The 64,046-nt window shown below is 38.2% G+C and overlaps 1 protein-coding gene across 1 annotated transcript; it reads left to right on the top strand.

Annotated features, from left to right (window-relative positions):
• Positions 1-11,852: 11,852 nt before the first annotated feature.
• efna3b (ephrin-A3b) lies at positions 11,853-54,337 on the top strand. Its single transcript, XM_079470317.1, has 5 exons — positions 11,853-12,495; positions 46,087-46,373; positions 46,577-46,642; positions 47,669-47,746; positions 51,171-54,337. The coding sequence occupies exons 1-5, from the start codon at positions 12,389-12,391 to the stop codon at positions 51,290-51,292; spliced, it is 660 nt and encodes a 219-aa protein (XP_079326443.1). The 5' UTR covers positions 11,853-12,388; the 3' UTR covers positions 51,293-54,337.
• Positions 54,338-64,046: the final 9,709 nt, after the last annotated feature.

Genomic DNA, 64,046 nt, shown 5'->3' with positions numbered 1-64,046 from the left:
TGTTTTATATGGGATGTTTTTAAAAGCAGAGAGCCCTTCTGGCTAGTGTTTATAATGGAAATGTGAGTGCATTTGTAGTAGTAGCACCAATTTAAAGGTCCATTTATGAAATTTAGCATGAACTAATCTAGTGGTGAGGTTGTGAATTGCAACCAACGGCTCACTCCACCCTTCCTTTCGAAGCACTACAGTGGCCGACACAGGATTAAGATCTTGTCACGTTTTCGCTTCATGGCCGAAAGAGATAACGTATTTATGAAACGCGCAGAGCAGATTGTCCATTTAGGGCTACTATAGAAACAACATGGTGAATTCCATGTAAGGGGACCTGTAGTGTATGTAGCCAGAATTTGACCTTTCAAACAGATAAATTACAAAACAAACGTTACCTCACTAATCTTTTCAGGACTACATTTCCCATTTTATAAATCTCAGATATGAGAAATGTATAAATGCCTCTTTCATTTCAGGCTCATTAGATTTTGATAAACTAACATAACTTGATGATATCAATATAAACTGATCAAAATATATACATATAAAAAATGTGTCCAAATATAATTCAAATGATAATGAATGTATTACATTAATAAATATTTTAAACGTCTACAAATATAATTTGATACATCATTAGAACTTGCAATTCTGCCTGACTTTTTCCATAATCACGAACATGAAGATAAAGCACAAGCGTCTCATGAACCACAGAAGGTAGCAGCCGATGGCCTTATTTCATGCAGCATCAAGATGTGTGTTGTGCTACATAACATTCGCTTTATAAATGTTAAGCAGTGTATAAAATGTTTTCTTTATTTTAAAAATCCATATCCAAAACTGCTATTGTCAATTTTGTATTTTTAATTTCCTGAAAATGTAAAAGCTTTTATTGCTGCATCATTTATGAAATAACAACAGAATATCCCCCAGGGCCCACCTTTAGCTGGAGCTCAAGCTTTTTATTCTGATCTGATCTTCAACATGTTTTTTCTTCAAAACATGTTTTTATTCTGTTTTTGTTAATGGTTTCTTTGCTGTCTTATGAAAGAGATGACATTAGAGATGATATTACCTTAAAAAAACAACTAAAATGACACTGGGAGACAAAAATAAATTGACAGACTTGTGAGGGAAAGGAGGTGCATGAGGAAACAGTGACAAAAAGGCCACAGAAGAGGAAATGAAGGGCCTAGAGGCACTACAAGGCCTTGTTTAAAGTTGCCTTGCCTCGGTACGAAGAGCAGTGAGCTTGAGAAAGCAACATAAGAAAAAGGAGCAAACCAGGACCGCTTTTTTAAGTTCGTCAGTTGTATCTTTAGCAAGGAGAAAACAGTGACCTTTAAACCTTAAAATAGCTATAACAGATCTTGAGGAACACCCATGGAAAACATATTCCAACAATCAGAGGCATGAGTAAATTTCCATTCCAGAGGACATGCCACCAATTCAGCAACCGAAACACCAGAGTGCAGAAAAACAGGCAAGAGCAGCTTCAGCTCCTGGACCCAACTGTATACCATACAGGCTATACAAGAAAGCCCCTGGGGTGTTGAGGTACCTTTGGGGATTAATGGCTGTGGCAGGGACATTTGATACCAAAGGTCTAGAGAAGGGCAGGAGGTATACTGATCCCCAAAGATCCCATGCAGTTTCACCAAATTAGCCTATTGAATGTGGAAGGTAAGATTTCCTTGAGTTGTGGCCAATAGGCTCTGAGGATTTCTGAAGAGTAACAACTTCATCGACACTTCAGTGCAGAAGGCAGACATGGGGTTCTGGATGTTTGGAACATACTAACATCATCTGGCACCAGTTGCAAATGGCAAAAATGGAGAAGAAAGACCTGCATGTGTATTTCTAGATCTTACCAATGCCTTTGGATCAGAGCAGATAACAAAGCTGATTAAGGCATATTTTCATGATCTCCAATTCTGTATTACCACACAGTATAGTACCATCACAGGTTGCACAATTTCACCACTGGCTTTCACAACTGCAATGGAAATAATAATCTGTGCATCGCGTTTGGTGGTTGGAGGAGAGCGTTTGAGAAATGGGTTAAGCCTACCTCCAATCAGGGCATACATGGATGACATGACAACCATCACAGCAACCAAAACATTGGGCACAAATGGAGGTCAGCCCCAGCAAATTCTGCAGCATTTCTATTGTCAAGGGCCGGCTTACCAATGACAGGTCTAAAGGGTGAGCCCATACCAACTGTCACAGAAAAACCCATCCAAAGCCTTGGACGGTGGTACACCGGAGACCTTTAAGACGCCGAACAGGTGAAACAACTCAGGTAATAGATAGACAATGGACTCAAAAAAATCAATAAGACTGCTCTTCCTGGGAAGTTGAAACTCTGGTGCTTCCCATTTGGCTTGTTGCCACCCCTGATGTGGCCAATTTCAATGTATGAGCTCACGGTGTCTCATGCCAAGAATCTGGCGAGATTGGTGAGTAAACAAGTGAGGAAATGGCTTGGGCTACTAAGATGCCTTAGCAACATAGGGCTGTACGGCAATGGAGCTCTCTCTCTTCCCATTTCAAGTCTTTTGGAGGAATATAAATGCACCAAAACAAGGTTAGAGAAGACGCTCAAAGAATCGTGTGATCCCTGTGTAAGAGATGCTGCTCCAACAGAAGCAACAGGGAGGAAATGGAACCAATCTTCCAACTACTTTGTTTCCAATTCCACTACAAGGCTGCTTTAGGAAATCGGTTTGGTAATGTGTTGTAATGTTATGCCACACGGGACCGGGGTCACTGAGCATGCATTAACGGTGCCAGTGGGGCTATAACAGCCTTAGCCAATGGGTTGGCGCGTATGGTTGCGTTGATATTGGTACTGTGTTGTAATGTTGTATGCATTTCAGTGCAGGCGGTTGTGGCTTAATGGCTAGAGAGTCGGACTCGTGACCAGAAGGCTGTCGGTTTGATTGGTTGAGGCGGATGGACACAGCATGGGATGCCAGATGACCTTGCAACAATGCAACACACACCCAGGTCTGAGGGTCTCTTGTGATAAAGGGCTGTAACACCCATTGAGGCTGAGGTGCACAACTGACGATGTGTCGCATTGATTGGGAACCAAACAAAGGGCATTATCAGCAGCCCCTCACCAAAAGGCATCTTTCACCCCGGATAATGGATGTGATGAAAGTGGGATCACAATTCATGTGATGTCTCTCTGATAATGGCAAGGAAAGGTTAGTATGTATTTCTTGAATCATTAACCCCCAAACACAGAGGATGCCTTCCCAACGTACCCAGTGAAACTTTTCTTAAATTCATATTCTTGACTGCTCCCTCTGTCATGCATAAGGCAATGAAAAATGTCCTATTGGGCAATAAAAAACTGTTCTGAAATAGTGGGATTATAACACCTAGTCCTATGTGAATCTGAGCTTTTGCATTGCAGCTGTTTTACACAAGACAAGTGAACTTCAGGAGTGAAGACTGGTTTATAAACTTTAAGTTTTGCATCACTGAAATATTGCCATGCTTTTATAAGTAGTCATTTTGGCGTTAATTTCCATAGATTGTTAAGAACTCCACATTAAGAACTTTTCATGTGGACCAGTACGATGTGTATAATGTTTACGATGCTATGCTTTGATGTACATTATTTCCCATTCCAGCTTAATGTGCAGAAACAGCTATAAGTAGCCATTAGCAGAACGTATGGTGGAACGAACTTTCAATGAGCTTCCAGCAGCCTCCACTCAAACTGCTGAGACTATCATAACCTTTAAAAAAACAGCTGAAGACAGACCTATTTTGAAAGCACTTCATCAAACCAAGTTGAAACCAGCCTATTCACAACCACACAGCTATTCTATGTATTATTATTATTATTAAAATGAAACTCTTATCTTGTTTCTCTATTTGTCTTTTTCTTCTGCTCTTGCCTCTTCACTATCTCACTGAAAAATTGCGGTTAAGGCACTGCATGTTTGCTGGCTCTTCAGGGACAGTTCACCCCTTCATTTATTCACCCTCCAGTTGTTCCAAATCTGTATAAAGTTATTTGTTCCGATGAACACGGAGAAAGATATTTGGAAGAATGCTTGTAACCCAAACAGAAGATAATTTGAAGAATGAAGAGAAGCAAACAGTTCTGAGACATTTTTGACAACCATTGTAATTTTCATATACTATGGTTGTGAACAGGACATTTAGCAAAATCTCAAAGCTTCTATTTCCATAGAATGAAAATGAATGGTGACCAGGGACAGCTGTGGTTATTATTCACTTTCACAGTGTAGAAAAGAGCATCTCGAACATTCTATTTTGTGTAACAAAGTAAAAAATAATAGGGGTTTAAAGATGAGTGAATTACGGCACGGGTAAAAAAGCACATCAAATTTTCATAAACTCAAGTGTGGCAAAAAAAGGAAAGAAAAATAACAGATAAAGAGTGTTCTGGAGAAAGAGCAGTTCCAAATACAACCCTTTTTACAACGTACTGTAAAGGTTAAGACAAAACTTGTTGATGTTTAGAAATTTTGAAATGTCAGTGGAAATCATATGTTTTTCTGTTTGACTAATGCATGACTAATTTCAGTTGAGAACCTACATGTCATTTTATTTAGTAAAGTTTTATTTCGAGTCCTGACTAAAAACGTATGAGGAGTCACAATGATTCACTTAGTTTTTTTGCCTTTACAGCTGTGTGTTACAGATGATGTGGATCTCACCTCTATACACCTGTCCCATGATGCAACAGCCCAGTGAGACCAGAACACTCAACTCGACAACAGCTGGGAGATGATACTATAAACTGCATTATAAATCTCAAGCTGCACAGCAGGGTGCAATTATCATAAGGGCCATTGTCACACATCCAGAGCATTTTTTAATTGAAAAACTATAAACATCTCAAGCTGAGAAATACTGGAAAGAAGCACTCAGGGGCCATTGAAAGGGATAAAAAGACCGAGAGAAAATGGAAGAGAGTCTATGTGGTCCAGTAAATGTGAGCACAGTCAAAGTTTCATATTGGCCAATCAATCAACCTGCCTGACAGTTATTACATTAACCAGCCAATCAGATTGCAAAGCCTCTTTGGCTTTAGGCTGAATAAACAGGAAATTGTGCGATCACGTGTAGAAGTAGAACATGGCGCACTGACACAGCTGATGAAAGGTGCATACCTGGAACATGTTTTTGTTCGCTGTGAAAGAAAATTAAACAATGCTTAAACATGGGCTAAGCATTTTGTATTCTCCACCTCATATGCTATAATATATATCATTTAATCTATTTATCGGTTTATTTAAATAGGGACCATATTAAAATACAACTCTAGCCGAAAGAGCTTAAAAATATGCACTGTACATACGGTAGACAGCATTTGATCATTTCAGTTTCTTCTCTATGAGAAAATGCATTTCACTAAGGAAAAAGTATCAAATTTTTCTGATAGTCAGTCAATGTTCACGGGTCTACTGGACCCACAACATTAAAATGATTTTAAATCAATACAGGCATAAAAATATGTAGTGCTTTACAAGTTTACTCTATACCATTATAGACCACCTCGGAATATTAAACAACACTGGTATAGAAGAATTTGCTCTTTCAGTTTTTAACAGTAAACAAAGTTTGAACAAAATACGACCGACAGAACAACAGAACAAGTTACCAAAGCAAAATTATGAACTAATATCTTTAAGATGTAATCATATATGCGAGATAAAAAGAAAAAAGGAACCGGAACTACTTTTGGGCCCTTGCTTACATGCAAAGGGGTCTATTATTTACATCGGGTAATTCACATTTACAAAAAAAGTGTTATTTGTGTTGTTATCTGATGAAGGTGAAAAAGTTCATGAAGCATCAAACATGATTATTTAGTAAGCACTGCTTAACACAAGGGTTAACAATATGAACTGCTCTTTGAATTATCATTATTCTGTGAAAACAATTTACTGTTGTTATTTTACTTTACTATCGACTCGCTTAATATCTTTGGTGTTCTTTCAAATTTTTCAAACACTTTGGTTCACCTACTGTTTCTTATCAGTGTGCTTTTAAAACAGTGCTGGTTTAAAACAAACCAGTACTGCACACATAAAAATGTATACATAAATATTACTGTTTTAATTATTTATCTATATATCAGGGTTGGGAGTATTTTTGAATCAGGTATTTAGCATTTGCCTATTGCATATAGGCTTTATCTTAATTAGTATACTTGTTAACCCCAAACAACAACAGTATTAGTGCACAGCACACTTTAAATGTTGCTATAAGCTGTGATGCGATGCAAAATAAAGAAAAAACTAACTATTGCTTAAATCAATACATATCAACTTGCATTGTTTGTAATTTCCAATGGAGCTGTAATTTTGTGAGCAATATTATTTTATTGCAATGTGCATTGTTGGTAGGCAAATTAGGATGCAAAAGTGCCCTAAAGAAACAACCATATACAGTACACACACACATTCCCACTCACACAAGCTTGCGTGACAGCCGTTGCTTAACACGATCCATCCACTTAAGGGCACATGAGCGTAAAATTCTGTGCGACTCCACCCTCCCCACCCCCGCCCCTTACACTCACACACAAACACACATGATCGATTCGCATGTGTCAGTATGGCGTGAACTGCTGACCCACACTTTAAATGTGAAAGTAATGTTGCGTAAGGAGTATACAACCTGAATTAACTCACAAACCCACCAAAGAGAAAAGAGCTTTCTGTGATTGGGATTTACTTGTGTAGTTAAAACCTGGCATGTCAAATATTTCTTAAAAGTTTAAATACCTTTATTCTTTCATATTTCTTTCTTTCTTTTTTTAAATTATGTTTATCTCTCATCGCCATTTTTGATGATATAACAAAATCAAAATGGAAAACATAATTAACAAATAGTGTAAATAAAAACTTGCAAAAACACTAATTGGAATCTTCCACATTAATTTGAGTTTTGTTAGCAATAGAAATAAATGTTTCCAAGTTTGATCAAGAACATAACAAAATGCTCAAATTTTCCCATGAGCCCTTAATAAAACCTTTTCAGAGTTCCCACAAAGATCAGCTCCGCAAAATTCCTCAACGTGCAAACTCCTAATTCGTATCAGCGGAGCCATATAACTTTTTATAGAGGAACAACTCTTATATCTAGGAGCACTGTGAAGACCATAAATGTGGAGACAACATTGCAAAGTTCAGGATGCTCATACAGAATTGATGACCAGCCGAAAGCTTGAGAAGGCCAACGACAACTTTAAAAAAGCTGTAAAAATTTATGGCAGTGACTTGCTACTCCCTGCATATTATAAGTTTGAGTTGTAGGCCAGAAATGCACGACTGAAGCTTTTACTTCCAGCAGATAATGTCCAGGCTCGTATAAATTTTGCAAAGAGAGATAGAAAATCCTTAAGATATATGTGCAAAAGCGGCACAACTCAGAGCCAAACAGCTATTGTGCACACATCTCACCCATGCTGGTGTTTTTTGTATCATTTAAATTTTTTAAATCAGTGGTTTGTGTTTTAGTACAGTTGCATTTCTTACAACTGTTTTTATTGCTAACCTAATGTTTTTGAAATGAAATTAATTGCTTAGTATGTAGCGTATGTACACTAAGCCCTTATCTTTCCAAGCAAATACAAAGACAAGCATCCAGTCAGTGTTTATGGGAAAGAGGATGCTCCTGTGGGGCAGTACAGCATCGTATGCGAGATTTATGTCAGTCCTGGGCAGGGAAATGCACTGTAAGAAACCCCGGCGGCCAGCCTTCCTCCACCCTTCAGCACCAGGCCAGATCAGCTCCCTCCCATTAACGTCCACACAGTCCCAGCTTTACCTTCACCGGTTGCAGTCAAAGATTCCCCCTCTCAAGGTGAAGAGTTGGTTATTCAGACAGAAGTTTCTTCAGCTCCTCGAAACAGCCTGGCAAACGTCAATACGGCATTTGGCTTTCAAGTCAAGGGAATTAAAACATGATTTGGAGGTATCAGGTCGGGCAGCAAGTCGAAAGTCATTCCGATGATGACGGGAGGGCAGACCTGACACTCTTTCATGGGGTTTCTGAGAGGAAGCCGAGGATTATAAATGAATAATGTTTTAAATGACGTGCCTCTGAAACGTTAGCCTCTGGCTCGCTGTTGGTAACCACGCCGAATCTGAGCAGAAAAACATGAGCACTGTAATCTGAACAAAACCTGCCAAATATTTCAAATTTGATGGTAGAGAAGGAATGAGATCAGTGAGAAGAGAGAGATCAAAGCGGAAAGAGTGTGGAAGAGAGCGAGAGGAAGATTGGAGGGGGTGGACTGTTGGGAGAGAGGAGAGATGATGAAATACTTTTTGCAGAGTAATATTTTCAACAAAAACACACCATTCATCCACATATATCAGTCAACAGAATCCAAACAAATGTTTCTCTCCCTTTCGTTCGGAGAAACTCCGCTCTCTCCTCAAGGCCTTCATTCTACAGGCAGAAATCTCTGCTTCATCCATCTTTTGCAAAGTGCTCCCCTCTCCCTTTCTTCTTCTCCAGCATACACTTTCCCTCGGTGTGTACTAAACAAATAACGATTGTATTTATCTCTATCAGTCTCTCCATCTTCCTTTTCCTTGTTTTCTTGCTCTCTCGTTCAATATTTCATGTGATGAGAGCGTATCTATTCTAAGCTTTGCCTCGCCTTCCTCCCTGTCGTTAAAAAAATCCCCTTTCTCTCAACATCATTCTTTTTGTCTACCTCCTTTCCCTCCACTTTTATAACTCTCTCTCCCATTTCATCCCTTATCTTCTGTGTCCCGTTTTTGCCATCCCCGCTCTCCCTTTCAGTGATGGACAATGTCCACTTCATTGTGTTTTTAGTCAATGTACCTTTCTAGTTTTGGCATTGTTTGGCATAAAACTCACAATATTGAGGCTTTTATAAATTAAGGTCACTTTGGTGTCCCAATATTTTTGTTAAAGCATTATAGGAAGAAATTCCATAGATTTTATAAAAATATATAAATATAACAAAAAAAGGTGATCAAATGTCTATTCCTTTTTGTTTTTTGAGTATCATTTTTAATACTATTTAAAACTATAATTTTCTGTTATAAAAACAAAAATAATTCTATTTTCCATTTCCAATTTTTACAAAAGTTGTAATGTTGATGGCATCCGCAAGTTCATCCTGTTAACAAAGTAAGAGAAAATTTACAAACAAATATATATTTTTCAATGCACTGTATATTTTCAAGCACCTTATGCATGTTTTGATTGTATAATTTTAAAAAACGGAAGCCTAATATAAAATTAAAGTAAATGTAAATGCCGCATATGATATTTAGCAGGCCATGATCTTTGTATGGTCTTCCTTTTACTGTCATTTGATGAAGACTTTTTTTAAATATTCTATAAAATATAAAAAACTAAATTTTTACCCTATTTAGTGGAAATGCCACAAACACGCCTTACTCTTTTTACACATTAATTTTAGTACTCCTTTTATTAGTCTCGCTGGTCTTTCTAAAATTTCACCTTCTGCTTCTTGGTCTGCTGCTCATCTCACTCTCTCTGCCTCTCTCTTTCTCTCATGTGTGCTCTACTGTATGTCAGTGTTGTTTTAGGCACAGCAGTGGAAGGTAAACAGTGAGATTGAAAATTCATGTCAGACAGATGAGTGAAAGGAGAGTGTAAGAGGGAGGGAGAGAATGAGAGTGACAGAGACAGAGAGAAGGGGGAGCATGCATGTGCTGTGTGTTTTTTTTCTTTTAATTTGTCTCCAATTAAATCTGTGGCAAAACCACAAATTCTGAAATGAAAATTTTCTAAATTAAAATTATTTTTAAAAAACGTTAGTGATGAATGAAAAATTGAATCCATGCAAACGAAAACAGGTTTACAACAAAATTAAGCTGATCATAACTGATAACCTATCAAACTGATAGATAGAGCCTTTGATCACAATAAAAAAATGATCACTTACTTAAATAGTAACACTAGACATTTAGCCTGGAATATTCCTTTAATAATAATTTTGATGTGCATGGCTTTTTCAAAAAATGAGATCATGGGGAATGTTGCCAGGTGCATGCCTACAGAGCCTGTTTGAGTAAGCCTTAAATGTGATGCCCCGTCAATTCCCAGTCACGGGATGAGATCTTCCTGTGTCACAAGGTCATCAATGCAGTCAGTTGTGTTTGTGTTACAGTTTGATAGTTTATATCTGAAGCAAATCAAAGTTGGTAGAGAGCTGAATGTTCTATTAGATTGAAGCCTATGAGTGTTTGGAGATTGGATTTGAGAGAGAGAACTGGCCATGTGACAGATAGGGCTGAGCACAAACTCCCAAAGCTAAATGTCATAAGGGCCAGAGTGTCACGGGGCCCGAAAATGAGACACTACCATTTTTCATCATCTGCAGTGGAGACAATTGAATTGGGAGGCAGCATTGCAAATGAAAGATGTTTTATGAAAACTGACAATGGCCTGTCACGGTTATATAAAATGCTATGAATTGTTGTAAATATAGAAATGAGAAAAGGACGGAATTGAAAGGATATGGAAATGTTTCACTCTAGGGGGACCTCACAACTGACTTGCGTGAATATTACAATTCCGGAGCTATTTATGATTGCAAATTTCTAACTCAATTTGCAACATACTTAAAATACATGGAATCCTATAACAGGTGTGCGTAAATGAATATTGTCTTCTAGATTAACTTAACCAATTAGCATTTTTTTGCTAGGGTCCCAAAACGTATGTGCCGACAGAAAGCGGGAAAACGGTGGCGTTTGCTGCCATAGAAACTCGAGCAGAGAGGAAGATGGCAGGCCGATGAAAGTGAGGTACACAAAGACGTGACAGAGGTAGATCACGAGAGAACAAAAGCAGGACAGAAATAGACTTCGAAAGAGTCAATGTAGCTTGACACAATGGGTGTAGAGTAGAGACAGGAGGAGCTGGCAAATGTGGTCGTGGCGGTGGGGAGGGGGACGGCGCTGTGCTTTACAAATGGACAGAGGGGAAAAGACAGGTGAGATGTAGTAAAAAATAAAAAGAGGGAAAAGACAAAAAGACAGAGGGATTCCCCAATGAAATCTAATCTCTTCCTCTCTTTCTCGCTGTCCTCTCTCTTTCTATTCCCTCCTTTTCTCCCAATAAATCATTTTGACTTCTCCTTAACCAACTCATTCCCTGCAGACGGGAGGCAAACTGCAACTATCCCTTCTGCTCTCTTCTTTCTGCATCTCTCTCTTTTTTTGCTCACCATTTTTTCTAATAAAAAAAGAAAAGAAAAAAGTGTCACAAAGGTAATCATGATATCAACTCTAAAATATTCCAGCGCGCTTTTAATCGTGATCTATTTATTTATCTATCAGTGAAGATAGACGGATTACATTAGAGCTCAGCATCCTTATGTTAAGATGAGCAGATCCCACGAGTGACGGACAGAAATGCAGATGAGCCAATCCATCCATTCATCCCCCTAAGAGGGTTTCCCATTATTATTCCATATTAGAAAAGAATTGCAGTGTGAAGCAGGTGGGATAGTACGGAGGATGCACTGCACTCTGACAGACAGAGGATGGTGCTGCTGATAGGTCATTAAAACTGCACCAGGAGCGGTGTGTTTCCTTATTGTTTTGTAATATTTTACGCTAGAATGAAGGCTTTCTGGTCCGTCGTGTGAGCTACAGTCTAGTAGACCTCTCTTCAGAGTGAGCGCCGGAGTGACGGAGACGCGCTTTTGTCCTGGGCAGGAGGCGGAGCAGAAGACTGAACGAGCAAAGCCTACCAAACAGTGTATGTGTGTGTGAGAGAGAGAGAGAGAGAGAGAGAGAGAGAGAGAGAGAGAGAGAGAGAGAGAGAGAGTGAATGTGGCCAGAGAGAGCGAATAAAACTCGCTCGCGCACTTGTTCGTCACACATTTGTAGTGTGAAGCATCCCGCCGCAGCGCGCAGGAGTCTCCGCGTGCGTCCTACTATACAGGACCCCGCATTAGAAACAAAAGCAAATATAGTTTTGCATTTACAGAGCACGTGAGGGGTTATTTCTGTTGCTCTCCAGCGCGAGCGGGAAGGACACGCTGCACTATCCCTTATTTAAACTCTTACCTTCCGGCTGCCTGCATCTCTCTGGTCCATCAGCACCTGAAGAGCTCCGGTCACACGTCCGCTGTATCGGACCGTTGGATTTTGGTTGAAGCCATGGGGACAGAGGGAGGGGCTCTTCACCATGGATTGTGACTTTTTAAACACTTAAGTCCATACACCGAACGCCTACATTGAAGAAGTTCATCGCGCTTTACCGTCTTCACCTTCCTCACCAAACGGGATGGTTCCAGATCGCAGTCGCCTGGGGTGAGAAGAGACCGAGAGCCCGAAGAAAAGCGAGCGGATCGGGACGGAGAGATCGAGGGATTATGGCTCTCTTCCCGCTCTGTGTCTTTATTCTGACGCTCACCTGTACGAACTTTAACCTGATGAATGCGGCCAGACATGCGGTGCACTGGAACAGTTCAAACATACTGTGAGTTCATTTTCATAAAACACGCAAACAGGCCTTATTTATCTCAAAACAATACGCATATATAGTGATTTGCTGAATTTCCACAATAGTTTGTTCTTCGTGTTCAAAGGTGTAGAATAAATATCTCATTTCAAGAGCAGTTATGTTACGTGGAACACATTTTAAGGTCCACCAAAGGGTTTCCCTTATGGGACAGGTGCCTCTGTAGGCCAGGATAGGAGCTTTGAGGAATCTTATTTATTTGATGTATTAGAAATCAGAGCAGATTAGCAGTTTGTTTGGGTCACACATTTTCGAAAGGACAACAGGAAGTGATCGAATTCCTGATTTGGTAAACAACCACAGATAGTGTCAAGGCTTCTTAAACAGATGCTTGCTGAATATAAGTGGTGCTTTGAAGTTTACACATTAAATGTGTCGTGGGACAAATGGTGTTGTTCATTTGAGGCCTTTGTTTCATTTGCATTACACATCTAGAAGCAAAACTCCATTCGCCTTTATTTGCATTACACTTTTAAGTAATAGACGCAAAGCAGCTTTACCAGAATTCCATGCCTGAAGTCCCAATTAAACTGTAAAATCAACCAAATTATACATGATCTGGTTATTCAAAGTGCGCAGTTTACAGTTTCTTTCATTAAAATACCTCTCTCTCCCTTTCTCACTCTTGCTTTCTACCACTTATCTGTTGTTTCCTCCACTCATCTCCTACATGTTTTTCCCAGGGAGTCTCCCCACATCTCTCTTTTCTTTCTCCCTCTTTCAACATCATACACGGAGTTTAGTCTAGTCCCCTGTTTCTTCTCATTCCATCTGCTGTATTTAGCGGCACTTTTTCATATTGACCTCAATATGCCTGCTTTGTGACATCGCTCAATCTCAGCCTCTCCCTCTATTCACATACACCCATTTGGTCCCCATCACATGCACACGCTTCATTTTTCCTTCTTGTTATAGTAGTTGGGTTGTTTGGGTCGTAGAAAGTGTCTGAAACTCATCTGCTGTGACTGAACGGTAAATTAGTGTCTTGTTCGCTGGTGTTTACCTCAGTTATCAGACTCACAGATTCTAAAACATAGAAAAATTCACAGTACCGAATGCGGTGGAATACAGATTTGGCCTAAATTATAATCCAACTGAATACAGCATTTCGCTTGATTTAATTTTTTTATATACTGGTACTTAATGTCCCTTACTTTCCGTTGTGCAGAGATTATTTGTGATTGATTTTAATAAATAATCAGTTTTAAGGCTAAATGATCCCGTATAATTCTGTCCTGAGTTTAGTGTTGATTCAAGAGTGTCTTCGTGTCTAGCTTGTGCTTTCATTCACAGCGGAGTGCAGTGAAATAAAAATCGTCTCAGTCTAAACGTACAGCAAGAGCAGCCTAACTGCATTAGCATCGGTAGCAGCACGGGGCGGATATAATACGTGATAAAACCAAATTAAACGGGATTATTTTCATGGCTTGAGTTTATTAAGAAAGCAAATGCTGTTACGCTCTACCGCTCCAGTGCACAGCGGAAACAAGCTCTCTGCTGAGAACTGGAAAGAATTTGGAAATTAACCCAATTGTTTTCCTATGAGTTGTGTCTGGGAGATGTGTTTGATGGAAGATTTACTTTGTTTGGGAAAAGACTCAAGAGTGAAGGGTATGACAAAAGTTATATGTGTTTTATGTACCTCCCTTTCTCTACATTATTGCTCTGCAACACTGATGACACCCTGTTACCTCAGCTTGGCCTAGTTACGCAGCGCAGAGAAAGAGAGAGAGAGAACCATTAGAGCTGTGTGGGGTGATATTTAAGCATTGTATAGCTGAATGTCACTCTGTATTCTTTCAGTATACGTGCGCTTATTCTCTGGAGTCAGAGCCTAAATGTAGCACAACAGACTAATAGCGAGCGATGGCTGTGGTCAATGTGGCCATAAATAAACTGCTGATTCTGAGCTGAATTCAGGTTTGTACTACAGCCAGACATCGAAGCTGCACAGTCACTCCGTATCTCATCGCCGTGGACCAGACCAAGCGAGCTGCGCTGGTGAGAAATTCTCTGGGTAGTGTTTTGACTCGCGGGTGTGATGCAGTACAACTTAACGTCTTTGTTTCGAGCTGCACGCGTTTGGTGTAAACAGTAAGAGAGGGCCTGTCGGCTATGAAGTAAAAACGAAAACAAAGCAACCACACCACTGGTTCCTCATTCATCTTTTGGAGACTTATAGCTGAGAGTGTACCTTTAGCTCACACACACACACGCACACACACAAACACTGACAATTACTGAGTGCGGAGTGGGCAGTGATCCTAACGGCCCTACACTCTCGCTCCAGTGATGCGAGTCCCGGAAAAATAGTGAACCTTCTCAGACGCATAATTGAGAAACAGGGTTGAATAAATACTTACCAGTTTCTTTGCCACACACCCAACCACCCGCAAGCATCTGAATAGGAAAAGATACAATCTCTTCACACATTCTGGGTTAATGCTTAGTAAAAAATGTTCGTGTTCACATGAGGCAAGCAGTATTTCATATGAGCGCTGTACATATGTGTGTAATGGTGTGTGTCCATGTGGAGATCTGGGCTGCTCCGCTGCTTCATTGTTCGAATACAATTGAAGAGTTTGGTTCCAAAATGAGATGTTTTACATTTTGAAATGAAAAATAATGTTTTTTTATTGTGCATTACAATTAATATCAATCAAACTGCAGTTTGTTTGTTTTGATTTAAGCCATAATAAATCCAAAAATACAGCTAGCTAACACAATAAAACACACAAAAAAAACACGCTAACATGATAAAAGACATGATTTTAGAATTCTAATTTTAAAATGAGTTTTTTAACCACTGATTTTGGAACCACTCTTCAATTACAGGAAAAGAGAGACAAAAACAGGCTTTAAACTGGACCGAATGGAATGATTGGTAAAAACAACTGCTAAAATACACAATGCACATCAAATACACAATATAATGTGTTGGTGTTAAAATGTGAAGTCATTTGATAATTAGCAAATTATACAATACCTTTCATATTTTTGAGGGTCATCTAATGGTCAGCATTTATGCGCAATCTGTTCATCTCTCCCCAGCAAAATCGACTGTTGGCGTGCCTAGAACATCCCATATTGTATTCTGTATTTATTCTAATTGTATATCCTGCACTTGCTAACTGCACTTCTGGTTAGACCTAGACTACATTTTGTTACACTGTACTTGTATATGTGTAATGACAATAAAGTTGAATCTAATCTAATCTAATTTAGTTAAAATATTAAAATTTACATTAGTCGTTCAGCAGATGCATTTATCTGAAGCTGCTTCCAAATGAGTAACAAGTGCCAATAGCATGCTCCGCAAATGGCAAGTTTCAGAAGTAATGTAGAGCAGTACTAAAATGTAGAAAAAAATAGAATAATTGTAATTTGGAGAACAATTTTATATATATTTGTTTACAGGAGGAGTGCTTTGATTATGGTTGTACATTAAAGAGAGGGATAGTTCACCCAAAAATTTAAATTCTGTCATCATTTACTCAACCTCTCGTCATTTCAAACATGTATGACTTTCTTTCTTCTGCAAAACACAAAAGAAGATATTTTGAAGAATGATAATAACTAAACAACAATGGTAGCCATTGACTTGCATACGTTTTGATTCCATACAATAGAAGTGAATAAGTGCCGTTGTGATACAGGTTTGAAATGACAAGAGGGTGAGAGTAAAAGATATAAAAGTAAAAAAAATAGTTAAGTTGAGACAAAATCATGATTTGTTTGCAGGTGAAGGGCTTTGGTTATGTTTGTGCTTTAGGTTACGTGCGGATGGAAGAGATGAAGGCTCTGATGGTCTCGGCAGATTGAAGTTTGTTTCACCACACCACACTAAACACTAATTGTGAATGATTTGTAAAAAAAAGATGTATTTGTTCAATTTGAATCCGTAATGAAGTGATGTTGACAGTATTTATGGTTAATATTAAGGTTCCATTCAAAAACGATTCTTACGAATATTGCTGGTGCGGCCTACTGTTGCTATGGTTACATCAATTTACCGCTAGGTGAAAATGCATGGCCTGACAACATTCTGTTCTGACTTCCCTTGGGGGTTTCAAACTTAATTGGGGGGTTTTAGACCCTCTCATAATTCACACCCTGTCAATGACACTGCTCTGCCAGTATCCTTTGAGTGGCACGTCTGAAAAGTGATTCATGATGTCATGATTCTCAATTTCCCACAGTAAAGTGGAGTTGGATTTCCGGCCAACTGCTAGAATCAGGATCGGGCACCTATTTATTTGCACTAATGTTAAATACATGCTTGTGAGGTGGGATTTTTCTTCTTCTATTAATTACAGTCGTCGGTTATAGCACAGACTGAAAAGAGACTATTGCTATTAAAAATACATTAAACGCAGACATACAAAATATTTCATTACTATGGGAATTATAATGTGATAGTTTGGATTCTTGGCCCATTAGCAGTGCTTGCTTGTGCAAGAGGGAACACTGGTATATCCAGGTGTTGTGCAGCTGGTTTTTAGTCGTACAGGTTTCGTTTAGATTGTGAGCTGATTACACATGGCATGTGGGTTAAAGTCATTGGGATGCGATTCTAAACTTACTATTCCCTTTTGGTTATTATTAATGCATAAACAGTTACTTGATTGGCAGGTGGATGGAAAGACGGAACGGCAAAACTCATAAATCAGATAACCGTCTGAGGTTTGCATATGCAAATAGCTCTGTGCATATTCATGAGTAAACTGAAAGATCTATCTAAGTGACAGAGAAGACCTGGTTCTCGTTCATCAACTTTGCGATATTATTGAGTCGGCCCGTCATCCACCAGGTTCGCCCGAGTGTGTTCATGCCTTATGATGTTAGTATCTGTTTGAAGAACAGCAGTCTTAATTAATAACGCCAGTTCAACTGAATCTGATGAATAGGGCGGTTGTGCATAACCAAATCCACTAATCACGCAAATCACTTTTGTTTATTTACGCTTCGTCATGGTGAGGGCTTGCGATGAATACAAGCTATGCGACATCAGAGAGCGTTCGGCGCACCTTCTTTTCTCTAAGCCACTCTTGATCACACAATTGTTTCATGTAATGTTTTTCACACCCTGTCTCACATTTTGTGACCTGCTCAGCCCTCTTTTTTTCATTTATCTCCACTTTTATCTTTAGTAATTTAATTTCTATTACAGTCCACACCCCTCCATTTATCAGCCATCTCCAAACTGTGTGACACCCTCCCAAAGCATCATTGGAGCGCTGAATCCAGCAGTCTCAGCACACTGTAAAACATCCTGCAAATAACTGTCGTGCATTTTGGAATTGGTTTGGTGCAATGTTATGCATTTTATTAGCTTCTTTGACTAGCTCAGCCTTCTATTTAAACCCACGGTTTTTAATAATGAGTCTATGGGGGTCCCTGAAGATTTATCACAGGTTCAGTGGAGAACAAAAACATATTGAACCCTTGATTTTTAGACTAACATACATTCAGGTGGGTGTAACATCGGATACTTGCTTTAGGAACATTGTAGAGCAATATACTACTGTGTATACTTAATGAAGGCCATGCATGAAAAAACGTTTTTGGCAAAAACTTTTATTTTGAATAAAAGGGCTATAAAACCCTTAAAATTTACTTTAAAGTAGCTGCAGTTTCTAACTCTTGCCTTCATATTGTAAAAAAATTTAATTGCAGGATACTTTGTCCACTTATCTCTATATGTGTTTAAAAAAACACAGACGGTTTAAATTATGAATTATTGTTAAAACCTTACCGATGCGGTAAGGACCGAGGCCATTTTGATCACAAATTATGTGTGTCCCATAGTAGAAGTGAACAACATTCTTCAAAATATCTTCTTTTGTGTTCTACGGAAGAAAGAAAGTCATACAGGTTTAAAAGGACACGAGGGTGAGTAAATGATAGAATTTTCAATTTTGTGTGAACTATTCCTTTAAGGTACTCAGTACAGTAACAATTATTCAAAGAACTAAAACATTTAAATATCAATTTTTTCGCAAAGCCCACAAGGTGTGTGTGAGGTGCTTTTGTCCAATTTGAAATCCCTCATATCACGCTGTCATGATATTTCTGGTTTTCTCAACGTTATTGTTTAAAGTGCCTCTCAAGGTTTTTTTCATATTTCTGGGATGATTTTGATATAAATGCAGATGGAAATTATATGTATTTCTGGCCTCTAATTATTCACTTCTAAAGCAGGCCAGGTTTGACAGACCTTTCATTACTACGACTCGCATTGATGAATCGAACAACACCTCTCGCCTCATGCTGCTGTTTTATTATAAATAAATGTTTGACACAGAACCTGTCTTCTCTGTGGTCTGCTTTTATATTCATCTGTTTTACTGTCATCTGGCTATAATTCAGTCCTCCTGTGAAAGTTGCTACTCTCAGTGTCGTAATTTATGCTCATTTCTAATTCGGCTCCAATTTCTACCACAGTAAAATATTGCTTTTGTTTTACCTAGCAAGACAATTGTCCCTCACTAAAGTTTTCAGACAGACATTAAGGGGCGGTTTCCTGGTCAAGGATTTGGTTAAGCGAAGACTAGGCCTTAGTTAAATAAGCGCATTTCAGCAGTTTTTACAATCATGCCTTACAAAAAAGCATTACTGATGTGCATTTTGAGACAAAACAAAGACATTGAGGAATTTTAAGATATGTCAGTGCAAGCTGTTTTCAGTTTAGACATTTGTAACATTTATTTTTGTCTAGGACTAGTCAAAAGCCTGTACAGGAAACCGCCCCAAATGTAATATAAATCACATAAATGCGCTAATTTCCTCAACGAAGTTTGTGTGTTTGTCCTCTGAAGGAGGGGATGTGATCAGTGTAGATGTGTGTGATTTGAACAGGAAGACCTGTGACTCCTCATTTAACTCCAGCTGGCTGATGGAGGTGAATCACTCGACAGACGAGTCATCTCATCTTAATGAATAGAGGAGAAAAAGAGCATTTGGAGTCCTTATCTCTCTCTCTCTCTCTCTCTCTCTCTCTCTCTCTCTCTCTCTCTCTCTCTCTACTTTTGAGCTTTGGCACACAAAACAACGGCTATCCAACAGACAGGCATTAAAGCCTTTACACACATACACACACACACTCAGAATGAAATGCCTGGGACTTATAAACACAGTGATTTACAGACACATGACAGCAGGCTGGGCTCTTACCTGTGTGTGTTCTGTAAAGTTAGATGGTTTGAAGGCATTCGGCTCTTGTTCCATGTCAGAAACTGGCTGACGTGATTTCTTCTGAACACACACACACAAATAGGAGATTAAGTATCTGTAATACAGAAAGTAAAACTAATGTGCAAAGCATCATATGTAAATATAAACGTGTCCAGGGTAAAAACCAGGTTGATATTCAGACTTACCGCTGCTTTATGTTGGCTTAGTGTGTAACCACTACGTGATATTGGACTTCTGCTGTGTTTGTTATCAGATGCTTTCATAAGAGACATACAAAGTTTTGTGCATGCAATTATTTTACTTAAGAATGTGTTTTTATGATTGAACATGTTTAAGTTTAATATTACAGACATGATGTTTCAGGTACACTTTAAAAAAGGTTTTTGTCAAAAATAAGCTTTATTTGGTAAATCAAATACAATTGTCAATTTTATTTACGTTGGAATCAATATTATGAGGCTTACATGATGAACGTCAATTCAGGATCAAATCAGGTAGAAAGCAGCTGTGCATTTTTCATTTTTACAAAGTATTCTCCTGAAGTTAATCACTTGTTTACTGCCAAGTGCCCAACATTAGTTCTCATTAAAGAAGATGAAAAATTCCTAGGCCTTTCTCATTCTACAATGTTCCCACATTCCAATATTCGATGGAAAGTGATGTGCTCTCACTCTTACTTAGGGATGCTTGCGTGCGTGTGTGTGTAGAATGGTGGTTTTAATGGGGGTTTTTGGTCATTAAAGTCATCATTAGTCGGGCCAAGAGTGCACCCTGTTCGCCATAATCGGGAACATAATTAGAGAATTACTGGGAGTTGGAGAGTTTGTGTGTGTGTGTGCGTGCGTATATCATGGATTTTAGCGGAGAGATTTTAAATGGACAAGCTAAATTATGACCTTGTATAATAGCCTTTTTTATCAGTCAATGTCAGACCGCGCTTCTGGAACGAGTCTCCTTGCCACACTTGTGAGTGTATGCGTTCTTGTGTACTTGTGTATAATTTGTGTAACTTGCGGCAGGTTTTTCTTTCGAAATCTCATTGCATTTAAATCAATTTATCTCTTACAGCTCTCCCCCTCTCTCTCGGGCTCTCTCCCTGTCCATACACATGTAATCTATATGAGAGTCCTACAGAATGAACAAGAGATTTACCGAAATAAACCAGTTTCTGTTAGAGCTGCTGTCAGAATTGTATGTGTGTGTACATAAGTCTTTACTTCTAAATCCTCTTGCCTGTTCGTGGGTGTAGAGAATATCAATGGCCTAGTGCAGGTCCCTCTGTGTGTGTGTGTGTGTGTGTGCGTGCGTGCGTGCGTGTGTGTGTGTGTATGCTCGCAGTTGTTAGCATTGCAGGCTTATGGAAATAAATGCATTTTCACAGCAGTTAACAGAATTCTGTGTCACATCCCGGGAGAAAGATAGAAAGGAAGGGAGATGTCAAGAAAAGAGGGATTGAGTGGAACACAGGAAGGTATTTATAAAGAGAGAGCAGCAGAGAGGAGAGCGAAAGGGAGAGAATCTTATTCAGAAAAAAAGGCATTTCCTCCACCTTGGGTTTACTGATTTACACATGCTCGCACACACACTAATAAAGATAATGCACAGACAATCTGCAATAAACTAATGCAAGACAATGCACAACACAGAATCTGTTTTTTGTCACCGGGGATGTAAAAGGTACCGAGAAATTTTAAGCTACTGGGTACTGAGTAAAAATTGTATTCAATTAAAAAAGCTAAAAGCATATTTGGGGAAAAACTAAAATGTAAAAATGAATTGTAAGCATTTAAGATGTGTTTGATTTTTGAACTTGAATAACCAAATTTTAAATCTGTTTATTCAGTATTTTGTCAATGAAGGGATTATTAACTAATCTACAATACTAAAAAAAGCAATCAAAACATTGTAAAAGTAATTGAACAATTTTGGAGGATTTGTATTCAATATAATTTTACGCAATTGTTTTTTTAAGGCCTTTACACCATTACACCGACATAAATGCAAGCAAAACCATTAACATTTATTATCAGCTAGGCTCTCACTGAAATGTTTTTTTTACAGATAAACAGTAAAGCTATAGAAATGCACACACACTCGCTTCTGTGAAGATAAACTAATATAAAAGTTCAATATACAGTTTCCTCAGGATTGCAGTTGTCACAGGTCTGAAGAGATACTTCTAACAGCTGTCATGAGTTAAATATAATTGAGAGAGGGAGAGAGCGAGAGCAGAGGTTGTAGAGAGAGAGGGAGCATTCATTAGAGCAGAGGGAGTGGAGAAAGACAGAATGGGGAGATAAAGAATAGATGGGAGAGGAATGAAGACCGAGATGGGTAGAAAGAGAAATGGATAGAGGGATGGCATGTTGTTGCTATGAGATCGGTTCTTATCTGAAGCTCAGAATGACAGCGGGCTGACAACACTCTGCAGAGCTATGACAAGAACTGAGGTTCCTCGCACACACAATGATGCACCGAGCAACAAGCTCCCACACGCACAAGACGGCTGAGACACATCATTATGCATGTGCTTGCGTACTTTCACTATAAATCACATGCACGTGATATCAAGTGTGTACACAAACATGCATGCTTATACACACTGGCACAGGACCACTCACAAACTTTCATTCACTGTTCAACTCATATGCATAATTATGCAGACACACACACACGGCTTCTGGAGCCCGGGGTCATTATTTTTGATGTGATGTACAGCAGCTGGAACATGCAGGGGTCTTATATTCTTCCGGTGGGACTGCAGCAGGCCAGCGAGAAGCTGGTGTGCTCTGCAATTTACGATACATGCAGCGCTACAACTCCGAATAAATCCCTTTATCATAACATTTCTGTGTTTTCATATATTTAATCTACATAATATCCTTCTGCTTGACTTTTTTGCTTTGTTAAATGTGAGAGTTCTAGGGTGCGAGTATCTCACGGCGTGTTGCATGCGGGGGGTTATTGTATTGGAATGGGAAAGGTAGTATTCAGACTGTCTGGCCTTTTTGAATCAAACTTTGGAAGAGTAGAGATGAGAGTGGACAAGGTAAGAAGATGAGAGGAGGGTCAGGATGGGCGAAGAGGGAGAGACAGACCAGAATGCCAATCAATTGTAATTATAATGTGGGTCAATTGTAATTAGATTGAACTCTCATGTGACATTGCCACAGTGATGTACAGCCAACATCACACACCATATGCTTGTCTGCGTGTGTGCCTGTCCGATGTTTATGAGCGCTCAGTCACTCACATGAAGGTGGTTGGAGACACAGTAGATTTTAATGCGCTGAGATTTGACACCGTTGAGTACTTTTCCCAGTTTTGGGGTTGACGACGGGTTGAAATATTTTACCATGTCCAAAACTGCATTAGATTTCCCATTGCGGCATTAGAATTAACCACTAGTGATGGTTTTCTTCATGTACGCTATACTTTATCTCCCTAGTAACAAACTAAAAGTAGCACAATACCAATCAAAGCATTTTCAGTAATGTGACTGGTTTCAAAAAATCTTATTCTGGGAATACGCTACTTTTCCCTGCTGTGTCACGTTGCACTGTACAGTGCCCTAACTATGCTACATTCGTGTCACATTGTATTGCCTTCATCGACTCACAGCCAAGTGAGCTGAAGCAAAAAGCTCTCTTATATCTAACATTGATATTATGGGTATTTCTATAGCAAAATATTTAGATAAACTCTGCTGTTTATTGTTTTAGATTTATCTCTTTATGTGTAGTCAAGATTTCTAAATAGAAAAGCCATAAATTCTTTCAAACTAAAAAATAAACTCTGTCTTTCCTGTCTACTTTATATAACCTTGTCAGAAATGTAATTAAGAGTACACATAAATATAGTTGACTCATACTGTCAGAAAAGCGTATACTAACTGTATACATACAAAGTATATTTGGCCTATATCTGTTCTTTTATACCTCTAGTCTGTGTTTTTTGATGGAGATATACTTCTAAAAAATATGCTACAAGTATTGAACTAGTCAGTTGACTGTTGTAAATTTGTTGTGCACTGCCTAATAAAATAATATGTAAGAACAATTATTTATTTAAGACACTATGTCGTTTTTTTGTTAGTAGCCTGCTGTGTAGCAAACTACTTACTTGGAAAGGATTTTAAAAAAACGTAAATGAAGTACCTTAATGGAGGAGCTCCCCCTACACTGACTGCCCCAGCATCAGAACCAGCCATAATGCAGCCGCGTGTCACCACCTCTTCTACACACATCTGAGCGCTCACCTGACAAATGAACAGTATTCATTACTAAATTTCCTCATTCGTGTTGCTGGTGGAATTTGTTTGTTCCAGTAAAACATCTTCCAGTATTAATTACCCAGTCCATTTCACAGCTCCAGAAACATATCATAATAAAAACCCCTTCTCAACCATTACCAGTTTCACTTGACTGCCTGCATGATGGCTGTGTGTGTATGTGTGAGAGAGAGTGTGTGTCTTTTAGACAAGTTAACAGAGTGTGCAGTGGCAAGAGCTGTCACTATTAGAGAACTCGGCATGGCTGGGTGGCTGAATGGAGCGTATCGGGAGGAGGACTTATTTTTTGGTTTCGACGTCTGACATAATTATAGCGTACAGCAGCCCGCAGTCAAAGATGCATTAGTGTAGGAATGAGGGGTTGGTGGTAGGTGGGCCCAAATCCAGCTTTGTCACTTGTAATTAGAGATAATATTTTTCGGAGCCTGACTGGGCATTGGCGTGTTGTTTTGAAGTTTGAATCAATCAACATTGTGGTGATGCACCATCGGGATGCCAGTTTCCCACTAGTAGCTTTGTCACCCGTAATTAGGAATGAATTTTTAATTTGTTGTTGGGTGTTTGATGCAGATTTTTTTCCTCTGCCTGTTAACACCTATCAGATTATCAACAAGAATGCATGCCGCTCGATAGTGTTTTAGCAGATGGAATGGTGGAGTGAATGCTGAACAGAGTGAAACTGGATGAGCTGAGCAAGAAGATCCCTTAAATCAACAGAGAAAGTGCTGGTCACATCGTGCCACACTGTTCTCTGATTTATATCTGTTCTGGTCAGCGTTGCAGCTGTCTTCCATTGGGACAATTAAGACTACACATAAGTACACACAAGGCTTTTACAGTACATACCATAAAGGATAAGTTCTACCGAAAATGAAAGTTCTGCCACAATTGGATGAATGAAAGTTCTGCCTCATGTAATTCCAAATGCCTGTAACTTGCTTTGTTCAATACAACACAAAAGGAATATTAGTGAGGCGGCTGTTTTTAATGCAATAAAAGTGAACTTTCAAAAGGCAAGGCTGAAATTTTAATCATTTTTCACAAAATATATTCAGCTACAGTCCCTGTTCATTGTAACTGCGAGGAAAATAGTCAATACTACTTCATTTATGCGTTAGAGAGTCATAAGGGTTCGGAATGGCATTTAGATAAAGAACAGAGTAAACAAATGAGTAAATAATGAAAGATTTTTTGTGTTGCTCTTATTTGATGCTTTTTGACAAATTATTTTACAAAAGACTTTGATTTGATATCTGTAGCACTTTTCTCATTGTGGTTTCATGCAAAGCAGCTTTCCATTTTATTACATGACAATTATTCAAATGTAGTTTTAACTCTTTCATGCATAGTGGACTATCACTATCTGTCATCATTTACTCACCCTTGAGTTGTTCAAAAATGGTTGGCCACCATTGACTGCCATAGTAGGAAAAATTACAATGGTAATCAAAAGTGCCCCAGAAATGTTTGCTTTCCTACATTCTTCAGGTCAGTTCTCGTCTGTATGCTTACTGTAAACATTGGTAAAAAATTGGTCAAATAAACACGTCAGCAGACGATATGAGGCATGCTTGTTACCCCGTGAAAAGATCCTTAAGTGGTTTTTGTGCTTTCTGTCATCGGCTAACCGCGTAACAGAAGAGTCTCACACGGGATTTTTCACCTGTTTGCTATTTATAGCAAGTCCAAGGTCAAAGTATGCCAGCTGTGAGCTGTAACTCGAAGCATTTCCCAGCACATGCTGTCTGCCAGGTTACAGAAGGATACATTGGGTCTAACAACTATGTAGCGAAGGACTCTTGAAACAACCTCATTACATAAATTTAGACTGAAGGTTCCACCAGATTTGATTGATTTTGCACACCCGCTTTCGTGTAGCTTTACCAAATTAAGGCTTTGCGTCGTTCATCAAATGCATTTTAGTATTGCTTATTACTTTTTTGAGGCCTTCAAGGTGCACTCTGTAATTTTTTTCTCATTAAAAAACTTTTATCCCTACAGAAACGAATGGTACTTTTGAAAAATATGTGCGTTCACATGAGATGAAGAATCCGGTAATTTGGGGCCTAATAAAATCAGATTTATTTTAGTTCAGCTCACTCTGAGATCACATGACTGGGCGAATACTTCTCACTTTATCTCTGTAACCTCCCGAATAGAGGGCTCATTTGCTCACAGAACAACTCAGTGGCACCTTTTTGACAAAATGAGTACATGAATATGTGATATCTACATAAAGATTGACTGGTAACTGCTTGTCAACACACACACCTCCGCAATAAATCCAGCATCTGAGCCCGGCAAAGATCTAGCCCGGAGCAAAGGTAATGCCACATCCCTTCGGGTAAGAGACCAGGCTTACAGCCCTCCGAGCGTATTGAAATGCCATGTTCGACAGATCCCTCATTTGTGAAACAGAGATCGCAGACTAACGGCGCAGAGAAAGATTTACGAATGGGATTTTTCACACTCTAACCTTGTACTGCTGGAATTTCAAATGAGATTTTACCACCTGCTAGCGTGGTAGCATATGTGAGGGAATTCACCTGCTGTGTGGGGGCAGGGTTTATCAACCATTAACCACCTTTCACACCGGCACAGTTATTCACGCCACACACTTATCTCCGTTCGCCCACCTGCCTTCCCCTCTGCATCTCTCAGTGAGTCTTAGCTAGCAGAAATTTGCTGCACAGCACAGAATCGAAGTTGTGCTAAACCATGCTGCCAAACTCGTATATACATGTCACACTATAATGCTTTATGTGCAGGCTGTGCTATCCCCCGCAGCTCTTCAGATGGTGTCAGATTAGGTGCACGTTGCCACGGATATGCTATCCTCGAGATCAGAGGGGCTTCTTTATGTTTGTCACAGCGTATTGATATTGTGTTCGTCTGGATTTACAGTACGCAACTTCCCAAAGTTTTCCGTGAACTTTCCAGTCATTTATGATTGTTGGAAAATAATTTTAGTGGTTGTTAGTCATTCTTTGAAGTGACCTGTCTTTTAAATCGAGATGCTCCCTAATCCGGACACATTTGAAGATTTAGTTTTGTTTAAACATGATTACAACCATGTACTACGCAGGTGTAAAACGTAAGACACCTCAACATGCGTCATGTCGGTCAGGCATTTATTTTATTTCACCTCTTTGAAATGTCTTTCTGCTGAGAGTATTACACAATGAATAGATTTATTATTCATTATACTGTAAATTACACTAGAAGGAAAATTATTCACTACAATATTAATAATTATTTAATAATTAAGCTAATCTAAGAAAGTTATTCATTCACTATGGTCACTTCTATGATTTTACTTTGCAGAAATTTCTGAGGCCTTATAATGTAAAATATATGATTGTTTGCATGTCGGTGACTGTGGGAACCTTGTTTAATGCTCTATTAGAAATAATCGTTCCAGTCCGATACATATGGGAAACTTAGCAAGTTCCAAAAAACATTTTATTCAATAATTCATTAGAAAACTATTTATGTGCTGGTGCTTCAGTATACCAAGAAACCAAAATTGTAGTATCTGTAGAATCAAAATCTTATAGACGGTTTAACAACTTAAACAATCGTTAATGCGCAAGCATGCTAAACTTAACTTCCAGTATCCACCTTAGTTTTGCTGTAAATATGGGCACCGGCATTTATGAGCTGTTTGTGTTTAGACTAATAGCAGTCGTATTGAGAGTGAGACGAGTGTGCTATTTTGACTGGCTAATTTATATTTATTATGGAACCCAAAGGTACAAGCTTAAGTTCAGTTAGAAGTTGCCATAATAGCTGGTACAAACGCAAAAAACATCTGGATGTTGTGCAACCTATGATCTACATCCATTATTTGTTATTTTAGATTACTGGATGCCCTTTTTCCTGGATAGTTTACCTACTTGAGTACAATAACTAATTAACAATAAACTTTATTTAATAATGTTTATTAATAAACGTTCAAAGGGAGGCATTTATGGGCAGAGTGACACTAAATGTAGAACAATATGAGATTACCTATAAATCATATTTAGCAGAACTAAATAAACTGTATGCAAAAAGTGGTATTATAAAATTAGCAGCAGTTAAAGTGGAGCTATAATAATTAGTATATGTATTTAGCAGTATTAAACGTATTGGGCCAAAGCAAACCTCGCAGCAGCGTGACTAACAGTTACAGAACATTACATTTTCATTTGGCAAACGCTTTTATCCAAAGCACATTTAACATTTTGTCAACACGTAAATTTGAGAAATAACAAATAAATTACATTAGCTAGCAAGTGAAAGTATGTCTACCCAGGTTTATTTTGGGTTACCAGTAGAAGTTACTTGGCTGAACTTAAATGCGACAAAGTTACTTAAATTGTTTATTTAATAAAATGACTATACAATAAAATACAACAGATTGTTTATATAATACAATAATTTTACAATAAAATATTTATATAAGTTGATTAAAAAAAAATCATTATATTATTTGCCAGACTGATCAACAAACACAGAACGGAAGTTAACTTCGGGCCAGGAGCGTACATCTGATGAAACGGATATAAATATAACTCATTCAAGAACCCATTCAGTGAGGTTTATTCTATGTAGTAAAATAGGTTAAAAAAAAAATGTGCAATTCAAGATTGACTAAGCATTATTTTTAGGGGAATGCGGGTTAGAAACACCCTCTGTTCTTGTATTGTTTATGTGTGTTTGTGTAAGTATATGGGGAACAAAGACTCTGATATTGTCTTACGCTGACTGAGGTATGTAAGGTTTTATATTTTGCCAACATTGCACATGAGTTTCAGAGTGATCATTTAGTGTAACATTGAGATGTCTAATGTGAGGACTGAGCTGGTAGAAGGACCTTTACGACTTGCAGAAACAAAACACAAACACAATGTAAATAAAGCCACACTTCTGTTCAAAGAAAGATGTTATTGGGACAGATAAATATCGTCTGTAGCCAGAAAGACAGGAGGGAAGGCATGGAATGCCAGAGCAGAGATGAGTGTTGGATGTCTGAGAGTCTAGTTGACAGCGTGTAGGGGGCTAAAGTAAATCCGTGGCTCGGAGGAGCCACGGTGTGAAATAGAACAGCTTACACTCACACTGGGGGACTTCGGGACATCACATTCCGGCTTTCATCCGTCCCTTTCTCTCCCTCTCTCTCAGTTTTGCTCCATCTAGCCTCTCTCTCTTTCTCTCCGGGGCCATGCTGTGTCTCCTCTGATGCCCCATAAGAAGAGCAGTCACGGTCCATTGAGTTGCGTGGACAGCAATTTGGTTGAGCCGCGCTCAAAGCCCGGCTCGCGAGTTTCCTTAGGAAATTGTGCGTGTGTGTGCGCAGTGAATAGTTTTAAGGTTGATGCTTGAATTTCAAACAATTCTTTCAAGAGATGTTGTTGTATTTTAATGCTAAATTGGTAAAGCTGTGCGTTTGATACTTCCCGATCTGCCTAAAGAAATCTTCACGAGGCGGACGTGGCCCCAGGCTAACAGGACCCACCAGCTTCACATTCATATGCATATGTGTGTGTTTGATGCATTTGTCCGTGTGTATTTTTTCCTATGCATGTGTCCGGTTCGGTGGACTGTGCTCTGGTATTGCTAGTTTGGTGGATTAGCATGTGAATTTGGCGGAATCCCCTTAGCAGCTCGAGTTGGATTCCAACTTTCCTTCTGAAATTAATCACAAATCACTCCCACCGAGAACTTCACAGAGCACCCCACAGTCACAGAGACGACATAACCCACCATGACTGAAGCTTTGTTTACAAGGCAAGAATTTAATTTACTAAGACATTTTTCTTCATCATGGCTTGATCCGTTTTGTCAAAACTGTTCATGTTTCTTTTATTCCAGTTTGCTTTGAAGGAATATTAGAGCGTTGCTTGACCTAACGCTAACATTTACAGCAATTTCCTCAGTGTTTCGACATTGATCTGGAGTCATGATTGAATGAAGCCAGAGAGAGACGGAGGGAGAGCGCGCGTGCAAGGTACTTGAGGTAAAGATAAAGTCAAACGGGATTCCATTAAACTTGCAAGGCTTGGATTCACGTCTTTGGTTTATATATTTAGCCATTTAGTGAGTGATCTGATGAGTATTGATTCAGCTGAGTAGAATCATTGCTGCTGGGGCGGACAGCCTGTTCACACAGCTAATCTTTCCATTATAATTATATATCTCTTTTATAGGGCGAGAGGCTATTTCTTCCCTCTCCGTCTAAGAATTGTGGCCACTATTTCTATGCATAATAAAGAAAGAGTGGCGACCGAAAAATTGTATTAGGTAATCAAATATTTAGAAAGATTACCTTGAGGTGGGCCTTGAATGTGGCCGCGGTCAATAACGTTCTCTCCTTCCGCCTGCCAATCGAGGTGTTGTATGTGCTCACCGATTTAAGTGAGGGGTTTTGCCATTTTAACCAAATGCACTGTTGATATATAAATATTTAAATCTGACTTTTTAGCGCCTTGAGTTATTTTTCACTCTCCGCTCACATATTGTTGCTTGCTGCAAAGGATCCTGGGCATTATTTTACCCAGCCAAGCCTGCGTTTGGGTTTAATGTTCAATAAATGAGGCATATCCTTGCTTCTAGTTCTCTCTCTCTCTCTCACCAGTGTTGATTGGCAGTCATTGTGCCGGAGGGTGAAATATGATTCTAATGTGTTTATCTGTAAACCGCGCAGTTCGCGTTATAAAGTACTATTCTCGGTCCGTACGACACGGCTGATTACAGCGGCCTCGCTTCATTTAGCCCTCCAGATATAGAGAAACACGCGGAAGAGCAACAGCTCCATCTCTCTTTTCGGGCCGACGGCAACAAACCGTGTCCGTTCGATCGCTCACTTCGCATCAGCCCAGCGCCGGCTAACTATTTCAGAACGCTTTGACCATTAAGGATGGAGCGCGGCGTCATAATAAAACAATGAAACAATTAACGTGTGTATACACACGCAGGAATTGCTTTTTAAACAGGTTGTCACGCTTCACCGGACCGGGAGGGTGACTCTATTCCACATGATTGCTAGGAGAATAATCATATTACACGTAAAACGCCCGCACGCACGCACCATCACAGAGCATATGCTTGACCGATCAAATTAACAAGTCATCAAAGCAACGATATGAACTTTGAAGTTATTTGCTTTTCTGGTCTGCTAAGTCAGGCTCCCTATCTAAACCACACACACACATGTGCAAATACACAGTGGGACTGAGGGATACACTCCTGGGAGATGGTTGGGATTAGTATCATCAGTTGCTTGTGGTACACGCACACACACACAAACAGCCTCTCACACATTCATAAGAACCATGCAGCCATGAAAACAGTTCAGGTGTACAGCTATGCAGAACGATGATTTCCCTTGTGTGTGCATGTGTGTGTGCATTATAAAAGGAATTCTTGTCGGAGTGTTTAAAGCTGGATTTGTGTGGGTCGCAGAGGTCTAAATGTGCACATCTGTTGAGAATTAGAAATCGAAACCTATTTACAGAGCTTGTGTACGTATACTCAACCTATGTGTCTGACGTAAGATCGAAATCCTTTTTCACTGACAATCTCTTCTCAGCTCCCTGGACTGAAGCCGGACTGAATATGAGCAAGAAGCTGTTTACTACAGTCCTCAGCTGACAAATTCGAACCGGGCAGGAAAGGCCGAGATCAGGAAAGAGGGAAGTGTGCAGGGCAGGGTGAAAGAGAGATGGGGGGAGGAAAGATGGAAAGAGATGAAAAAAGAGATTGGATATCATACTCAGTGTGTGATTATTCCCTCTTTCTCCATCTCTTTTTACCCCCCCACCACCTCCATAAGTGCTGTTCATGATTAGAGTGAAATTGAATTATTACAGGCATAAATTTAACCGGACCTGATGGATGGATGGATGGATGGATGGATGAGAGGGAGATGGAGAGAGTGATGGATTTTGAGGGAATAAGTTGAGGTTATTGCTTTGGCGATAATGCACTTCGAACAATCGCCATGACAGTCATATAAATGTGAATTTCAGATTTAATTGAACGGAGAGGTAGACAGGACAGATATATACGAGAGAGCGTGAGATAGAAAGATGGAAATGCAAAATGCTCTCATATATAAATAGAGTGACCCATAGTATTGGCTTTTTTCTCTCTTCTATTTGTATATATTTCTCGCGCTCATCTTGTTTCTAGTTTCTCTCCCTCGTCGACTTCGCTGTGCTGAGTATTCGTTTTTACAATGAGCGGATTGTATTTATGGGTCTAACCTTTGACCTTTCACAGGTTTTTCCCTCCTACCGTTTTTCATATTTTCTCTCTCACAGCAAAATGCACGTATTTACATACTTCAACTACCAGGGCTCAACAATAAGAATATTTCTGCAGGTGCAAATGGGCATGTAGTTCAGATCTTCTCTGGTCCACTTCAAAAGTAATACTTTTTGTTTCAAATATACTTAATCAAACATTGAAATCTTACATTTATTTAGGTTTATTAAACACTTTCTTTAATAACCAAAAAAACATGCGTTTAAAATTTATGAAAATCTTGAAATTCATAATACTTAATTCATTCCTTTTGAAAAGCAAGATTTATTACTTTCCTCATATTTTCCTCATATTTAGATTCTTACGAATTTAACAAAGCCTATAATGTTACCTTGGTACATTATTAATTCCCAGACATGATTATGCCATACATTTATTTTGTTTGACGGGTGGGTTCAACTCAGGCCTCAACTCAATTTTGTAGTGACTGGTAACATGAACATTTTTCTATGTAAAATGTATCAATGTAGATGTACCTAGTCACTAGTTGAGGTCAATTTTTTATAATGAACTTATCTGTAATGTATTGCTTCTAATATATGTTTACTAGTATCCCTTTAAAAGCTTCCATTGAAAACATCCTATCCCACTGTTTGTCTACAATTTACAATCTCTATTTTCTTTCTTTCTCTCTGTGTATCCCTCTTGCTCTTCTTACTTGCTCATTAATGTTTCTAATGTCCACTAAAATGAATTCACAGCAAGGGCAAATACATTACAGAAAAACAAATAAGTTACCGTTTGCCATCAATGTGAGAAGTAGTGACAAGAAACCACTGACTCAATATTACTGGTTATCAGGCCATCCCTATTGTTGAGCCCTCACTGCATATCCCTGTAGGATACTTCTCTTTGACCGTAAGTTAATTATAAGTCCATGACATGAGCGACATCCTGAGATTTACTGTATATCCATATGCATGCCATACTGCACTGTGATATGTACCATCAACATTTGCATAAACACACGGGAGAAATTTCCCATTTAAATATGTCACCTTCATGAATATTTAATTGCATTCTAGAGCATCTCCTAGTTTTCCTCTTGTGAGTATAAATTCAAAGCCCCGCTGCATTGGAGCCGGAACGGCTTCGTCTGCATATAACCGTGACTGTAGGATGGAAAGCCAGTGTGCCAGGATTCAGGCTTCACTGCTCCTCACTCATTTTTTCTGAGTGGATAGATAGAGATGGCCCAGCAATGATGACACTTCCTGCTTCGTCACCGCTGTTGAGCTCATCTAGCACATTACTGTGAAAGCTCCAAGGAACGGATGAGAACCTTGAGTCATAATCACAGAAATGGACACACATCATCTTTATGAACTGCTAATGTTGTGTGAGTTTGGGAGCCTGATGGAATGGAGGCACTTTAAAAAGAAGATAATCTCTGCTTGTGCTTACAGTGAAATATTGATATAAATGACGAATTTTGGTTGAACTATCCCTATCCCTAGGTCATGAGGCTTTTACACTTATTAAACCAAGTTGTATTTGTAACCCCAGATTTCTAATGTACTCAAACATTTGGATCCAAACTTTTGGACCCAGGCTCAAAATAAGGCGGAGGTGGTGCCATCCTTATCTTGTACATACATGCACAAGTAGGCCTATACCGTACCTTTAAGTGGCTTAACCACAAACTTTACATATTAAAACAAACAAATTAAATTTTTAAGTTATTTAAAACATTAAACAGAAATGTTTTCAAACCAAATAAAATGTTTCATCCTTTTCAACTAACTTTTCAGCCCACAACTACTAGATTGGTACTAGATTTACCAGCCTTACTAAATTTGCAAAGCTCATTAACATCCTGCGTTCAGCTTTGAATGATTCACTAATTTTTCTTTATATTCGCTAGTGACTGAAACAGTTTAAACGAATCGGTTCAAACGAGTCTTTTGTTTATGAGTCATTCTGATTGCAATGCATGTGTTCATACCTTTTTTTATACGAACTGGCTGTGTACAGTATAAAGCTTAAAGCCCCAGAGAAATCAAAATTATTTTTTTTCCTTTTTTTAATAGGTTAGTTAAGAACATCAATAAACTGATATGCTCTTACATGCTGAGAGAATTCCCATTTAGAGGCTATAGCCGTTCAAAAATGACAGTCTGGTACGTGTGCTCAATAAAATCTAGAAATTCCATGACATCACGCTACACAAAGTTCTCGTCCAATCAAATACGCTTTAGAATCCGAATCCTGAATCTTCCTATTCTTTTCAACAGACTTTCACACCCCTGTGGCTATCACACTGTTAAATGCAGCTTTGCCTGGTTGACTACTGTAAACGTAACGCTATTGGTATTTTTGTAAATGTATTTTAAAAGGGGCGGAGCCACTTTGGTATGTCTCACGCTCTCTGCATTTTTCAGTTGAAATTATGTCAACACATCAAATAATCCTGCGCATACCAAGGCGTTGCACTGGGACTTTAAAACCTTACACAACGATGTCCGCCACATTCATTTAAGAAACAATATTTACCTGAAAAGCAGTGAAACACAGCTAATACAGTTCCTATTATCTCTTGTACTGCAACTCTTCAGCACCTCACTGGGCTGATAACAAAACAGCGCCCCCCTTGCGGTGTAATAGCGCAACTGCAGTTACAAATGACAGTTTGTTGCCAGAATACACGCAGTGTTTTTTGGGAAGACACTCAACATTATTTGGGCGAGAGACCGAAGGGGCACGAAATTTGACGGAGGCGGGTGCCTCAAAAGCCATTTTCTATGCAGGAAGAATCCTGCACAATGATACGGACATATAGTACACCGTTGTAGGTAGGTGACAGAGGGTGGCGAAGAGAAAAGCGAAAGGAATGAAAAATGAAAATAGGAAGATCCCCTGACCTTGTTGCAGCTCACCGTCTCCTTTGCTTCACCCATCGAGAGTCCTCGTCTGTTGCAGCAAATCTGTTTATGAACTTTTTACGACAAAGAAGGTCTGCGCATTTAGAGAGAATCTGTCCTCCAGACAAGCTGTAACATTGAGGGCAGTATTCTACCTCAGGAGATAAATGACGCTTTAAATGACCACAGGACACACATGCACAGCTGCCCAGAGCGCGCAGATATTCACTTCATCTTCCATTGAAAGGGGACTGAATTGTTAGGGGAGCTATTCTAATTAGAGTTAATTACAGCAGTCTCTCTCGTCTCTGTGGTAAAGTGAGCAGTCTGTCATGCTGCTGTTAGAGAGACTGAGAGAAACACGAGACGAGGAGACAGAATGTTTGAAGGGGATTTAGATAATGAGGACTGGGTTTAGTGGTTTAGGTAGGGAATAGAAAACATTAGAATGGTTTGAAACATTGGAAGTCTATGAGATGTCCACATTAATAGTGTGTGAGGTATAGTTTCTAGGTTCATCACATTTGGACTGGTCTGTCTGGACCACAGATTGTTTAAAACATGGACGTAGTGTCAGTGATGTCATGTAGCTTTGTGAAGAGCAATTTTGAAGCCTAAAGTGGGTGGAGCCCCCCTCACAGTTAGCTATATCAAAATTTGCTAAATAGACCAAAATGACCAGGCTGTAAACATGTTTACTTCTGTGTTGGTTTCACGAGAGAGACCGGAAGGTTGCCGCTCGCTCTGGACACAGGAAGGGAGAGAGAGAGAGGAACAGAGAGATGAGGGAGCCCAAGGAGATAAGGAGAGAGTTCGATGTGAAATGAATACAAGGCAAACTGATATTTGACATATGGCTGGGGACAGCACAGACAGCAGGGGATAAAGAGAGAACAAACTGGAGAAAAGAATGCAAAGATAGAGAGAAATCAACAAAGAAAGAGTTAGAATGCCTGAACAACTATACAATTGATTAATTTTTTAATGTTAATCCGTGTAAATTGACTAAAAAAAGCATCATGTCATGAAAGGTTGAGCATTACAGTGATTTTTCAACGACACTGGGGTTTTAGACACCATCTAATATTTGTTATAACCCTGCTGCAACATGACTATAAACGGAGCCAATGTTTCAAATATTTTTTTATTTCCTATATTTAGTAACAGTGCATTATCCTATCAAGTTTGTTGTTATAGTATTTATCTTCTATATAATGTGACCTTGCCTGTGAAAATCAGTCTAAATTTAACTTTTGCGATAATTTGCCAAAGTCTGATTTTATCCATTAATTTCACCATGGTATTAATCTTTGTCTCGACCTTACTCAGTCAATTAAGTTTCTTTTGTTTCATAATTTTATTTGCATTCTGTGTGTTTTTACATAGAAAACAGTAAATGACAAAAAATGGCTTTAGCTGGGTTTTCACAGGCAGAGTCACATATATTATGGTTCAACAAGCATGGTAATGATACAGTATGTACAATAAGTGTGTTGAGAGTGATTAAGAAAATGTAATAATAAGATGAGTACTTTATGAGGAGTACTTTATACCCGAGGTGTGGAAACCAAATGACAATTTAGTTGACGCACACAGTCGCGTAGTGTGAGCTCACACATGCTGTATGTGAACTCTATTACAGCCCTATCTCACTACCTCATCACTTGGTTGGGTTTGCTGTGCACGTTACCATTTGGAATGTGAACTTATTCAAGTTGTACAGGGAGAGGATGAGATTTTGTTTGGTGAATGGACCAGTGTATAAAAGGGACCCTGAAAAGACACTCTCCCTTACTCTCTCTCTCTCTCTCTCTCTCTCTCTTTCTTTCTTTCTTTCTTTCATGATATTAAATTTTCATCCCCTGTAGCTGAGAGAAAGAGGAAAGCTGGCAGATGACAAAGGGAGGTGAGGAAAATAAATAGAGAGGGGCACTGTATGTGCATGGGTGCACGCTTTAAATATTTTTTATGAATAAGCTATTTTTTGTGTTTTTATACTTCTACACGAGTCATAAATCATATTTGAGTTCCAGATGTAATAAGCTTCTGTTAATAAATGGCAAATTTAGAAAGATATAATAAAGGGGTAAAAGAAAGTTTAAAAAAAACACGGGAAAACTAAAAAAGTTAGCCTCACCTGAATAATACAGATTGATTTGCCATTGCAAAAATATAATGCATAATTCATAAAAGAGTTTTTAAATGTGAATGTTTTATTGTGTCATTTATATTTTAGGTTGTTGAACACAGTTAATTTTAAACCTGATGTTGCTTTAAGTGCAAAATAAATAAATTTCACAGTCATTATCATAATTGCTAATTCATTTTTATTGTTTTAATATAAAAAATACCTTTTTTGGACATCCAAATTATTTCAAATGCCCAGTACTAAATTAATCGATTGCAAAACCTCACAGGGCATGGAAATTGTTTGGGTGGGCCACCTGTCTCTTGGAACCAGCGAGTTGGCTATACTATAAAGATCCTCAGTGGGTTTCCGGGTGTCCCCCCTGCTAGTAAAATCCAAAAAGAGAGAAAGGGAGTAAGAAAGAGAAGGAAACCGAGGTCAAAGAAACAAAGAATCGTGGCTTGTTTGACAAAATGAGCTTCTTGTTGGGGCAAAATACCATTTAAAATATTTATCAGTAAGACAAACAGATACACAAACAAACACATACACATCTCTCCTCATTTTGTTTAGGCGTACACTTTCACATCTATCATGTCAGGAGAAGGCAACATTAGACGTGTGGGAGGAGAGAGAGGGCGGAGGGTTCATGGAAAAACACGTACACATTTACAAACTCCGTTCTTTGTGCTATTTCTCAGTCTCACGTGTCTTTGGGACTGGCAGAGAAAGAGATCATGAAATACACACTAAGACATAATAAACTAGACCTCACATCCGCCTCCTGTTCGCTCAGAGCAGTCCATGGATGCGGTCCAGACTGAGACCTGACTGTGTAAACAGACCCATTAACCCTCAGTGTGAGTGCGAGTTTAAATGTGGTTTAATGACGATCCTGCGTGCGCGTGTGTGCGTGGGCTCAGGTTCAGAGAAAGCGCTTTTAGAGTGAGTACTTACGACCATTATACTGCTCCAATCTGCTCCGCTCTTAACCGCTGTATTGATTCTCCATAAGGGCCTCCAAACTACCAATATCCAGGGCTGTAAACATACCACACAATGTGCATGTACATGTGATGAGGTACTAGGGATCCGTCTGGATCGATGTGAAGGTCAAAGGGTAATGTAACTCAATAAAAGTGTGCAGCCTTGCTGTTTTTACTAGAGACTAGAAAATTAAGAGCGGTGGAGCCTCTGAAGTACAAGATGTCTCATTTAACTTTGTTTACCTTCAATTTGTCAGCTTCCCCCTCCAGCACTTAGAAAACACAGATGCAATGGTCATGTTATTATACTTAATCCTCATTTAAGTCAGGCTTCTTGTCAATATTCCCAATACTACAGTTTCTAATGTGCACCACAGGTGTGGGAAAAGATCACAGAGATTAGTTGTCTACAGTCGATCCGAAAACGCTCCTAATGCAACGCACGCTTGTGTTGTGCAACGAACAGCATGAAGTCAGCTGTCATATAAGTGTTTGCATTCATGTAGTTGTCGCATGGCAGAATGTTTCAGGTCTAAGCCTGAAGCCTGATGGACGTGTCCTCGTTCCCCTGTGTACCTCAGCGTCCCGTTTCACCTTATCCATCTTGGCCAACTTCTGTTCCAGTAGTCCATGTCTTCATTTGCATTTCTTCTCCTCCTCATCCCTTCATTCCTCTCCTTCGCTTCTCTATAAATGTGTTCATCCATCTCTGTCATCTATCATCAATCTCCGCGCACACACGCAGTCAATGCTAATTCCGTTTTAATTCATGACACATGGCCTGTGCTGAAGCCAAAGCTTTTAGAATGGAACCTCCGGCTCAGATCACTGCTTCACACTCTTTGTCCTCTCTCTCTCTCTCTCTCTCTCTCTCTCTCTCTCTCTCTCTCTCTCTCTCTCCTCTCTCTCTCTCTCTCTCTCTCTCTCTCTTACTCTCATCCTTTTGGTCTTTATCATCCAACAGGTTTTGCTGTGTTCCATGTTAAGCTCCAGAGTAGTAGTTCAAAAAACAAATTGCTAATTAAACAAAAGAATGAAGTGAAATGTTATGGCACAAAGGTTGCTTTTTCATAACATTAATATGTTTTATTAATGTCTCCTATAATTCTTCTAAAACTCTTTGGAGAAATAAAAATAGATGAAGCTGAATAATAAAGCTACAAAATAAATGTGGATACCATAGCTCAGATAATGTGGTCATTGGGGACTTGATGAGAGTTGTGTGTACAGTTTTGGATATTGTTGAGCTATGAAGGAGACACCTGTGATATTCCTGGAGTCTGAAATCTGAAGAATCAATGAATTTCTTGAAGACTTCTTGCATTTGCGCTGTTATGTTTAGGAGACATTAAAGAGATCTACTTTGGGAATTTACGACTTATGGGAATTAGAGAGAGAGAAGAATTGAGAGGTAGTTTATAATTTTTCTGATTTTAATATATTAGCATATATTACGAAAGTCTTACCTCACCTTACCACCAAATTACAGCACGAGACAATAAATGTATTGCATTTATTTACTATAATTATTTATAGAAATATTCGCAGTTATGAATGTTGAACTGCATAAATCCTGTGATCCCATGTATATGCCATCCTAATTCAAAACATTTTGGGGGGAATAAGCCCCAAGTGCTTAAAAGTTCAAAGACAGATAGCAGACAACCAGTAAACACTATAATAATTCCTAAATCCACTCTTTGGTTTGTCTATTTAAATGAACAGTCCACCCAAAAATTCAAATTCTGTCTTTATTTACTCACCAAATCTGTTTACATTTCTTTGTTCTGATGAAAACAGAAATAAAGATTAATGGAAGAATGCTTGTAACCAAACAGTTCTCGGCCTCCATTGACTACAATTGGAGGAAAATTGGATTTATACGTTTCTTTGTTTTATTACATTTATTTTTTTTACATTATTATATATTTTGTAGAGTGTAAGAAAGCAAACAGTTCTGGTGCACTTTTGACTCCCATTATAATTTTACTATTGTAGTTAATGGTGGCCAAGAACTATTTAGTTAAAAGCATTCAACCAAACAAAGAAATGTAAATACAGGTTTAGAACAACTTGAAGGTGAATAATTGATGACATATATTCGGTTGAAATGTCCCTTTAATGCATCACGTGGATCCAGCAATGCCTTAATATCGTCTGAATCTTTTTTTCTTGAAATATTGATTTTCCAGCAATTTGTCTAGCTATAAAATAACCCTAATAATAACATGTAGACCCATACTAATCCAGAGGCCATAACTCAGTCGTGCCCACACAAACGAAGAAACAAGGCCCAACAGACACGTACATTGTTCGTACTTCATAGCTCAGAGGGGAGCTGTGTTCTGTAAACTCACTTGCACTTGCAGAGAAGAATGCCAGGGAGTGATAAAAGATGCAGAGGAGAGAAACTGAGGGTCAGTACTGTATATGTGTTGCTGGTCCATCTGTGTAGAGGTGACTGAGAAAAAAATCGAAAAAGGCTAGACTGAATTGATATATTGCAGGAGATGAAATATTGTGTATTAAAAACAATATCAGCACCCTCTGCTTAAAAAACAAACTATCGGATTAAGGTAAAACTTTATGTACTATCGACAAGCACCAGAAAGCAGCACTGTGTATGCTGGTGAGTTCATGTGAATTTACCTGTAGAATTAGAGCAGTTCAAAGGGCAAAACTCACAAAAAGAGCTGTGACATTGACCAACTGTATCGATAGTGAGAGAGCAGAATAAATTGAGATTTACAGAGCGGAGGCAAGGCGAGAAGAAAGACGATAGAGAAAGATCGGTTGGTTTCTAATTGCCTGTAGCAAATGGTCTTCGAAACGATGGGAAGTGAGTGGAGGTGTGTGATTTACGCTCGCACACACACTGCCGATGTGAGTTGAGAGGGATGAGATCGGCCTTGAGAACAGGTAACAGCAGCACCTGATCATACCTCAGCCAACACACATCAATTCTTCAGATTTAAGACCAAACCCACAAAGCAGTTTCTCTCTCTCTCTCGGCTTAAGCACACACACAAATGCTAGATTCTGAGAAAGTCTGATTGATTAAAAACCTGTGAACTTGAAGATCAGTGAATTGTAAACGTCTGTTTGGCTGCGGAGAAAAACATTTGTGTTTGTCAATGTGGAGTGAACATGTGCACACTAAATGTGCATGTGGGCTTTAATATTGTGTGTCTGAATTAAATTACATTTAAATAATTTACCACTGAAATGGACGGAAAAAGAAGAGGGAACGAAACAGATCAAGAGGGACAGAGAATAGTGGAAATAAACTAAATAATTGAGCATGGGGAGGCAGTCATACGAGTTTAGGAATGCAAGTAAACAAATGAATCGTACTACGAGCGCATGAGAACGCCAATGTTAATCCCACCACAATCCATCTCTCATCAACTCATGCACCTTTGCGTAAAGGTCCAGTTTGTCATATTTTGGATCTCCATGCATGCATCCCTCCGTGCAGCACAAGATGCACAGTTTTAAAGTCAGAAGTGTCTCTCCGTGAATTTGTCTATCCATGCAGCGCAAGGTGTGCGGTTTTAGGCCTAGTCCACAGGTATTTTTATAAACATAGTTTTTCCTTCCTCGTTTTATAAAAAAAACAGCATCCACACAAAAATGTACCACAAAGTGCTGTCAAAAGCATGCCACCTAAAAAGCCACGTTTGCTGCGCAGTTTTAAAGTGGAGGTGTTTTAAATGACAAAATTACAGATTATATGAATAAATCCAATTTGTGGCCTTTGCACTTTGCAAACTGCATAGGCTACATACCCTGATTTGGGGGTTTATTTAGTTCAGAGGTGGGAAGTACCGAAGTAGATTTACTTTGGTACTATACTTAAGTATACTTTTTGAGTATCTGTACTATACTTAAATACACTTTTTGAGTATCTGTACTATACTTAAGTACTTTTTACTGTACTTAACTACATTTGAATGACAAATCTCACCTTTCATGTTTACATTCTACATTACATTATTTCCTTGGCCGATAGTTGTGTATACTTTTCCCATCTCTGATTTAGTTATTATAAGCAAAATATCCAATTCAACCTTTTATCCGATTAATCGAAATAATTATCATCCAACCAATCGATTATTTTTTCCCCTTCGGCAAAGAAGCAAAAACGTGATGTCATCTTAGGCCATTGTCAGCCACTGTAGTGCTTCGAAAGGGAGGGGTGGAGTGAGCCGTTGGTTGAAATTCACAACCTCACAACTAGATGCCGCTAAATTTCATACACTGGACCTTTAAAATAATAGTTTACCCAAAAATACCCAATATGTTAAAGTGTATTCACCTGTATATTTAACATGAGAGAGAGAGAGTGATAGAAAAGAGACAGAAAGAGAGAAAGTATCATCTAGATTTCTTAGTTTCTGCAGGTGTCTTTTGTAGAATGCAGTGCTTGTTTGTGTTTGTGTGTTAATGCACACATTGCATGTGTTTTGTCAACTGTTCACAGGACAGATGCTCTCCTTTAATTAAACGGATTGAGGGGGTTAATTAGAAGAACAGAACAGCAAGAGAAGAGAGATGCTGTTTTTCCTGTGGTGCTGATTCAGCATTGCTCTCTCTCTCTCTCTCTCTCTCTCATTACAGATATGCTCTGTAGGCACAATCATTCTGCACATATGTAACTACCAGGAATGTGCGTATTTCTCACGTTTTACATGACCATTTAATGAATGTGTCTAAAAAAGAGAAATCCTGTTGGGAACATTGGAATATTGGGATTTCCGACTATACTTGCGACTTTTGATTAATGAAGTAACCTAATACGCTTATTTGGCCTGAGATTGTATTATTGCTTTCTTGGCTTTTCTTTAAGTTTTCTTGTAAAAGCTGGCCTCTGTTTCTTTGATAGTGACATTGATCAACTAAGCCTTGATCTTGCTCCAGTGCAGTGTCCCTAAATCCCATGCTGCCCAGCTCAGCGGCTTATGTTCTGGACACTCCGTGCAGTTTACACACAGACATATGAGCATGTAGACTAATGAATCTCATGAACACATATATCTGTTCTTTTAAATGCACGCTGGATCCTTTCAGTGATTTGCTTTCGAAAAGGGGTCGGATGATAAAATGTGTCGCTGTCTGTTTTTAAATGCTCCAAGTTCATTTTTTTATCATTTTAAATCACCCACAGTGCTCGACTTTTCTCTTTAGTCGCCTCCTAGTGGACATAAATACAGCTTCTGATCAGTCTTCCTTGGAAGTATTTTCCTTAGTAGTTAATTTAGCATAAGAGAGAGAAGAGATAATGTTTTCGTTTATTTTAGCACACATTTAGGTTGCTTTATATTGCATTTTATCATTAAAAAACTAGATATAAACAGGAAATCTTACTGGCACCTTATTCATGTGGCGTTATATTGGCAATTTTTGTAAATTTAGGTGTAAGGTAGATTATAGTAAATTGTCATCTTGGTTTGGATATCATTGCTTAAAGAGACAGTTCTGTCGGAGGATAGAACATATTAAATTGACCTCACTTAGATAAACGTGTGTGTGTGTGTGTGTGTGTTTGTTTGCATGTGTGTGTGTGTGTGTGCGTGCGTCCCGTGATCCCAAGACGAGTAGGCAAACATTTTAGCATCTTTTTACACACCTTCATTAGCATAAAAGCCACTAGTGAGATTAAGAGGAACAGAGTAAGTCTGAGTGTTCGAGTGAGGATCAGAGAGGATTGTGAAGAGGGAGAGGCGTTAAAGCAGCATTTTTGATCTTCATTTAATAATTGAATAATAATCTCCCAGGAGAAGTGACCTAGAACTGAGAGAGAAATTGATATTCATTTGCACATCTACATAGACACCTACTGGCCGGCCAGTGTTACTACAGAACAGACAGGGTCTCCCTCAGCGTTTCACTCCATCCTCTGTGTTTTGCCTCTCTTTGCCTCTCTTTGGCAAGACATTGACAAAGGAGTGCAGTGAAGAGGGGTTCGAATTGTGACACTTGCAGTGAAACTTTTGTAGCCGCACTCTGACACGAGAGAGAGAGCCCCGTTCACTCACTGTAAACCATCCTGATGTTTTCTATACATTATCCAGCAGACATTACGCACATTTTCCTCAGACGCTGGGGTGAAATGTTAAGACTCATTGTCATACAGCTGTGCACTGGTGCGATGGAACAATATATTACTGCAGGTCTCAACACAGTCCTCTCTCGTATCTTCATGCTTTCTACCTTCATTCCCTCTCTCAAGCCCGAGGGAGCTTCCGCTAAATGCAAATGACCGATGCAAGCTTGTATGGTTTCCTCCTGCACCAAACAGCATAAAGATTTATTGTCAAGTGAAAATCTTTGTCCTCCCTTAACATGGAGGATGGAGATGGAAAGAACTGCTTGTGTTTCTGTGAAAATGGCTTGATTCACTCAACCTCTGTGATGGTTATACTGTAAATGTAGATTAAAGAGCAAGTAAGCTTCATTTGGATCAGTGGCCTTACTAGATGATTTCCTATAAGCGTGTAAGTGAGGTCAGGGGGGTCCGTAAAATGAAAGGAAAGATTTTTTCTGGTCTTTTTTGGAGGAATGGGGAATCACTCGCGCAAAACCTTTTGCCATTTTAAATAAGATTTGCCTGACTGGCCTTAAACGTGAGGGCATTTTTATTAGCTCTCACTTTCAGATTGGCTGTTGAAGAGAGTAAGGGATTGTTCTACTCAATTGTGTCCTGTTCTTTGGTTTCACTGGACATCTGGTCAGAGTTTTTATTTAAATGTATGTTACTCACTGTTTGTTTAGTTGACATGAAGCAAAGCATTTAGTCACAGAAGTGTTTAATACTTAATGTAAACTTATTTAAACAAGGAATGGTCACATATTACTTAAAGGGTTTAAGAATTAAATGCGTGTGTGTATTGATTATTAAGTTGTCGTGTACAGAAATCCATTTCATTTAATTTAAATTGTAGAAAGGCTAAAGGGTGGTTTGAAAAAGTTAAACGACTGCAGTAAATATACAGAACCTGAAATATCCATTTTCATTATTCATTATACATTTCCTATACATTTGGTAAAATGATATACATTTCATACTGTAGAAAGCTAATGCTTATTTGTCTTTGTTTTTTATTTGTATGGAACATAACTGATGTTTAAAGCAGGTGTATATATGTATATGAGTATGTTGAGATGTGTGTTTGTTTTATATTCAGAACCAGTCAAAATTTTGGAAATGATTGATGACCGAAATGTTTCTTATCATCTTAAAAATCTTTTAATGTGTATGCTTTAAACAAAAAAAATATATTGATCTTTTTATATATTTATTTAAATATAAAATATACATTTGTGCCGACATATCATTTATTTCATTAGAAAATAAAGAAAAATCCTTTGTTGAAATTTTTACATTTGTGACATAACTGTTCATTTACCATTTGTATTATTAAACCAACTGTATTATACACCTCTTCTGAAGATGTAAACAAACGTATTCAACGCTGGTCCAAAATAACTTCTGTTTCAGTTTTTTAATCCTATACACAAATGTTTAAACACATACAACCAACAGAGCATTTATAACCTAATCAAAATGTATTTTACTAAATTTTACCATTTATGTACAAATTCGTTTAATAAAAATTGTATGTAAAAATTAAAACAAGAGGTTCTGCTGGACAAGTGTTTACATCTTGTGAAGGAATCTATAAAAACCTTTTGCCAGATTTCTTTTAGAAGTTTTTTCTAGATCTCTTAGGAGTAACTCGCCGTTGCATTTGTTTGTCTATCTCTCTTCATCATTAGACTTCGTAAGGAGGGTTACACGGTGCAGGTGAATGTGAACGACTATCTGGACATCTACTGTCCTCACTACAACACCAGTCAGAGAGGTGTGGCCGAGCAGTACGTCCTCTACATGGTCAGTTATCGAGGTTACCGTACCTGTGACCCACAGCTGGGCTTTAAACGCTGGGAGTGTAACCGCCCCCATGCCCCCCATGCACCAATTAAATTCTCAGAGAAATTCCAGCGCTACAGCGCCTTCTCGCTCGGCTATGAGTTCCATGTAGGACAGGAGTATTATTACATCTGTGAGTATTCAAACTATATCCGCTTATAATCTGGAATTGTTATTAGTAATGAATGCACTCCTGTGTAACATATTCATATATGACCTGAACACCACAAACACAACAACCGGTATAACAGTTATTGTAATAATATAATTGTGAAATAAATAAAATAGCATTACAGTTGAGATAATGATGACTGACATGTATTTGTTTTGTTTTAGCCACGCCCACGCATCACCACGGCCGAAGCTGCCTGAGACTGAGAGTGTATGTTTGCTGCTCAACAGGTATTGACTTCTATTCTCCATCCATCAATCTACCATCCTATCCGTCATTCCATCATACACCCATCCATCAACTCATCATTTCATCCATCCATCCAACCATCTTATTTCTCAGTCAATTGATCCACCTGTCAGCCCATTTATAAAGTGTTTCACGCCATGTTTCGTAACTGCACTATCAGTCTTTCTGTGGATTAAATCAATGTATATGTTTGGTTACAGAAAGCAAACTCTCCATCTCCTCCCCCACCAGGTTTCGCACACCATAAACATGTAGTGCTCGGCAGCGACACTTCTGGGTTCCTCAGGCACCCCGGAAAGAGCTGCCTTAGGTTGTAACTGAAAATTAAAATGTGACCACGTCCTATTTTTAAACGATTTTTGGACAAACAAACTCAAGGGTGTGACTCAGATTATGATAATTGATACTAATGATAATGACTGTTGTTGGTTTTGTTTATTACTAAGGCAACAAGAGGACAAGTATAATGCTAAATACATAACCAACAGTGACGTTGCCAGCACCATTGCTCATACTGGCTCAATTGTGCAAGGATATGCAATTAAAAAAAATAGCCCCATTCTCCGTCTTCCAGGTGCTGTCGAGATCCATGTTCTCTAAAATTTAGCTGGCACTGAGAGTTATCTTAACCCTTCACCTTCATTCTTTCTCTCCCCCTCTCTCTCCCTCTCTCTCTCTCTGTCAGAGCTCATGTTCGTTAAAATTAATCCGGTCCAGTGTATGTATGTGTGTGCAGGAGAGAGAGAGAACATGCTGTGTGCTATCTTAACCTCTGCCCTCTCTCTTGGAGTCTCTGAGTTCTTATGTCAAGATGAATCTTGTAGTTCTGCTCAGTCGATCTGAACTCCACTGCCTTGAGTTGCCAGTGCCGTTGCATGTAGTCTGAACTGAACTAGAAACAGTATCTGCCACCCAACCCCCCAAAACTCCTCATGACATGGAGGAGCATACAAATGAATACACAATGATTGTGTGTGTGTTCTAATTCTCATCTCATGTGTTTCTAGCATCTGATTCAGATGATGAGCCCCAGCCCACAGAGCCAGACTACACTCTGCGACCCAACATGAAAATCGATGACCTCGGTGAGTTGTAATCAGACAGCCCACACACATACGTACAGTCACACGGACAGTTATACATACGCATATTAATCACTGTCTACGTTGACATTTACGCCCGAAGTTTCGGAGCCCACAACTCTGGCTTCCGCTCGGCTCAATCGTGGTTACGCTGAAAGCTCATTAATCATGTGTGTCTGTGTATGAGTGTATATATGTTGTCATGAAATCAAATTTGGTTTTGCAGTTAAGACTGTTTAAGGTCATGTCATTTAAATGTGGAAAAAAACGAGATCGCGTATCGTTTCCTGAAAAGGGCCGGCTGATGAACGCAACAGTTAACATGTGTTTTACGGTCAGTGATTGGCACTAATGAAGCTAGAAGGCAAACGAAGCATGAGGTACGCGACTATAGTTAGCGCAAATGCTAGTCGTAGCGTCGATCACATGTGGCAGAACTATCCCTACAGTTCCCACACTGCCACAGTAACCCGAGTCAAGGACAACGTCGACCGCACCATTTAAATGAGAGAAAAGAAATTGATTGGACTTCAAGTGTTTTTAAGGAATAAAGAGGCATCGATTTGTTCGTGCTTTTTCCGAGAGTGTGTTTTGAGACAGATGGATGTGGATGTGTTTTGGGTCGTCTCTGGGTCAGTGCCACCCAACGATTTCCGATAAAGGAATCTGAGAACCAGCTTTCTCCCACTCTCTCCAATCGGAGGTTCAGTTTTCAAACGGGCAAGAGAGGGGAAGAAACCGACCGCAGGAGGCCAGCCGGGTCTCAGGAAGCCACACATCTCAGTATTGTTCCATACATCTCTGTCCAATAGACAGAAGAAGAAAGAAACGCCCTTGTCCTTGCTCAGAGCTTACTGTTATGCCATTAGTATTGACCATTGAATGTGTATACACAGAAGTCCTTCAAACAAATCAAGACATGCCCACAAAACTGCCACATTGGTTGAATTGTGAAACTCTAGAAAGCTGCAATGTAGTTTTATGGAAGAAGAGAGACACCCTTAAGGTGCTTAAATACAACCCGGTTCAAAAACATAAATGTGTAAATTCTCATTTGCAGTTTTCTTTGGATTCTTAATGTCAATTCTATAAATTTACTGGGGCATTAAGCTCCATCAATGGCAGTGTGTTTCATGAAGTTTGTCTTCGCACAAACACGCAAGGGATAGCGAATACAAATTCAATGCACGCAAATGCAAATTAGATTTGGCCCTCTGGGAATAATAATACAGATGCAATAAAAAGATGAACAAGAGAAAGATTTGTGTGCCATCCTGCTCATACCGTTCTGTTTATGTGGTTTTCTAACAAGTAAAGAAAAACAAATAATTTCCGGCTTGGGTGAAGCACTGTTATCAAATACAAAGATCTGCTTGTACTGTAATGTAAGATTTGACTTCCCGTTCAGGTCACATACAGAACAAGCTCATCAAATATCTTGATAATTCCGTATTAAAATGGACCCAACTTGTCACAACAACATTATTTGTAACAGTTTTGTCTGATCAGCTGACTAAGATGATACAGCAGTTTTAATTCAAGCAGGTTGACAAGCTGTAGACTTCTACTCTTCTGGCAGGTCATGTGAGTGTCTGGCCTGAGTTGTGTGTTTTGGCACGGAGGGGTAAATTCCAGCATGTACACACCGCGTTCCAGAACATCCCACACAGCTCCTCTCTCCGGCCTGGCATTCAAGGATCCTGTCAATCAAACATGGTCTAAAGAAATTGTATAATATTAGTTTTCGATATCTTATCAGTTATTGTAAATACAGGTTACTTTTAATTAAAATTAATTTTGGTAACACTTTACAATAATAATGTTGTATTTGTTAACAGTTAGATAATGCATTAGCTAACATGAACAAAACTGCATTTATTATTATTAGTTCATCTTAATATCAGCATTTTATTTTCATACTTTTTGAAATTCAAACGCTAAAACTGATAACATTAGTTAATGCAGCAACATGCATTGTTTTATTGACATAAACTAACATTAATTAAAATGCTGTATAAAATCTATATTGCTTATAGTTCATTATAGCTAATGCATTTACTACTGTTAACAAATACAACATTATTGTAAAGTGTTGCATATTATATACAGATTATATATAAAGTGCTACAGATTATATACAGATTATATCTAAAACAAAATAAATATAATTGACAAAATATTAAAAAAATAGTCAAACATGAACCATAAAAATATTTAAACCATGGCTGTCAAATGATTAATCAGAATTAATCGCATCCTGAATCAAACTTTGTTTTAATGTAATATATGTAGGTTTTCTGTGCATATTAATTTTGAATTAATAAACACATACCTGTTTATATTTAAGAAAATATAAAGAATAATAAACATTTATATATCATTTAAATTATTGGTACATGTAAATATTTCCTATGTTTTTATATATTCAAAATTAATGTGATCGTTCCACCCAAAAATACAAATTCTGTCATCATTTACTCAACCTCTTAAGATTTCAAACCTGTATGATTTCCTTCCTTCCGCAGAACACAAAAGAAGATATTTTGAACAATGTTTTTAACTTGCCCCATTCACTTGCATTGTGTCAATAGAAGTGAATGGGGGCCAGTGCTGTTCGGTTACCAACTTTCTTTAAAGTGTGTTCTGCGGAAGAAAGTAAGTCATAGGTTTAAAATGACAAGAGGTTGAGTAAATGATGACAGAATTTTCATTTTTGTTCAAATCATTTGTAAACCCAGTTGAAGCAACACATATTGGTGGCAATGGTGTCTGGGTCAAATGGTGGCTGAAAATGTCACCCCACACGTGTCCTTCAACATCACATCACTCAACAGAAACACATACTTTGCGTGTGTCTTTCTGTGTTTCCTGTAAGTCAATTTGCGTCACACACTGTTTTCTTATGACCTGACCTGTATGTCAAGATGTGTGTTTTGAACTTGTCTGTCACAGAGTTCATGAAGTGAAAGACACATGCTCACATACACAGACTTAGACACAAACTGGTTTTGTTAGATTGTTGTCCAGCTCATGATGAAACAGAATTCCGTAGATTTTTCAGAAGTAGTACTTTGATCTTAGCTCATCGACTTATGGACTTTGAATCCTGTATACTAACTTCTAATTTACAGCCAGTGATGTAGTAATCCAAGGCCTCCTAACCCTGCGCTCCTCTAGACACATCCGCCCCTTACTAGCCGTAGCCCTCCCCTCAGCACACAACAACAATTAAGCCCAGACACCTACAACGCATACCTGATTGAGTCAATGCTTTTATTTTGAACTACTTCCCTCAGGCCTCCAGTTGGTCAGAGGTTTTTCTCTACTGAGTTCATGACTTACTGACTTCAGCGAGTCACGGCAATAATAGCGTCTGGACCTCAGCCGTTAATTGTTTTTCTGTCTGTCTCATTCTCTCTCTCTGTAGATGACTATGATAATCCTGAGGTTCCTAAATTGGAGAAGAGCATAAGCGGTAGCAGCCCATCCAGGGATCGACTTCTCTTGACCGTGGCATCACTTTTCCTCTTTGCCCTCTCCGTCTCCTAGCATTCACTTTTTCGACCATCGCCACACCAACGAGGCCTTGGGGGGAACGGAAGGGTCCAGGGCCGATGGGTTCGCTAATAGACTAGAGAGGAACGCTTTAAAAGCAACGGACGGATGCCGCAGCAGCTTGCTGAGTGTTGAGCACCAGCCCACAATTCAGTGGTTTCATGTCTTACAATAGCGACACACCTCGTGTCATCCAGACAATACTATTATGACTTTTAACACTATAATGAGAACCGTGCCATTTTGGTTACAATAGCGGGGTGTGTTTCGTGCACGTATGTGTTGTGTGTTAAGCGTTTGTGTGGGCTTGTTGACACGTTCGGCGCTTGGGTGGGGCATTATCTGTCAATTGGCAGGTAAAACATTTACGAACTTCTCATATTGTTTGATGACATCTGTAATGAAGCAAAATGTTACGTTAACAGTTGAGGAGCTCAGATTTCTCCTCACCCAAACTTGGCAAAATAATACAACCACTTTATATATAAACAAATTGTTTTTCCGTGTTTGTTTTTGTTACCGGAGAAACATACAAATCACTGATGGCGTAATCGCCTTCAGGGACGGCGTGGTGATATTATTAGATGAGTCTAAACATGTCTACAACAGGAACATAAAGTCAAAATCTGAAGTAAACTACAAAAGAAAACCGCATTGGCAAGGCTGCTATTTACAAAGCGTTAAAATGCAATTACATCAGATTCTTATATGAACTTATTGTGATCGCACATGAAAGCGGGGCCTGTAATGTGTTTTGTTCTGCGATGCAGAAAATTGAGAGAGATGTGATTTTGCAAACACGACCGCCAACACAAACGCATTAAACACATTGAGACAAAAGCCAAATAGCTTTTTTGTTTTTGCTTTTTCCCTTCTCTCTCTTGATAAAAGGTGCTTGTGTGTGAGCGATTGAGTGTGATTGAGTGAGCGCGTGAACATGTGCATTAGCAAAGTGATGCTGGAATAATTTCCCCCGGATACGACTTTATGGACTAACACCTTAATGGAGCTAGACACCTAAACAGACACTGTACATAAAACGAAACACATGCATATTTTTTGTGTTTGAAACTAATGGACGGCCTTGTGTCAACTCATTCGTTTGGATCATGCTGATTCTCGCTGGATTCGGAGAACGGATGCCAAACCAACTCGTTCCGGTTCAAACTAATTCCACTCGTCAGCTGCTTGACTTCTTTTGGTGGTGATCAGCAAGACCAAATGGAAATTGAGGGGTCCGGTGGTTGTAATCTGTTTCTATGGCAACCGTTATTCAGGGGTGTGTTTTTCTACAATCCACACACATCTAAAGGCACTACAGAGGTCAGCTGGAAATTGGAACAACATGCAAAAAAACTGAAATGACTCCTTTACAGAAAACAGTACTGGTGACACTTTTTCCAAGCGTAATAAAAGCAAACAAATGCTTCGGGGAACGTAGTTATTGTGTCGATATGAGCTTTTCAATGGCAAAACAGCAACATGTATCATTTTTCAACAAGGTTCAAACTGAAGGTTCTAACTGTTTTTACATAGACTAGCACCTTATCATGATGGTAACCCAACCATACCACAGCCCACGATAGCAACCAGCGCCGCTTCTTGCCATGCAAATGCTGCTTAAACTAGAAATGGCATGTGGTTTAGGAGAAATGATTTGTGGTAGAGGTTTTCTAACTTAGAGTCACGGAAGCTTTTAATACGGACACCTTCTGTCACAACTACAGGCTGTCTTTTTATTGATAAAGGCATTTATTGTATCGTTCCGCTTTTGCTCTGAAAATAATTCATATCAGTTTTTGTGAATCATTATGTTTGCTTTATATTCCATTACTATGACTACTGTGGTAGCACTGTTCTAAAACAATGAATGGAACCTCGAATGACATGATGTAAGCATTTTACACACTTAAAATCTACTTTTGATTTGTTTCATGACCTTTCATGATAAAGGGTCTTTTAAAGGGTTGAGGATAAGTACATTTTGTGTTTAGAAAGGATGTACTTGTTAATTTTTCTGATGGAATAATGTAATGTTTCAGAGGAGGTGATTATGTAAAGGAAGGGTAAATGTCACTCTTCAAATGTTGCACTTGGACACGAGAATTGTGTGTGTGTGTGTGTGTGTGAGCTTTCTGTATTCATTACTGTTTGTGGCGGAGAGAATGCAATTGCTAGACATCATTTGTCTTTAATGAAAACTAGCCTAAATAAGCGTTTCATCTTTTATGCGCGTATGAATGAGAGCTCAAGAGGGAATAAACAGAGCGCAGAGTGTGTGTATGCATGTGTTGTTTTTCATTGTTTAGTCTAAGCATATTCCGTGCGAGTGGGTGAGAGTCAGAGAAATTGTATTGTTTTGGGGAAACGACAAAAGCATTTATTAGTGTTGGAAACAACCAATTACAATCATGTTTACCTTCAACTGGAATACATTTAAAGATCTTGTAAAAATAAACTGTCAACTGAACAAACCATTGCAGAGCCTATAATAATAACAGCGACAACATTGTGCTTTTGATTGATATTTGTCATAAACACAATTTATGTCTCATATTCATCTGAATTTGAACGATCGCAAAAAAACAAAGGACAAAATCTAATGAACACTACCTGCTCACATATCATTTATCTTCACCCATCTGACTTTACAGCTGCATGATTCAGATTTCATTTGGGTTGCTTTCACAATCCAAATCGCTCTTTTTAAGTATTTCATTGCAAAATAAGTGACACGTGTGAGAAGTGCACCATCCAAAGATGAAGCCCGTCCACAATCAATTATGACATTTTGTTTGCAGCTTGAATTCTTGGTTTGTCATATTTGGAAGAAAGTGTTAATGGAATAATTTAGCCAGAAATGATCATTCACCCTCATTTTAATCTTATTGGTTCTTATGTGTCTGTTGACTGATATTTTGTCACGAGACATGCAAGAGCCAATGATATTTAAAGTTTCCGATGTTCTGCCATTTTTTTTATTTAGTCCTGATATGCATTTGTTCTGGTTTTAATTTCACTAAATAAACTTGTAATATTAAAAGTTTTCTCTCACAAACCTTTTTTTCCCACTTTGGGAAACTTGTTCTGTAGAAAAGTATAGAGGTATAAAGAGTACCTGGAAACTATACTTGATTAAAAGTACAGAAACCCTGCAGTGAAAATAATTGTATATTACAAGTTATGATTTAACGATAACAACGTGAGTAAAAGTCTTAGAGTATCTGATTTTAACAGTACTTGAGTATTTTACTCATACTGAATGTAGGCTCAAGGCAGCTCTAGTCCTCAACACCTAAGAGACATGTCAGTGAAAAACAAGAAACAGGAGAGGAGAGCAAGTGCATCAAATTAAACATCTCAAAATTGCAACAAATCAAGGTCGACACCATAGCCTAGACAAACAAACCAAGTCTCAGTAAAGCTCAAGTGCTCATAAGGAAACCCAGTTTCCTTCAAAAAGGTCTCTTCAGTAAAACCGATAAATAAAATGATGTTAAGTAAACAAAAGTATAAGCCTTTTGGCACTGGACATGCCGGTTTTGGCCTTATCGCCAACTGCAGTCATGACTTCTTCCCACATAAAACACCAGCGATGTCAACTACATGTAAAGAAGCCATATTGACAAGTTGAATCAAGTAAGGGCAAAAATTCACAAGATTTAGTACCCTCAATGCCCAGAAAATGGCAATATTGCTTCTTCTATAGCAGAAATAAACTGCTGCAGAAAATGTTCGAGTGCCATGTAAAATGTAATGTGTAATTGCATTAGTCATTACAAATGTAGTAGAGTAAAGAGTACATATAGTTATTCAAAAATGTAGTCACGTAGAGAGTAAAAGTTGCTAATATCTTTTATACTCAGTACAATTTCAAAGTAGCCCAAAAGATACTTAAAGTCCCAGTGTAATGGGGAATTACAATGGCTATTTTTTCATGAAATATTGCAGCATTTATTGTACATAATTGATCAATGTGGGTCATTCTCTTTTTAAAATCTGAAAAGGCACTTCCTTCCTGTAATGACTATACATCTTACATGACGCGTGTTAGACGGCTTGGGCGGAGCATTCGTTAACTCGAGAAAGACGAAAGCCATGCCCACTATTTTTATCTGTAGAAATTACATTTTCACTCAAAAATGTGTCAAAATAAGGAAGTAAAAACGATCGCAACTTCCGATACACGGGGACTTTAAGTACAGTAACTAATTACATTTACTCCAATACCTTACACCACTGGGAAAATGAACTTGACATTTTAATATAAACCCATTTGTTTTTAATTGAAGAAATGAAATAATCTGGGAGTAATCTGGGATGGCATTCGGGTAAATAATCCAATAAAAACATCAAAAAAGTGTGAAGCTTTGAGATTTCCAGACAATCCAGACTCTACAAATGACAATACATATTATAGACTAGACAAATATAGCCTACTATGTAAACATAAAAAGCATTATACAAAAAAATAGAGGATTTTCATTGTTGGGTCGTGCGATCGCTGGGAGCATTGACACACTCTAAAATCTCTCTGTTAGTTGTTGTGAAAAACGAGGCAGAACAAATGTTTCTGAATTGAATTATGCTTTGATTTCTCTCATCTCATTAGAGTGCGACATGTTGAGACACACAAACTCCTCCACATGACTGAATTTCCACTAAATGCTCAAAACCATGGCGCGTGAGTAAACTGTCTGAACACGACAACAACAGCGATAGATCCTCCCAGACACTGACTGACTGCCTTCTGCTACCGGCCATACCGAGCAGACGCTGACTTCATCTGCTGTGGGAAAAAGACAAAGACGCATAGAGAATAACATTTTCCGTGCTTCACAAAGCAGACCAGTCAGGCCCAACATTCACATTCTGATATTCATGTACTTGTAAAATACAGTACACAGGTTTCCATTTAAAAACATTATGAACCATGAGCTTTAATCATTACAAAATTCATTTTGGGCATTATTCCAATAGGATTAATCTACATCCCACCAATAGTAGACACCGGTTTCCATTTAAACTAATACAATTCCCACAAAATCCATTACATTTTCTATTGTGTTTTGGGCAGGTTTTTGTTTTTCAGCCGGGAAATCTTTGTTTTACCATAAAATAAACTTATTTTAAATGACGTTTTGTAATTTACATTTATGTATTTATTTGATTTATTCCATCACTTAATTCCATAATGTTATTTGTACTTTTAGTTAGTGGTATACCAAGTTTGCACATCCTAGTTTTTAATGGTACTTTGACAAAAAGATACCATGGTAAACTTTTAAAAGATGCTCAGAGAAGGGGATCAATCACGACACAGTTTGCTTTATTGAGATTTAAAAGAAGGGATTACAGAAAACTCTACCACATACTATGATCTGGTGTTTTAATACTGTTACATAATTTAATCCACTGGGCACGACAAAAATGAGCTTTGACTACCCTGGTAATGAAAATCAATTTTTACATTTCAAGTTCAAAGTTTATTTGTCACATACACAACAATACAACGATAGTCTTTTAATGCTCTTTTTATGTTTTTACAGTTAAACTTAATTGATTTTTATATGTTATGATTGCAGCTGCAAAACAATGTTTATTTACTTTTATTAGAACACATAAATGTCATTATCCCTTAATATTGTGGCAAATAACGTATTTTGAAGTTTATAGTGTGGGTCTACTCTTTATGAAACAGAATTGACAGGATATTATTATACAATTCTTTATCAAATATAAATGATGTTTTGTTGATACAGCACCAGATATATTTCCATGCCATTTATTGTTAAATCGCTAAAAACACCTCGTATAATTCTCACTCACAAGGTGCAGTTTAATTTTACCACCACCAGATGTCTCTGTTTCCCTGAACGTCCATTCAGATTAATAACATTGTACACCGTTTTTACCTAATCCATTGACTAAATAAATAAATAAATCCAATCGTTGCTGTTGTGTAAAAGAGCTGTAGGCGTCTGGGATTACACCATCTGGATTAAGTCTAGTAGGTTATGATATAATCTCCATGTGAAACATGCACAATTATGGTTTAACACATGCACGTGTTTACAGACTGGTTTTGTCTCCTGCGTGATCCAGGCGCATCAAAAAATTTAATGATGAAGTGTAAAAACTTTAGTTAGTTTGTTATAGAACAGTTTAAGTAGATTCATACAGTCTTTAATAAAAAAAGTTCAAGAGATCTTTTTAAAAAGCTGTTATAAACTTAAATCGCAACACTAAAGTCTTGAAAAAATGAACCTTTGGAGAAATTATTAGAGACTTTGTTATATTGCGTGTTTAAGAGGGATCTTTTTGGTCTGTGTGCAAGATGTCAATCCCAATGATTTTGAGAAAAAGACGCTTTTATTCACTGGATACTCCCTGATCTCTGCTGAACTTTCAGAGGAAGCCTCTCCACCCACTTCAAATTGCTCAGTGCTATAACTGTTGGTTTCTCGTGTCACAAGGATTGTTGTGGTTTCCGACTCGGTGAAATGAGTGGAATCTGTTGTGGGAATTTAAAGTGTGTGAATAGGGCCCACCCCTCATCCATATGGACCAATCAGAAATTATCTTTGAGTGTAACTACATTAGCATACATTAGCATGTATTAGCTCACCCTGAATGATTAGTCATGAAGGCAACATGCGGCGTGAGACTTAAAATACCTCTCAGAAAGTGATGACTTTATCCTACTCTGAGTATAATGAATCCTGCATGCTCATTACCGCGTTCAGTGGCCTCTTTATTCTGTGTAAACTCTTCCTCAAAGCCCCAAATCGTGCCATATTTCACATCAAGAATTAACCTTGCCTTTTCACCCTGCACCAAGTGATTGAGTTTTTCATGTAATTTGCTAAATGAGCATAAACACTAGACAGTAAATGTGTCATTACTGGGGGCAGATGAGATTAGTGGTGTAATGTTTGGCACTTGGCGAGAGAGGAATTGAAGTGGGGGGAAACCAAATTGCTAATCTGGCACTAATGATATTAATAACTGTCCAATCACATTCATCGCCAGTGGCGAATTCATATTTCGGAGCGACATCATCGCCGTTCTTGTCCCCTCTATTCCAGGCGAGCATGTGAGCTGTCAGTCATATGGCTGGTCTATATACAGCAAAGAGTGTTTCATTAATCATTGCGCATCGAGGCAAAAATGACAACATCTTTCACTCACCAACTGTCGAGAAGTTGACTGAGAAGTCACCCGCCCCCTTATTTCCCTCGTTTTCTGTTTTTAACCCTCTAGTCATGAAAGCGGAACCATACACTCTCCCACTTTCTCTTTCTTTATTTCTGTATTTATTTACCCATAATCCTACATCCTTGCAGCTCTCAAAAGATGGTTGTTATATATAGACACTGTTAAATGTCGTGGTAAACTTTATTTACACACAGTACAATACTCAAATGATTGACCTAGATGTTATAATCTCAAAGATCGCTTTTATGACATTAGGGTTAAAGCAAACAAGCATTTTGTTGTTGTTGTTTTGCTGATATACTGTTATAATAGCCACATCCTTTCATTCTATTATAGAAACTTGCTGCCACTTAATGTCGGTTTGTTTTCAAAACTATATACAGCATTAGCACATTATGCAAGCACATATATGCTCTTAAAACTGATCTGAACTAATGAACTAAACCATTAGTGGTGCTTGTAATAGTTTACGTCTCAGAATACATTTATGGCATTTCCTGTCATTTAAGATTATCATATTAACTTTTTCTGACGGAAGTTTTGTAGAACTGGAAATCTTAAAATCTATTTTTAAGAATAGGGATTATACATAGATTATGGATAGATTATACGTTCAAAATCACTTTTATTTTATGTCCATGTTCCATTTACTCATTTTGAGAGAATTACATAAAGGGATATCCTCGATTTGTACATTTTGTGATGTCAAATTCTTCTCATTCTTTATTAATTAATACATTCTGTTCATGTTTTGGGTAAATTATTAAATGGAAATTATCGGAAAATAATATAAAATTCACATTTTCTTTGGAGATCATGACTATAATGTCATAGGCAATGTTTCATCAAAACAGATTTGATTTCAAATCTCAAAGACTGTTATGTACACCAGATTTCACCCAAGGCACCTGCTTTCCACATTTTCCTTAAGATAAAGGCTATAAATTTATAGGAAAATGTAATATCATAATATTTAAAATATTTATGGGATGTGCTATCATATGCAATGTGTTTACATGCAGCTGAGCTTGTTTGTGTTTACGTGTGTTTATGAACAGCTCAATTGACTCAGTGCTGTCGTCACGGTGACAAAGCCCAGAGCAGGATATGAACTGAGTTCTACCTGAGCTCTTAAGACTATATAGACTAATTGAATTACACTGCCCTTTGACTGGACAATAGCAGTGTTTCATATATTATTGTCTCCCCTCGTGAACGACCAGGGAACAATGTGGATTACAGTTTCCAGCATCCAGCTTTCCATTTGTCAACGTCATATGCAGTGACAGTTACTGTAGAGGCAAATACCATTAACAAAAAAAAACTTCTTAGCTTGAAAGCACCAGTGCAATCTAATAAAAGCTAAATGTATGTTTTTATCTATATTTTGAATTATTTATTTACTGTATATATATTTACTTTTTGCATTTAACCCCTATGTACAATTAAATTTTTGCAAAGGCTTGTACAAATGATGCAATCCACAAATGTGTGTTTTACCTCACTGGCATTTGTGTAAATCATTATTGCCATCTATATCTATATTGAGTCTGCACCTTCATGGGATCGCTCAGCACTTTCAGAACAATAAAGATAATGATGGTCCAATGAGCTCATATAAGAGCAGGTATTTTTTAAGTTCAAATTTTCAACTTTAACTTTGCACGAAGACTGCATCCACTTGAACAGCATACATGACTGGAAAGCCGTTATGTTCATGCTAAATGTTACACAAAGCCACTTCAAATCTGTCATCACTTACATACACAGTCCATATGTTCTGCATCCATGTGATTTCTGTACATGCTGATTTTGATTTGCATTGGGTCAAATATGAATGAAAAAAACTTTTGGGTTTAACATGAACCAATGCTGGGTTGTTTAAACCCATTGTGTTAAATATAACCTAGCATTTTAGAGTGTTATTTGATAATAGCCTTTTGAAAACATTTAAATTCATCTTAAAATTGTAAATACTATAGTCAAATTGTACTATTGTATATATTCTTTTTTGGAGTGATGCACATCATTCCAAATCTGTCACCTGTGAGGATTTTAAGTTTCTTAAGTTTTTTAAGTTAAGTTTTAAGTCAGACTTTTAAGTTTACAGATGATGAAACATATCCCCTGATTAGTACTCAGGACCGGGAACATTTTTCAACCAGTCCCTTTTTACTTTTAAAGATCCAATGTGGACATCTGGAAATAATTACACACTCTTTATTCAAATCCGTGAGATTGCTGTGGCTTCCAAAAAATACCTCAATAAATATCCAACTTTGCATTCTTATCTTCTGATTTCGCTCCCCACCAAATGACGTAAACATTAAAAACAGCAATTTTCTCCAAAGCTTGAAAGCACTTGCACACAAAAGTCAATGACTGATTGATTTTGTCCCAGCATGTATCAGGAACAGTAAATTATGCTTTTGATTGTTAACATTTGGTTGCTTATGGGTCATTTTGGGTATCGCAGTACTTGAAGTTCCTTCAAGGTCAGGTCAGGACAAACCTGATGTCCTAGCTTTGCTGAAAATAAAATGGCATTCATTACACAACCATTTAAAGCCAGCATAGAGCGTTACAGATTTAAAGCTGGTGTGTCTTGTTCTTTTTGTATGTCTATGTAAGTGTGTGTATTTATAAACTTTCAGTCAATCACTTTATAAGGCCCTAATTCTTTTAGTAAACTCCATTACCATTACAATCTTATGTGCCCGGTAATCTCCTAAAGGTCAGAAAAGCTCAATGAACTGGTCAGTCTGTCCTTACGTGACACTGAATGGCCAAAGCCTTTCGGTTATCCCTGGCCATTGCCCAGCATCTTGTCAATCTGTTTAATGAATGATGCTGATGCTGATGCTGATGTTGGTTTGCATGATTGGGGCCGAACAAGGTCTTTGTCATGGGGCACCTTCTGAAGTCTTTTGCGGAAAGATTAAACCCTGGCATTTTGTGGGCAGAATGTCAATCCGGTGACCTTTTGCATCAGATCTAAATGACCCTCTATGGAACACTGATTGCTAACCTGATCCTCCACATTAGTAAATTCTGAGAAAGATTGCCAGTGGGTGTAAATAATTAAAAGTCTCTACTTTGCATCCCAAGTCACATAAGTACAGCAGAAGGAAAACAGAAAAACAAATGCGTCTCACACCTGCCAACGCAAGAACAAAAGATTAGAATAACAATTATCTCACAAAACATTGTTCCTGTGAAACTAGCAAGGAAAATCTGTGCTTATTTTCATTATGAAAAAGAATCCAGCGGACAGCTAGAGGCTTCCTGCTGTAAAAACACATTTATCAAAGGATTCAGAAGGAGAGCTTGATGGCTTGTTTAAGGCTGATGAAACTGCAGGTAATGAACATGCATGAACCAACACAAACTTATTCTCGAGCTATCAGAATCACGCAATTATTTAATGCAACTGAACGTTTAATGTTGTTTAACGCTAATATTGAGGTCATTACATTTACATTTAGTCATTATATTAATAAATATAACGTGAAGTTTTATTTTCTTGAGTACTTACTAAAAAAACATTATTTTGCTTTGTATTTCCCCAAATGGTTCCCTCTTTTAAACACTGAGGAAAAATCTATTTCTTCACCAGTAAATGGAGAAATAATTGTTTATAAATCTAAATCTGATGTCCTTGCAGTTTACCACCAGAAAGACATCTTAAATCTTATGCAATAACATTTGATGATTCTTGCAGAGTAACAAAAACAGCACTTATGTTACCTCGACTTAAAAGAGTGCATTCAATTATTTCGGAGAGGAGACTGAGTGCCTTGCAGTGAAGGAAAGATAAACAAAGAGAAAGAAGGGATGGAGACAAGCTCACGGTTCAGCTCACAGGTTCTTAAGTTAAGGAAATAAATGATCTTTTAACAAACGTTCTCAGGTATTAAAAGTACTTAGATCTGAGTTTTAATTCACCGTTGTAAGACACATTTTTATTTCATTTTCGACAAGCTTTTTGCTTTGAAAATGATGTCTATGTCCTTGGATGTCCAAATTCACAGTTTTTCAGGATGAAATACTGTGTTGTCAAAGTTGACAAGCCCTTTTTAATACTTTTTATTGGTTAGATTTTTACTTTCCAAAACCCAGGGTGGCTTTTAATAATGATTTATGGCAAAAAATAATATCCAAAAAATATGGAGATACAATGTTTCAGAAGGACAGCCAAAATAAATCAAATCTGCTCTGCAAATAATAGAAAATGAAAATCGAAGTCTATTCATTTCATACACTGTTTATCTGTCATAGTCTTTGCATCACATTTTTATTCAAGAATATGACATCACATTAAATGAATAAAAGGGGGTTACATACACAAAACGAGAGAAAGAACAGGCCAAGAGAGCCGGTAAGAGATAAATGCTCCAACTCTCTGAATAGTCAGACCCCCCTCATACAAACTTAGTCAAACTAGGGCAAGTAACTTCCTTTAATCAATTTCAGATTATTCACATTTTCTCAAAGAGACAGAATCACTTGTTCACTCTGACAGCTGTTTTTTTTCTTTCAAAGCCCCTCCTCCCATTCATCCGTGAAACATCTCCCCTGTTTTTGCCCTTGAGTTCTCACAGTCACAGAGGCTGTTTGTCCGATTGTTAAACACACACACAGTCCTCTTCAGTGTCAGTGATGTCAAATCACGAAGAGTTCACAAACATCGCACCATCCTTCAAAAGACTCTGAGAAACAGAGAAACTACTGTGTGGATACAGAGAGGGGGAGCGAGGGAGGGAGATGATGAAATGTGTAGGACGTTGAACATAAATAAAAGTTTTATTTGCTTTTAACAAGCTTTCTTCTAGGAAGCGATACAAAGTTGACTTCTTGCGAAGAGACACAAATATTCATCAACAATCATTTGGGTTTGTGAATCATAACTCATGCCTATGGAACATGCATTTGTGAAGCTTTGCAGTCAACACCAATTGATTGTAACCGATGAGTCAGTCATGGAATTTGACAAAACAGCCCACACCTGGTAAACAATGAAGACGTATGTGTGTTCTCCTCTGTTTAAAGCATGTGTTTGTGTTCACGAGCACGTAAGGGAAAGAGAGACGTATTTACTAAGAAAACAAACAGTTCAAAGTAACAAACACTTTGGAGGAATTTGAAAACAAATTGACCATATGCGTTTATGTAGAAATCATTGATCTTGTGATGTGATTATCAGAAATTTTATTTAGACTCTTGTCATTTAAAACCTGTATGACTATATTTTGTAGAATGTTGATAATCGAACTTCGGTGGTACCCATTGACTTCTATTGTACGGACACAAAACCAATGCAAGTCAATGGGTGTCACCGTCGTTCTGTTAGCGGCATTCTTCAAAATATCTTTTTTGTGTGCTTCTGAAGAAAGTCAAACAGGTTTGAAATGTAAGAGCGTAAGTAAATGATGACAAGATTGTCATTTTTGGGTGAACTTTAAGGTTAAGTAAAGACAGGTTAGGTATGACACTTCCATGTTGAAAATGTTATGCTGTAGTGAATTGGTTG

Source organism: Barbatula barbatula (assembly GCF_947034865.1).
Source record: "Barbatula barbatula genome assembly, chromosome: 12".
Lineage (NCBI taxonomy): Eukaryota > Metazoa > Chordata > Actinopteri > Cypriniformes > Nemacheilidae > Barbatula > Barbatula barbatula.
Note: the sequence above shows the minus strand (reverse complement) of the source record. Positions and strands in the feature narration are given on the sequence as shown.

Coding starts and splice junctions, on each gene's coding strand:
- efna3b (XM_079470317.1), top strand. CDS start 12,389: ATGGCTCTCTTCCCGCTCTGTGTCTTTATTCTGACGCTCACCTGTACG. Junction 12,496..46,086: donor TGGAACAGTTCAAACATACT/GTGAGTTCATTT, acceptor CTTCATCATTAG/ACTTCGTAAGGAGGGTTACA. Junction 46,643..47,668: donor GTATGTTTGCTGCTCAACAG/GTATTGACTTCT, acceptor ATGTGTTTCTAG/CATCTGATTCAGATGATGAG.